This window comes from Heloderma suspectum, chromosome 5 (assembly GCF_057233095.1).
Source record: "Heloderma suspectum isolate Gila_16-S chromosome 5, 16-S_ref, whole genome shotgun sequence".
NCBI classification, from domain to species: Eukaryota; Metazoa; Chordata; class Lepidosauria; order Squamata; family Helodermatidae; genus Heloderma; species Heloderma suspectum.
Window position 1 is genome coordinate 152,435,978 of NC_139462.1, and position 71,571 is coordinate 152,507,548.

Genomic DNA, 71,571 nt, shown 5'->3' on the forward strand with positions numbered 1-71,571 from the left:
ACCTCTTTCTCATCAAACCCAGGTGAGGCAGTGTCTGTTATGAATCAGTGCCTGGGCACGGTAATGGACTGGATGAGGGCTAATAAACTGAAACTCAATCCAGATGAGACGGAGGTACCGTTAGTGCATGGTTCATCTGCCCGGCTAGGTGATATTCAACCTGTTCTGGAGGGGGTTGCATTCCCCCTAAAGGATCACGTTCATAGTTTGGGGGTGCTCTTGGATCCAGAACTGTCACTTGAGGCACAGGTGAACTCAGTGGCATGGAGCAGTTTTTATCAGCTTAGGCTGATATGCCAACTACGCCCTTATCTGGACAGAGATAGCCTAGCTACAGTTATCCATGCTCTGATAACTTCTCGTCTGGATTACTGCAATGCGTTATACGTGGGGCTGCCTTTGAAAACGGTCCGGAAACTTCAGCTGGTCCAAAATAGGGCAGCAAGATTGTTAACAGGGACTGGCCAACGAGCTTATATTATGCCAGTACTTTTCCAGCTGCACTGGCTGCCAGTCCATTTCCAAGCCCGATTCAAAGTGCTGGTATCGACAATGGAACATATTACCTGGGGAGGTGGTGGGCTCTCCCACACTGGAGGCCTTCAAGACGAGGCTGGACAGCCATTTGTCAGGGATGCTCTGACTTGGATTCCTGCATTGAGCAGGGGGGTGGACTCGATGGCCTTGTAGGCCCCTTCCAACCCTACTATTCTATGATTCTATGATTAACATTCAACACCCTTAACGGCTTGGGACCAGGTTATCTGAAGGATCGCCTCCTCCCATATGTGCCTGCCCAGACCTTAAGATCATCTTCAGAGGCCCTTCTCCATGAGCCCCTGCCAAAGGAAGTGAGGCGGGTGGCTACTAGGAGGAGGGCTTTTTCTGCTGCGGCACCCCGGCTGTGGAATGAGCTCCCTAGTGAGGTTCACCTGGCACCTACATTGTATTCTTTCCGGCGCCAGGTGAAGACCTTTTTATTTTCCCAGGCATTTTAAGCTCTTTAGACTTTTAGCTTTGCTGTTTTAAATCTGTATTTTAAATCCCTGCACTGCTGCTAGGTTTTATTCTGGTTTTATTCTGGTTGTACTGTTTACTGTGGTCTTAATGTTTATATATTTTGTATTGTTTTATTGTGCGCGCTTTGGTTTTAATTTTTGTGAACCGCCCAGAGAGCTTCGGCTATTGAGCGGTATAGAAATGAAAATAAATAAATAGAAGTTTCCCAAATTAAGACTCCATGCAGGCGGAGAGCCGATATGTGTGATGCACAGAGACCAAGAAGAAAAACTGTATTCACCCAAGTTGTAGCAAGGCCTCTACAGAACTGATCTGTGTGTATCATTTTAAACCGAGGCTGGAAAATTCTTTACTGAAAAATCAGAAGTAAATCCAAGTCAGTACATATTTGTAGTAATTTTTCTGTTTGTTCTAGCTGCCATATTTGGATGAATGTGTGATTTTGGCAAGAACTGTGATGGGAAAAGAGCAAGTGTCATAAGGGCATGAATCTGCAAGCAAGGAGTTGTGCGAGGCACAAAGGCCTGAGATGCACCTTTCTTTATCAGACTGTCCTGTTTGCACAGATCACTTTTATTAAAAAGCTCACTATTCATTTGACCAATATTCACACCTGCACTAGACTGAAGGTATGTAAAGTATGATGAATTCTAGAAGCATCACAAACAAGCAAATATAACTGCTTTATGCACTGACCAAGCTTAACAGAGCAATAGTAAAGCTGCTCTGCTGGAATGTATGTGTTGTAATTAGCATTCCACAAAGTATTTTTTTAAAAAATGAAGGTTTATTTATACTCAATGGCTCAAATAGCAAATAAAAAGAATCTGATAAGGCATCAGCCTATGACAATTGTTTCTATGTGTCCATTGGCTTCATAACACCTTGGTTCCCATTACACAAACATCACAATGTTAGTGGTTAAACTCCCTGGTTAGACAGACTGAAAACAAATACACAATAAGATGAGGACCAATCAGCTTGGTCAGGCACATCAAGAACTAATTCTGCACATGGTAGCATCTACTGGAGAATGTACATATAAAATGTCTTGATAACCAAGTGTTCTATAGCCACATTAGTAATGTCTACTGTTAGCATGTTAAATACACATCTTGTCTATTTTGCTAAGACACAATGAACTGACATTTTATAAGTTTACACAAGTATATAAAAAAGTATTTTTTGGAACTGATCTAACCTTTACACCCATACCCAAGAGGCTTAAAAGCCTCTGAGATAGTGGCTTGTTTTTAGCTCAGTTCCACATACTAACATTGTGCTAGTATTCTTTCAAATGCAGAAGAGTTGAAGACAATACATTTGTAGTGTATTGATGGGTTTTGGAAGCACACTGTCAAGTCTGTCTACACTGCAGAGCAGGGTGGGCTAGTTAACTGATATTAAACCAGAAAATGTAGCTGGAATGCTTTCCTATTAGGTAATGCACAGTTCATGTTCCCAAAGGCTTAACATGAGGAACACAAGAAAACCTGGCAATTTATCAGTGTTTTCCAAATATCCCTAGGGCAAGATCACTTTGTGCTACTGAAGCCCACGCTGTGCTCCAACCCTAGGAAAATACCCTTCCCAAATAAATTAACATTAAGTATTTGACAGAAGTCAGTATCAGTCTCTGTGCATTAAGAAGTGACAACTTCAGACTGAAATGTGCTGTACCCTTTCCATTTTAAAATTTAATCTCAGATGTACATGTCGGCCCTTTCACTTAAAGAAATCTTCATTGAATCAAGGTAACAGTATGCTCTGGACTATTCAAGACCCAGAGTATGGCACACTTTTCTGATCAGACACACCACTAGCACAGAGCTAGTTAGCAAAATTGCTCACAAAAACTGCACTCCACACTACAGGATATATTTTCACAATGATGCACATTTCAATGCATCACAAGGAAGATATACCCTTAACTACATTAACTTTTTCAGCTTTTAAATTAAGGCATATTCAAATATTCTCATGAGTTTATAATGTCTAAGCTAATTCCTTGTAAAAATGACACCCAATAGAAGCAGAGAACAGAGCCGGTTTCTCTTCTCTAATTTGCATAATCTTATAACAGCAAAAAAAGCTTATATACTACCTTCGCTTAGTTTTGACCGCCGCTGTAGTTTTCAAGGCAGCAGAAGACAAAGTGAAGATTTGGTGATATAAAAAGTGTATGCTTTAGGAGAAACAGAGAAAGTAATGCTTTTTGTTTACAGTTCAAGAGAGACTGCCCATGAAAATAAAACCTCTACATTCAGAAGAACGGTGGTGAGAGGAGGCAAGTTATGAAATGGGTTGAATTCTGCTTCTCTTGAAGCCACATTAAACTTTTTCAGTGAAATACTTCAGTGCTGTCCCAATTCATGCTTTAAGTGGTACATTACAATTCCCAAACTGTTAAGAGTAATTTCAGTCATAGGAGCCTCCAAATGGCATGCTATAAGGTATGGATTTTATTAGTATGGTCACGGTATGAAGAGAGTTTGGAACTTTGATTATAAAATGCAACATCTTTCTCTGATCCTCTTGGCTAGGCTTTTCCTTTTCTTTTTCCCGTTCTTTTCTTTGCTGTCTTCCATCTTTCTTGCCCTTATTTCTCTCATTAAGTCAAAAAATACCTAGAAAGAACAAGACAAGCATCAGGACATGTGCATGCACACTTGATACTACACAAATTCAAGTCTGCTTCCAAGCTTTTATTTGGAAATTAGGCCAAGAGGCTCTGCCTCATTTCCCTCTCCACAATGAATAGTAATTATAGAAGCCTGAAACTATTTTCATGGTCTTGTGTAACAGAATTCCACAGGAGCCATAAGAAAAGCAAAACTATAGAGTTCTTTTCACCACCACTGCCTATCATCACAGCAGCAACAGTTGTTGATATGCTCCCTTCTGTTCAACTACTGATGCTCCAGGAGCACTAACCCATACTGTATTCGGTACACCCGATTCCATGCTAAAAACTAAGCCTTTACCCATTTACTGAAATCATGAGATACTACCTGTGTTCCTTAACCTATTTCTACAAATACACCTGTGTCTCATTTAGGGAATCAAGTGCATCTCTTCAGAAATACAGTTGGAAGTATAACCAGGCATACCAAACATAGCTTGGTAAAAATGTAACGCAGATAAGAAGCCACATGAGTCAGGAATGCTACAGGCCAGAAACTGGCAAATCAATCTTGAATGCAACTCAACTGTAGAAGAAATTATGGTCTTGCTTAAATGCCAACAGGTCTGCCACCTCTAACATTAAGCCAGGCTCCCCCAACCTGGTGCCCTCCAGATGTGTTGGACTACAACTCTCACCATGCTGGCTGAGGATGGTGGGAGTTGCAGTCCAACACATCTGGAGGGCACCAGGTTGGGGAAGACTGCATTAAGCCTTAACGCATGGAAGTACAACTCCAGACTACGGAACCAGTTTATCAAGTTAGGAGTCAAGAAAACATCTAGGAAACAATTGGCCATCATAGACTAGTCAATAACAATTCAGTGTTGCACTGTTCAGAGTAAACAAGCCAAGCTACATTTGGTGACCAAATTTCTGAGTTTTTAGGACTTTCCTGTTATGCAGTCAGGTTTGTATGTAGGTCAGAAAGCAGAGTTTGGCACATTAAACCACTAAGCCCCTTAACTTTCTGCCAAACAGATTTTCTCCAAGGCAAAAGCTACTACTTGCAACCACCAAAGTAGAGGTTCTAAAAAAAAGATCTGCAGTTTATAAAAGAAAAAAACACAGGAAGGTTTTGCCCTTTGTACCAGATCTTCAAAACATGAGCAAGTTCTACCACTGTCTTACATCTCATTTGGAAGCCATTTTAAAAGATAATTGTGCTGGTATTCTTCAGCCAGGACATACACTCAAGTTCTTTCTCTGAAGGATCTGAAGAAATCATTTGGAAACCTACAGATTCCTCATGTACAGTTCTGGCCCATTTTTCCTATAAGGGCTCTAGGTCACATCTCCTGTGACTCAGGGAAATCAGAACCCACCCAATGGCCTAAAAGGGGAAACACATTTGCCAGCAACTACCACTCACACCTGACATAAGCTCAGTTCAGATGCAACTCTGCTGGTCCAAACGGTAGTTTGTTCAAGTAGGAACAAGTGATGAGGTTCAAACTAGGAACAAGGGACCACCTTCTCTCCTCTTGTGTATCAGCTTGAGAGGAGACTCTGCTTTGGTAAATCACAACTTCTATGTCTGAACGGCGAAATTTGTTTAAGAACAGCCTACAATTGTTTGCAAACCATAACCAAACTATGGGTTTTCATCCTGGTTTGTAGACAGCACTTAAAGTTTCCTATTTCAAACATAATGGAAGCTGCAAACCAAAACTCTTCTCAAGCTGGGCATGCAGGACAGTGTACAAGCTCATTGCTCACCCTGACTTCAACAAACTACAGAGAAACTCACTAGTGAGCCATTCAAACTTTCCCTGTTAAGTTACCCATTACAGCATTCATCCTAAAGGAGAACAGATCACAAAGAAGTCAGTGTAGAACTCATTCATAATAAGTCTTGGCAAATGATGTATGAAAAGCAGGATCAGACATTTATCAACATGCTTTTGGAAGACAGTCCGTTTTTACCTTGTCAACGTTAGCTCGTGTTTTAGCAGATGTTTCCACATAGTTAACATTCCACTGATCAGCTCGGTTTTTTGCTTCTTCTACAGAAACCTGTCTTTTGTCTTCCAAATCTGATTTGTTACCAACTAGCAAAAAAGGAACATTCTCATCTTCTTTAACTCTTAAAATCTGCTCTCTGGAGAGAGAAAAAAGCACATTTTAGACCCATGCAATTTAATCCTCTGTCAGTAAGTATTTAAGATGGCACAACATTGCTGAAATAAACGTACGTTTTTGCTCCTACTTACCATGTCCTAGAGCTGGCGTTGTGCTAGACATAAAGAAAATATAAGTTGTGGATTCCCTGGCCAAAGGAAGTATAAAACCAAGAGAACACAAGAAGATGGTAAACTTGTAAGGAAGGAACTATGGACAGTTAGTTGGTAGCAGATATGCAGCTCCAGCAATGCCTTTACGGGGGGATTTTAAAGAAGAAAATAAATCTGCCTTCTGGCACAATCCTATGCATATGTTTAGACAGCTATGGCTGGCTGGGGCTTTTTCTTATCTAAATATGCATAGGATTGCACCCTTAATGGATAAAATAGGATGGCACAAAGAGTGTCATGTGAGAGGCAGCAAGAAGATAGGAGTGGGAGAATTTACAAAGAAAATGAACAAATGAGCTTGTTGCGAATATTACAAGAGGATTCCTTTGGAGACAAGATGGTAATGAAAGCAAAACCAAATGCATGAATTAGCAGCCTGACATCGATCTAGAAAGTGACAAAACAAAGCTAGACAGGAGATACAAAGATGGAGATAATTAAGTGGGAGGTTAGAATGATCTGGTATCTGATTCTTGAAATAGGAAAATGGGAATATTTTAAAGTGGTACTGAAGCACATTTCTACTCTGCCATGCAAGTTAGCCCTCAAGTTTATATTAGCCCAGCCTACCCACATGGTTATCATATGATTCCACCAAGGCTTACAACTGCCTGCTTAACAGACTCACTTGGACCACCACAACTCCTATAGGAACTTTCACACAGCTCTCCAAGCTATACAGTCAACCAAGAACCCCTTGGTCCTCAGTAGGAGAGACTTTGCAGACCTCCAATGCATATTCTTATCTGTGACTTCATATTAACAGACGCACTGGAAGTCGACTGGGATGCATACTAGGTATTGGCCCCCGGATCCATACTTAAAGCAGAATGACAAGGTAGCATAAATCAATATTTAGCCAGCTTTCCCCCAATGTTCAAAAAGAAATGTTTGCTCACTATGACTTGCTTGGCTCCAGTTCAGTAAGGGGAGTAGCCACCATTCTGTCTTTGGCAATCATCACAAATGAGGGAATAGTCACTGCTAGAGCACCTTTTGCACTTACAGCCTTAAAGTTCCACCTCCTCATTTTCTTGGAACGGCATTTCCAAAGCATTTAAGAAAAGGTATTCACCCAGAGACTGTATTAGTTCAGAACTCACCATGTCAACCTTTCACCCTGATCCACACCCTTTAGTTTACTTTGAGTCACTGTCCCCATTTTACATTCCTGGCAGTCTGGTAACATGGCCACAAGACTCTTTCAAACCACCACTAGGGATTCAGTGCTTGAAAGATTGTTGGACATAGTGGTATCCACGGCATAGCTTTTAGCCAGTTTTATATTGCTTGTAGGCTTTTGTATTCTGTTTTAAGAAACAGACGTAGAGACCAGAAACATTTCTTGGAACTTTGGACTCTCCCCAAAACCAGAGAGTCCTATTAGTAATTCACCGGCAAAACTCCTCAAGAGTGGCCTACCCCTTATCCCCTCTCCGTTTCTGACATAGCAACAGCAGTAGAGCAGTCAGTGGTTATAGGTTGCCTCTGCATCTGTCTCCCATCCAACAAACACACTCAATGCAAGATCTGTGGCTCCAGAACTTCAGAAGATGCCCAGCCACGTTGACAGCTATTACTTGGTGTTTGCCCTTCAGAGTGAATCTGCATTATACGAACTGCATTACTCAGCAGGCAGTAGCTGCGCAGTAACTACAATCAACAGAAGTGCAGCATTCCATTGCTACGTTTCAGGCTATGCAACAACCATGTTGATTTTGGGGACCTTATATGAACTAGCAAGATGTCCACCAAGCGATGGGAATCTGTATGACGTATGGCCATAAAGATGCAAAGTGGCAGAATGGGTTGTTGAATGCCAGTGCTTACTTATCCTTCCCCACTGGTTTTGCCCCACTATCCCCCTTGACCCTTTCTTATCTTCCTTTTTGGCGGGGGGGGGGGGGTGGCCTCATATGCACCCTGACCTTGGGCCTGCGCCTCTTTCCCTCTATTCCTATTCAGTTCTATCCCATCCTCGTGGCCATGTTAGCGAGCATCTATCTGCATAACTCCATCCAGGACTCCATTTCTTGGTTTCCTCCTTAACTTTCCAATGTATGAGGGAGAGGACTGGTGAATAGACTGACTGACATCAACTCTCTGAACATGCAAACAAGCTGATTGGTTTACTAGCTGGCAAATTCACAACTGCCATTCACTCTACACAAAGAGCTTGATTAGGGCATTTTTGAGGCAGTCTTCTGGTCTCCCTTGGCCACATGGAACTTTTAATTGAACTAATTTCCATCATCATGATGGACCAAGTCTTAAGCCACAACTAAAACCTGGGAGTAGCACTCAACCGTCATAATTTAGTAACAGATTGTTCTGCAACTATGGGCTGGAAGTCAACGTATTCCCAGCAGGAATGAAGCAAGTTAACATTAAGGGTTCCTCATTACTTTGCTTCAAGATTCGTTCAACATCATGAACCTTACTATTTTGGGAACAAGGTGTCACGGCACGCCACCACATATGCAAACAACACTTTCCAATCACCTCCAATCAATAGTAAGTAATAGTAATCAATAGTAAGTAAGAATCAAACTTAATCTCATTTTTAGGGAAGGGGTGAGTGGCCAAGGGGCTATTAGCCAAGAGAAGCATTAGCAAGTCAACAAAGACAGAAACAGGGACTATGTAATATTAATGATGGAACATTAAACAATAAACCAGCGTGAACACCTATGAACATACTAACACACTAGAAAGAACAGGGTAAGTGAACAGGAGCATAACACTGAGTCTACACAATTCTTAAGCTGGAAAACCGCATGAAGATATTCTTTCCTGAGATCTCTCTTGCGATGGCTCAGTCTCCACAATGGGATCCAGAAGCATGAAATGAAGCAGAGGCAGAGCTACGGAGACTAACCTCTGTTGCAAAGTCAAGTTGATTCAGCAAGCTTAATGCTTCCTCTATCATGGACACTTCCAGCTTACTAGGATACATCCCTTGCTAAAACACACTACCTTTCCTCAGAGTGTCAATAAGCTTGTGGTTGTCATGCTTTCAGCCTGCCTAATGTTAGATCTTGAACGGCTGTGATTTTCTCATCACATCCCAGAAATTCCCTTGCCAGACTGAGCAATCTGCTTTGTGGTAGCTCTGTTCAAACAATGAGATTCCTTGGTCTAGTGGTCGCTGTGCACTTTTTGCTGTGATCAGGTTTCCAATCACGTCAAACCCCAGAGTTTGAGAGAGCAAACTCATACGGGCATCCTTGGGTATTATGGCCACTACCTCTATGTAGCTGCTTTTGGCTTCCTTTTGGAGGGAAAAGTGAGGTGAAAATAAATGAGGAAAGAACTAGATTTCAGAGTTATTACATCTGGATCAATTATCCAGACTTTCCCAGCTCTAAATAAGCAGTTTCTTCTGCAAGGTACTTCACCTTTCTCATTCCGGTAACTCCTGTTTTATAGGATGTGGTGCTATGACAGCAACTTCTTTAATCTGGCCACTGATTCTTTAACTGGGTTCAGTTCAGTTAGGTCTGCAATTCTTTTACATTTTACCCAAAATGTGCTCAGACATGAGCCTTCTAAATTCATTTTTTATACCGCATCTACAACTTGCTGGGCTTGGCAGCCATGCTGAAGCTATGGTTCAGAACAGGTTGACTGCTGCCAATTCTAACTTCTTCCTGAACATTTTCAGATCTCTTGATTTGCTATGACTTGTGATCTCCAACTTCTAATATGGAGTAAAACCAATCAAACTTGCTCTGCTAATACTGCCCAGTAAGCTAATTATTGTGGGGTAAGTCAAACACAGGATTGCTGACATCACCTCCCCACTGTTCCCCTTGGTTTCCTGATGGTTCCCCCACTCCCACCCCAAGTCAGTAAAATAGCTAGGCAGATAAGGAGACATTTGCACAGCTAACTGGAGCAGTATTACAGATGTTCCACATATTTGCAAGTCTGCCTTCTCCTCCCAATTCACTTCACCAGCTCAGGTGAAGTGCCTCAGGAGAATTGCCTCAGGAGAAATGCCTCAGGAGAATTACGACCACAAAGCCAAGAGACCCAAGGAGGTAACGGGCTATTATTTCACCTTGAGAGCCCCACCTTCCCCCACCCATGTCCCTTCATCCCTACGAAGGGAATAATGAACAGGTCAACTATGCTTATGTAGAAGGAAGACTTGCACTAGCAGCCCTGAGTGTCAAACAAACACAGCTAAGGATTCCTGATGTACAGTAACTGTAGCTTAAGACAGTGTAGTGGATAGAGTGTCTAACATCAGTAAATTCCAGATTCAAACACGGCACTCAACCATGAAGCTCACTGGGCGACCTTGGGCCAATTGCGGTCTCCCAAGCTAATGTTGCAAGGATAAAGTCAGTTGGGGAGAAGTTATACACACTAGCCTGAGCTCCCTGGACAAAGGGTGGGATATAATGTAATCTATACACAATGAATCAATAAGCATCTTTGCATTCATGCCAACCATGTAGTATGGTCAAGTACCCGCTCACAGCATAGCTGGCCCATTCACGATAGTGCAAGTGCCAGGAGACCTTTGGCTTCTATAAGCAAGCCTTTTGACAAGTCCCTCTTGCAGACAGCAATATTACCTCTCTATTTCGTCGCAGCTAAGAACCTTGTGCCAGACACAAAATAACCAATAGAACAACAGTACTTGTTATGTGGGTTTCTCTAGGTTATCAGAAGCAGAATCTAAAAAGCCAGAAAAGTGTTAAACATGAACTACAATAATTCAATATAGAAAAGAGATGTTCAACAAGTCACCAAAACGAACCAAAACATTTCTTTCACACATTCAATTACCTAAAGTCAGCTGTAGCTGCAAAAGATTCAAGCTCTGTAATGGAAAACACACAGAGAAAACCCTCTCCGCTTCGAAAATAGTTGTCTCTAATTGCAGCATAATCCTCCTGTCCTGCTGTATCCAAAATATCTATCTGGACTTCTTCGCCATCCAGGACCACCTTTTTTCTGTAGCTATCTGCTTTGGTAGGTTCATAGTCTTCCACAAACTGTTAAGAAATGTAATAGTCAGTCCCATTTTCAACTGTAAACTACTCTTAGTGATTACAACCACCACATTTCTTGATCAGATACTAACAACATCTTTATAGTACTTTCAGGGATTCAAAGATGTCCACATGCATTATCTTGCTGTAACTCTTCCAACCACCCTGTAAAGCAGCCTTCCCCAACCTGGTGCCCTCTAGATGTTTTGGACTACAACTTCTTTCAGCCCCAACACACATGACTGATGGTTAGGGATGATCTGAGTTGTAGCTCAAAACATTTGTGGGGTACCATGTTGGGGTAGGTTGTTGTAAGTCAGTATTATTATCCCCTATACTGCAGAAGAGAGGACTAAGGCTGAGAGAGACTGGCTTGCCCCTGGCCACCTATTAAGTTCATGGCACAGGTAAGAACTTCCTGATCAAGAACTCTCTTTTAGCCACTATGCTACACCAGCTCTCACAATTGCGGGTTGGATCCAGGCTTAGTCATACTTCAGTCCCATCATTTTCAATGGGTGTACTCTAGGCATGACTACATCTGAATCCAACTCACTATTTAGTAATATTATTGAGGCTGAAGTGGTTTCTGATATGCACAGTTTTGACACTGGTAACAAAGGTGTACTAGCAGAGATCCAAGGTGCTATAAGGTTCACTGCTTTTCTCATCTTGAGAAACACGAAAAAAAGAATGAAACTTCAGCAAATAAAAGCTGGTTTAAGTCTTTCATAAGTATTGGTTAATTAGGCAATCCTGGTCATTTCCCAGGTCAACAGTGGAGAATTAAATATGCAGGTGACATCATGGAGCTCCATAACGGCTGAGGAATTAATTTGGAAGCTTTCTTGAAATAAAGAGGCCACATTATTATGAAATCATGACAGTGGCCGGTGTGAATAAGAACAAAAAAGTATCAAATAACCTGGAATTTTTGGTGTGGCCTTGTGTTCCAATGTCCTTGGTGTTCTAGGATTTCCTGTCTAGACCAGCCTTCACCAATCGGATGCTCTCCAGATGTGTTGGGATACAATTTCCAGCATCCCCCAGCCACCAGACCTGGTAAATGCTGGGAGCTGTAGTCCAATACAGCTGGGGGGCACCAGGTTGGAGATGGTTTGTCTAATTATTTTGGGCCAAATGATTAAGATATTATACAATTATTACCTTGGCTGTACTCACATTTATTATAACATCACTTACAGTCTTAAAGTCATGTACAAAAGTATAGGTACAAATATACTGTTTGATTTAAAAGCTGCTGTAAATGAAATCATACTGAAGAACTCGGTCACTGAAAAACTACTGCTGATCAACATTGGTCTCTTGCAGCTCTTGAACAGATTTAGCAGCAGCTAGGGCAAATTTTGTCATTTTTTAAGTTTAATTTTGCATCTTTGGCTCCCAACAAAGGTGCAATTTTGCCCTTTATAGTATGGGAAGCCATTCTTTAGTACTAGGGCTTTCCATTTAGATCTGGCACCCAGAAACAAAAGACTTAAGCAAGTCCTCAAATACTATAGTGCAATACTCAAACATCTTCCCAGCTGCAAGAATTAAATTAGTCTGCTCACGTGTGCCAAACCAGTTACCAAATCATTCTGGCTTATGCCTGAACAGTTTCAGTCACTGTCACAGCTGAACACTACATAACAAAAAACTAATGGTTCAACTGCCTGTTCACATAAGGCTTGAGAACACACGCAGAATTTTTAGAAATGAGGATTATGAATGTAAATACTTACCTCATCATACATGAACTGCAGAGTTAATGCAGATTTTCCTACACCCCCACTGCCCACCATGATGACTTTGTGCAGAGCCAAAGAATTTTGACTTTTGGGCTTATTTGCTGCCATTTCTGGTTTGCAGATATTTCACTCAAGGAAAGGAAGAATCTGGAAGAAAAAAGATTTCTTTCATTAATAATGATTTAAAAGATTCAGAGCAAGGTTCATTTCTGTACAGTACCTGAAACAAGAGATCAATTGGCATGAAGTGAACACATGGCATGCTCCATTGTTTATATTAACTTCAAAGACAACACATTCCACTCCGAGAACTATCCTGTCCTCTGGGATTGAATCCACCTTTCTAGGTCCAGAGCTTTCCACTTTTGCTTGTGCAATCTTGCTGCCCTACATGCTCAGATAGAGCTTCACTCCCTGTAAAGTGCCCACTGCTGCATTCAGGCAAAGTTCACTTCAGTGGTGCTGCCCAACCATACTGGGAGCTCAGTCCATCTCCCTAAGCTACCTTCACACTGACTGCATAACCACAATACTGGAGTTAGTGATCTTTGTGTGTCATTCATCTAGGGAACCTATGCCTCTGTGGTAGGAGTAAGCAATATGACTGATTTTTTCACTTTCAATTGAATGGTTTACCTTTCTGGTGGCCAAGAACATTTTGCTGAGGCTTTGTGGGTCTTGAGCTGCATGGATCTAGCTACCAGGAAGTGAAGCTCTTTATTTTCCCTCTCCACAGACAAAGGTAATATACCTGTTCTGATTCCTAATCTCCTTGAAATCTATCTTTTCTATCCCACGTGGCCCACCCTATGCCACTGAAACGCAAGTTTCCCTCTTGCACCAAAGACCACCTTGCCATTTCCCTAGCACATCTACACTTCTTATATGGCAAATAATTACTGCCTGTCTCCAATTTCTCTCTTGTTCTATCACTATTAGTGGGAATCATAAGGGAATAATCTGCCCATCCAGTTAGGGGATGGTACACAAACCAAAAATCCCTTTCTGTAAATATTGGTGGTAAAGACTTACATGCTTTTAAACTTAATTTGTTGGTATTCTGCTAATAATTTTCCTACTGTGATCTAGCAGCGCATGATCTGCAGTGTGTGCAACACATGCCTCCGTAAAATATCCTAATATTTCATATTCTTTGGGTACATGTGCATCGATGTGACTTTGCATGCATGCATGAACGAAGGGAGCAGTCCCAATAACACTACTTTTCCAAAATAAGGAATATTACACATTGAAATTGGTTATTAATTTAATTGCTGTATAAGGCAAGAAATGGATAGCATCAGGCGGAGAAGCTTTGCATTAGTGTAATTCTATGAATATATGCTGTATTCGTGCAGCAAGACTTGCACTGCTGCAGGAATTCAGAACAGCGCAGATGCACCATACAGAGCTTTGCACAAGTTAGACACAGGTGCAGAAGGGGCACAAGTGGAAACTGGAGTACGGCAGGCAACATTAGAACAACCTCACTCACTTCAACAAAAAGAGGATCACTTTTTGCACCACTGCAGTCACAAACATCAAGCATTCACAAAAACTGCAAAAAAAAAACGAGCATTAACACCACAGCTCAAACAAGACAACAGAATGCCAGAAGAGCTTAAACTAATAGAAGTCCTTTTACTGCCACTTTGTGGACACCTATCACCAACGTGTAAGGGCCAAACAGCATGTGACTTTAACTCCATAGTTCTGCCCTTGAGTGGCACATGGAAGGCAAGGAGGGCTACCATTTGTCCCCCACTGCAGGCCCGGTGTAGATAAGCCACCCTGCACCAGCAATGGGACCATTTCTGCAATGGAAAAAGGTGCGGGTAGTCCAGTCCAGATTGCCCCCTGCTGCTGTTCCAAAGCTCCCCCTACCACCTACACTAAGATTCTAATACAAACTGGGTCCCCTGCACAAGTAATTTGTGGGAGGAACTGCACTCAAGGACAGAATTATCAAGTTTATGGTCACATTTGGTTTGGCCCTAAGTTTTGTTTATAATGCAAAACTGCATTTAGAAAAACCCCTCCCATTCCTCCTTAAAAAAACTATTTCAGCTAGGTGAGTCTCTGAGACTGTCTAGCTAACTTCCTGGTGGATGCAGGGATGGCAACCGAGAAGCCATAGGATCTTGGGCTTTCCCCAACCACTGTCCTGCCCCTTTTCACCCTCCTTGAACTCCTCCAAGGTGACTATTGTGATCTTGGAGGATCAGCCACTTTTCCAGGGACCATAGGATTGCTCTGTTGAACACCTCCAGACAAAAACATTTTCTGTGCCAAGTATAAGCCTCAATCCAACCCCACCTCCACAATCAAACACAGGAGTTCCAGTTTGCTTTTATTTCTTAATAGCAACACAAACCAGAAACAACAACCCAGCCAAAGCCAGTGGGAGAAATGCAATCACCTCCCCCTTGTAAAAGATGATAAACAGCCATAGAGGAAGCTGGAGGAGCTGTAATATATGGTGCCGATTTTTACTCCTGCAAGGCAAATATCAGCTGGGGAGGGGGCAGATTGGGAAAAGAGAATGCGCATGTTGAAAACCCTTCCCTTGTGCAATCTTAGTCCAGTCTGCCCCCCTGCACAGATGCTGCTTTTTTTTTTTTTAAGGAAATTCTGAAGACATCAGATCACAGCTCATCTATGCCTCATCTCCTTTGGCCCCAAGACTTATTAGCTCATTCGGACAGCAAAGCACATGCTGAAATTAGGCTCAATCACATCCTTTTAGTTCCATTTCAGAATTTATTGAAGGTTCTATTAGATAAAATTTATTCCAAGTTGATGACGTTTCAAGGTGGTCTTAATGGTCCTTACTGGAATTAAGGGAGCAGGAAGCCATTTGGTGAAGATCTCCATCTAGATAAAGAAAATGCAGAAAGCTGAGCACTAGGATTTAAGTACACAACTTTTTTGCAGGCTGATCCTATGCAAATTTACTCTGTGTTCCACAGAGCTTAGTTCCAGGTAACCATGTATGGGATTGCAGCCTTAGCCACATAAGTTATATACACAAACAGCTCTTGCAAGAAAACTTAGCATCTGTAAGGATAGATTACATGTAGCACTTCACTCTAGGGGCAGAGGTATCTAACATTCAACATCAAGGTTAGCCTATTGCTTACTACAAGACAAGGGTTATATAGCACACAAGATTATTAGTACCATGTTTTTATAGAGTTGGCTGCTTACATATGCTTCCTGCTCAACTGGAATACTTGGCTCATAAAGTACACTACATATATACACTACAGGCACCTAAGTCCTGGGACTGTTTTAAAGCTCTTAAGCCAAGAGAAGCTCCCCACTCCCACAACAGAAATAAAGCAATACAAAAATCAGCAGTAGGGATTAGAAGAACAATATACAGTAGTAAGGGGAAAGAGCAAAACTAAAGTTAAGTGCTACTATCTGGTGCAAGTGAAGAATTTAATATTGGCCATAGGGTTTAGTATCCTGAGAATCACAGCTTTAGTTTTAAGACAGCAAGTTTCTAGCCCTTATGAATACAATGATTCAGAAGCAAATGTACAATGCTGGTGAGGTCTCACAAGTCAGAGGGGGCCGAGTAGGATTTCAAGTGGTCAGTGGGGTAGAACATTTGCTCTACACAGTCCCTTAGTCTTCCCCATAAGCAACAGAAAATGAACTATGCAAAATGTGCAAGCAAATTTATTCAGTTCCATAATGCAAATCAGGTCACAGAACTCAGCTTCACTTAGTACAGCACTCTGGTATTTTTTAAGGACAATGTATGCCAAGCCTTGTGTATTGCCAGTCACTATAGCAAAAGCACAGACATATTTCTTCTCTTCAGAACAGTCTTTTGGGGGCATTTCTAGCAAGCTGCCCCACTGCACACATGGTAGATTTTAAACACCCATTGTAGCCAAAGGTGGCGGACATCTATACAGTCAGTAAAAACAAGACCTGGAACTGACTGTAGTTCAGGTCATGAACTTCTTATTGCACAATTTAGAATCAGACTAAAGAGAATAGGGAAGACCCACAGAGCAGTTAGATATGAGCTCACTAATATTCCTCATGAATATGCAGTGGAGGTGAAGAATAGATTTAAGGGACTAGATTTAGTAGATAGGGTCCTGGAAGAACTATGGACAGATGTTTGCAACGTTGTTCAGGAGGCGGCAACAAAAAACATCCCAAAGAAAAAGAAAATCAAGAAGGCAAGATAGCTGTCTGTTGAGACACTGGAAGAAGCCCAAGAAAGAAGGAAAGCAAAAGGCAACAGTGAAAGGGGGAGATATGCCCAAGTAAATGCAAAATTTCAGGGGTTAGCCAGAAGAGATAAGGAATTATTTTTAAACAAGCAATGCGTGGAAGCGGAAGAAGATAATAGAATAGGAAGGACAAGAGACCTCTTCCAGAAAATTAGAAACATCGGAGGTAAATTCTAGGCAAAAATGGGTATGATCAAAAACAAAGATGGCAAGGACCTAACAGAAGCAAAAGAGATCAAGAAAAGGTGGCAAGAATATACGGAAGATCTGTATAGGAAGGATAATAATGTTGGGGATAGATTCTGGCTAACCTCTGGTCAGTGAGTTAGAGCCAGACATCCTGAAGAGTGAGGCTGAATGGGCCTTAAGAAGCATTGCTAATAACAAGGCAGCAGGAGATGACGGTATCCCAGCTGAACTGTTTAAAATCTTGCAAGATGATGCTGTCAAGGTGATGCATGCAATATGCCAGCAAATTTGGAAAACACAAGACTGGCCAACAAATTGGAAAAAATCAACTTATATCCCCATACCAAAAAAGGGAAACACTAAAGAATGTTTAAACTATCGAACAGTGGCACTTATTTCACATGCCAGTAAGGTAATGCTCAAGATCTTGCAAGGTAGACTCCAGCAATTCATGGAACGAGAATTGCTGGATGTACAAGCTGGGTTTAGAAGAGGCAGAGGAACTAGAGACCAAATTGCCAATATCCGCTGGATAACAGAGAAAGCCAGGGAGTTTGAGAAAAACATCTATTTCTGTTTTATTGACTATTCTAAAGCCTTTGACTGTGTGGATCATAATAAATCGTGGCAAGTTCTTGGTGGTATGGGGATACCAAATCATCTTGTCTGCCCCCTGAAGAATCTGTATAACGACCAAGTAGCAACGGTAAGAACAGACCATGGAACAACAGACTGGTTTAAGATTGGGAAAGGAGTACGGCAGGGTTGTATACCCTCACCCTACCTTTTCAACCTGTACGCAGAACACATCATGTGACGTGCTGGGCTTGATGAATCCAAGGCTGGAGTTAAAATCGCTGGAAGAAACATTAACAATCTCAGATATGCAGATAATACCACTTTGATGGCTGAAAGCGAGGAGGAGCTGAGGAACCTTATGACGAAGGTAAAAGAAGAAAGTGCAACAGCTGGGTTGCAGTTAAAACTCAAAAAAACCAAGATTATGGCAACCAGCTTGTTTGATAACTGGCAAATAGAGGGAGAAAATGTGGAGGCAGTGATAGACCTTGTATTTCTAGGTGCAAAGATTACTGCAGTCGCTGACTGCAGCCAGGAAATCAGAAGATGTTTACTTCTTGGGAGGAGAGCAATAACAAATCTTGATAAAATAGTGAAGAGCAGGGACATCACACTGACAACAAAGGTCCGCATAGTTAAACCAATGGTATTCCCTGTAGTACCTATGGCTGTGAGAACTGGACCACGAGGAAGGCTGAGCAAAGGAAGATAGATGCTTTTGAACTGTGGTGTTGGAGGAAAATTCTGAGAGTGCCTTGGACTGCAAGAAGATCAAACCAGTCCATACTCCAGGAAATAAAGCCAGACTGCTCACTTGAGGGAATGATATTAAAGGCAAAACTTAAGTACTTTGGCCACATAATGAGAACACAGGATACTCTGGAGAAGATGCTGATGCTAGGGAAAGTGGAAGGCAAAAGGAAGAGGGGCCGACCAAGGGCAAGATGGATGGATGATATTCTGGCCGTGACGGACTCGACCTTGGGGGAGCTGGGGGTAGTGATGGCTGACAGGAAGCTCTGGCGTGGGCTGGTCCATGAAGTCATGAAGAGTCAGAAGAGTCAGAAGCGACAGAACGAATAAACAACAACATTCAGGCCTGGGGGGGAAGTCAGCTGCCTGGTTGTACGATGCTGTAATACAGTTTCTCTCTTCATCCTTTCTATCCTTACACACTCAAAGTTTTAATCCTTGGTATCCCACAGGGACCTGCGGTGTGGGGTTTGACCTGTACTTAAAGGGTTAATGCTGCAGCAGCTACAAATGCTTGGGGGGGGGGGGTGAACAGCTGAGATGTTAGAAATCTTTCTCTAACTCTCTCCAACAACCTGTGAGCTACCTTGTGTGCCTCATTGGAGCAGAAAGGTAGGATAGAAAAATAAAAATAAGCTGTTTTCTACACTGAAAACAGGTAGTCTACAGTTATGGGAAATTCTGCGAAGCAACTACTTGAGATAAAAATAACTACTTTTAGATTAAAATCAAAAACAAAGCTGCTGCATGACTACAAAAGGATACGTTTACCATTTAGAAGATTAGCTTAATCCCTACTTACCTTATGCAGGTGAATACCTTGGGATTAGCACACTGCCAAGTCCAGGTATGTTAAACAGTTTACAAAAAGTTTAAAACCTTACATATGACCCAGAAAGAGTCAAGGCTAAGGCTTCCTCAAAACACAGAATGCTACTGTTCAGCAACATTTAACAGATGCACTCTGGGAATATTTCTGAAATCCAGACATTACCAAACCAGGTAACAGAAAGAACTATCATCAGCAATACTGTAATTAGAGCCAATGCTGTACTCTTAGTTAGCAGCTTGCTCTGCAGTCTGAGGATTTAGACTTGTGGCAATTGTAAGAGCTCGACAAAGCCCTCTACACAAGACATCACTCATGAATCATGTAACATGACCTGAAAAGGAGATCAGTTCAGAGCTGGGGAGAGAATGCCACACTAGAACTACCTGTTGTAGTGCTTGAGTGTATTTTTACACACCCCAGCTGGAGCTGGTCTATTGTATCTTTTGGCTCCTTAGCTCCTTAGTAACTTCCATAGAAAGGTGATTCTAACCGCGAGAAGGAGGAAATCAGAAAGACCACCTAGGGCACTTCCAGACAGAGGGCTCCTAGCGCTAGCAATCAGACAGCAGTGTGCAGCTGTTCCATCTGTTTCTCCTTAATGGATTTTCTGCGTTGAGGAAAAAGACAGAAGAAGTGGTAAGAAAACACAGGAGGGTCACAAGTAGAAGACAACAAGGTCTAAATCCTCCATAAATGTCCATGAATGAGGCAGGGTGACAGTGCCATAAAAGCCTCATCTGGAAGCACCCCTGCAGAAGCCACAATGCAGGATAAATCAAGATAAAACAGAAGATAGATATCTGCTGCCAGGTGTTAAACATGCTATTTTCTTCCAGAAGATTGAGCTTAAGGAAGCCAGTGTTCAGGTTTTCCCTTATCCAAGTCTTATTTGTCAAGCACACCAAAGGCAAAGATAACTCTGAAGTTAGGCTTTGTTTTTTAGTTTTTCCAGCATCCAGAAACATCTTTGTTTTTGCTTCTTACTGTACTGGAAAATGAAATATAGTATCTTAATTTCCAGAGGGGTAGCAGTGTTTGCAGCAAGAACAACAGAGTCTTGTGGTACCTTAAACTTACAGTTATTCTTTCATAAGCTTCCTGAGTTCCAAGCACATACAGTCAGGGCCAGAAATATTGGAACAAGGATAACTGTTTTGGTAGTTGGCCTCTGTACACCACCACACTGAAGTTGAAAGGAAACACACCCAGATAGGAGCCAAGTCAGGACTTTCAGCTGTAGTTCAAGGGGTTTGACAGAAGTGGGGCACTAACCATTCAGGAAGGACAGCCAGTGGCATACACACACATACACCCATCACTGGTGGCTCATAAGTAATGGAATGAATGGCTGACAAGCAGCTGCATGGCCAGGTGTGGCCTGTTTCCTGGGTGCCCCATGACCAATCAAGCAGATAAAAGGCCTGGAGGTGGTTCTGAGTGTTACATTTCCACCTGCCCAGCCCAATAGAGCATGCTTTTCACTTACTAAAGACTGAAGGCAGAAAGACCCACAAAGAAGCAGCAGCTGAAGGCAGCTGCAGTAAAGGCCTGGCAAAGCATCTCGAGGGAGGAAACTCAGCATTTGGTCATGTCCATGGGTTCCAGATTTCAGGTAGTCATTGACTGCAAAGGATTTTCATCCAGGTATTAAAGGCGATCCTTAAGTTTGAAATGATGTTGCTTTGTTCCATTACTTATGAGCCACCAATGATGTGTGTGTGTGTATGCCACTGGCTGTCCTTCCTGAATGGTTAGTGCCCCACTTTTGTCAAACCCCTTGAATTACAGCTGAAAGTCCTGACTTGGCTCCCATCTGGGTGTGTTTCCTTTCAACTTCAATGTGGTGGTGTACAGAGGCCAACTGCCAAAACAGTTATCCTTGTTACAATATTTCTGGCCCTGACATTATATACACTCATGGTTGGGGGGGATGCAACTGTAAACATTAGGCTTTGAGGGAACTGAAATGCCACCTTGAGACTTTATGGGAAAGATTTCAGAGACCTCCCGAGTCATAGCTCAGTCTCTTAGCCATTGTACAACACTATCCAAGGTTACATATCAACGTAAGACAGGAACAATGTACGATTCACCTGCCTGCTCACGGCAAGATAAATTCCCCCTAAGCAAGTCACCAAAGCAGCAAATTCCACCACACTGGGAAAAGCCAACTGTACTCTGAGTTTCTCGCAAACATCCATTTCAAAATATAGACGCTTCACGGCAGAAAATCACTGGTTATTTAACTCATGATTTGCAGGGGCACACACTATGTGGGAGCCGCTTCCGCTTTCTGTAAGCAACTTCCAACAGCCCCGATAATTAGTTGTCAGTGTGTCGTCCAACCGCGGACACTCTGGGTTCTTTATGGGTTAAATAACCCAGTGTTAACCCATGGATTGTTCTTGGGTTAACTCTGGGTTGTTTAACCCATAAACAACCCAGAGTGTCCAGATTCAAATGATATGCTCATAACCTACAATCAGAGCAATTGGAGGATGTTTACAGAAAGCAGAAGTGGCTTCCGCACAGCATACATCTGGACAAATTTGCCACCATGACATGTGAACTGGACTATAGATTATGTTCTCTTGTAGCCCTGTTCTCCTGTCACTTGAACAGCTAAACATGATAGTGGTTCGATAAACCACTAATGGTTACGCTTACAGGAACCACATTCTGAACGGAACAAGTCTGCCCCTTCACACCCTTCAGCTACAGCCTACCCTGTCTTCTGAACTGGATATCCGTATGCCTGTGGAGACATGAACATGCCCCCACCCAGGCATATTTATCATGGCAGTTTCAAAGCCTATAGTCTATGAGCCACTTCTTTTTCATTTTCATTTGGATATTTATATCCCACTTTTCAACAAATCATCAGGGCAACTTCACATTTTATTCATCAGCCCAGATACATGTTGACTGCAGTAAATTCCAATGTGACACGCAAGAGAGAATTGTGCATCCACAATTCTAAAAGACTTGCCAAGGAACTGCAACTCCTTGGCGCATGTCCACCAGGTGTTTTTCCTTCACACTTTGTGTTCATTGCAATAAACACTGGTGTATCCAGGCTGCAGCATAAGTGGCTATGAGGCAGGCTTCCCCAACCTGGTGCTCTTCAGAAGTGTTGGACTTCAATTCCCATCCTCCCCACCCGGCATGTTCATCTTTATCAGGTTAGCTTGTTCTTGCTATTGCCATGATCAGAATATAGGAAATATTTTTGCAGCATAAGGATGCTTGACAAACTGTGATAATAAGCAAATTGTATTCTGCAAGTAGAATTACAATTGGGTACCTGAACATACAATCGTCCCCAATACATGACTTTCAAGTTAAATGCTGGAAGACACAATAAAAAGACACCAATTTATAAAAGTTAAAGCACAAAATATTTTGGACAAACTGAGTATTTACTGGGTACATCACAGTATTACGTACTACATTGCTTAATCTTTGCCTGCACACCATCACAAGAAATCCAAGTTTAGAATACACACATGTAAGTGCTAAGAAGCTTAGAACAATTTGCTTATGTTGTTGCTAGCAGGTACAGACTGTGACAAGTTTTACAGACGTATTTTTAGCTTGGAGAGAAGTTTCATGAAAATGTTTTGTTTCGTACATATCCAAGGCGCATTATATGTTAATACATTATAAATCAGATTGAGAATGTTCTTAGAGAATGTTTAATGTACATTTACTCCCACCTGCAAAGACTATAAAATCTTTCTTCCAATTACATTTCTTAGGTTAACATGGAAATAACAGTGTTGGCTACAGTCTAAAACCAGGGGGGACAGAAGGTATCCTGGGATCTACCAGTAGATTGCTAGGTAGTTTACTGTAGGATGGCAAAGATATCTGATTCCCAACTGTTTAACCACAGCAACAAAGTAACTCTCCTCCACCCTAAATTACACTGCTGAAATGAGAAATGTTTGGGGGGGGGGGGAGTAACCAGAAGTGGATTTTTGCGTAGAAGGACTGTGAGTTCCGTTCAGTTGTGGCACTCAAATTCCTGGGCTTAGATTTTTTTAATTCTATGGATTTTGCACCTGGTGTGGTTGATGGATCTCAGAGGTCTAGAAAAACAAAGTAGACCCTGCAAGCCTGATGTCTGCCCACCCCAGTTTAAAATTAATTATATCCAGTTAAAATCCATTATACTTGACAATAAATACAATCCAGTACTTTTTTTCCAGGTACCAAATATTTTAATGCTAGAGGTAGTTTATTGCCAGAGGGATGCATGTGAGATCTATTACAAATAGAATTAAATGTTAGTCCTAAAATCATGTCTTATTCCAGACTGTATTTTTGAAGTTCACTCTAACTACATTCAATTGCATGGAAAATAAATATATTTTATATGATGACTGTTTAGGAAGTCCTGTGTAAGGAAGTTGGAGATGTGGTACAGAAATAAGACTCATGGATAGAATCTTGTTGATAGGGCCTTCACTATTTCAAATGACAGCATAACTATGAAGTCAGAATGTAGTCTTGAGCCAAGTGACTCTTGCTCTAACTATGATGTTTCTATAAAAGTAGTGATTAAGTAGCTTTGAGGGCAAATGGGTCATTTAATAATTCATAATCTCAAAACATAGGGAGCTGTTAGGCTTCATCTGTATACCTGTCCTTTCCCAAGCAAGATGGCAGCTTCCCACGCTCTTTGTTCAATGATTTGTTCTCTTTGTTCAAATGCTACTTTGCCTACTCTCATCTACTCTGCAACAACACACATAGATGAACTATGTTACACTGAAAAGGAGGGCCAGAGCACTATTTAGGTTCCCCAAGGAAAGAACCCAGGGAAGCAAATTTTTTTTTTTAAGGAATTTAGTATTTCCTAATGCCTCCTCAGTGCTAACAAGAGACATCCAGCTTCCACTGCTTTGTCCAATCAGGACACATCAGGTGGGTTTGCACGATCATAGAGGGAAAATAAGCCACAGTGGCTTGTTTTGCCTCCTTGTGCATGCTGTTCAGGACCCACCTAATTAGCATAATTACCCTCTCCAGAGGCATGTTGTGACATCTAAACCTGGCACGGTTGGGTGGCTGGGGTAGTTTACGAACCACATTGAAACCTATGGCTTGTCACTGAACACACGCAGGGAGGGAAAATAACTGCTTATTTTCCTTCATGTTCATGCAAACCCAGTCATCATCTCACATTTGGTGGGCTCATACACCTCATGCTCCCACACACACACTCTAAAAGCACACAAGGATGCTCTGGGTACTAGCCCCATATCTAAGCCCAGTACACACATTCATCGATCATGAGAAGACCTCACACATGTACAGTCATATGCATGTAAGCACCTCCATACAAGGGGTGATCCCAATTGGCCTTGGACCCTCCTTGCATAGAGGAGTTCTGTTCAAATACAGTGCTATGTAAGTGCACTATAATGGCTTCTCACCATTGCCAAATCATGCGTGGGTAGAATAGTCCATGCAACCCCCTCACACAACCTGTTAACATGAGGGAGTCTGTCTGAACACCGTTATTGAAAACTCTGGTTCTAAGGGACAAAGACAGGGAAAGCATCAAGACATTGGAATAATGAAGGTATTGGATATACAGGAGAAAAGTGTAAGTGGGATATGTGGTCCTAAAATCGGTAAGACTCCCATGTAAAGTAATAGCACTGTAAGCTCCCCAACCTGGTGTCCTCCAGATGATCTGACTACAACTTCCATCAGGGATGATGGGAACTGGAGACCAACATCATATGGAGCGCCTCAGCCCTCCCACCCGTGCTTTAGAAGGATAGGGTCATATTTATAGAAGTGGCATGTTTACTGATAGATGCTCTTGAGTATTTTGTAAGGAAGTACCAGTACTTGTTTTGGCCACTCAAGCATCTGCTGCTGGATAACTTTTACTAATCCCACAGAATCCACAAGGAGTTTTTTTTAATAGTTTATAACTGCAACACTATAATTGTTTATAACTGCAACCATTCCAAACAACATTTACTTGTTTGGAATGGTTATTCAAATATTTTCAAAGCATATGAAAAATTAGCAACGGGTATATATTTTCCTCTGACCCAATTAAGCAAGTGGAAATTGTTTAGACAGATGCTTAGAAGTCTTAGTATTCAAACTAAATTATCTCTCATTTAACTCACAATTGAACTACATCAGCAGTTAAGCACCCCACTAACTCAAGCTGGTACACATAGCTTGTTTCTGCTCAACAAAATAAAACTTCTAAAAAGGATAGGCAAGCCTTTTAAAGTATGAATGAGTAGGTCAGGTGTATTCAAGGTAACAAATGTATTAAGTTATCTTGGTTATTTGCCAATGTAGCTCCTTACTATAAATGTTGAAAGCCTTTGCAGATATAACAAACTGAAGTCCAGTCTATAGATAAGATGTTTTACATCTCAAATTGCATAATCCACAAACTGCTCAAAATAGCTTACCCAAACTTAAATGAGGTGAACCAGATTTAAGGCTCCAAATTACATGTCTAAGGTCAACAAATTTAAGTAATCTTTAAAACTTTATGCACCTTGACAATATTTGTATTTTGATCCCAGCCACCCTGTCTGCATGATGGCTTTGGCTTAAGTGAAGCAGCTTAACACACTGCAAACCTATCTGCAATCTAGTCTCAGGTAAGTCCAGTTGAACTCATTGAGGCTTGCTCCCAGGTAAGTGGGTGTAGGATTGCAGCTCAAGTAGAACAGCAAAATGGGGCTCTTCAGGAAGTTCTGTTTCCCTAGAAATAGGATATTTATTCACAGAGGATGCCACCTGAGCTACTACCATCCTGACCCCAATAGTCAAGCTCTCAATATGCAACAGAATACTAGTCTTCGTTTGGGTGACAACACAGTGGGGAAAGAACAAGCAGGAAGTTTCCCCTGCAGTTCCTCTGGACAAGCATACCTTTGTCTCAGCCAGAGACCTAGGACCTGTGTTTGCATTACAGAAATTTAACCCTAGAATATCGAGCAGCCAAATAGGCTGGATCGCTTTCAAGAGGATCAAACGAATTCATAGAAGAGAAGCCTATAAACAAGTATCAGCCATCATCACTAGAGAGAACCTCCATGTTCGGAGGCAGTGTGCCTGACCCCAGATGCACGAAGCAGACCACAGAAAAGGGCGCTTGCCTTCCCGCCCTGGGTGTGAACCTCCCAGAAGCACCCGGCTAGTCGCTGCTAGAAAGAGGCCACTGCCCTCGATGGGCCCTCGGCCTGATCCCGCAGGGCCCTTCTTTGTTCTCAAGAGCGCCACGCACACTGCGGTCCGGCCGCCCCCGCGGGCCAAGGGCAGCACCCGGACCACCAGCCTGGCTTCAAGGGCAGGACGGGCTTCCAGGCAGGCCCAGCACCTCTCCCCGCTGCAGAAGTTCAGCACTGCGGATGGGCAGCGGAAGGCGCCGAGGCCAGCGGGCGGGCGGCGCGCAGCCGGAGCCCCGAGCCCCCTCCCCACCTCGGCGCGCAGCCGGCCGCCGGAGCCCCTGCTCCGCCCCAGCCGGCTGGGCAGCCCCGCAGACCGCAGCGACGCCGGTCGCGCCCAGCCAGCACAGCGCAAGAGGGAGCGTCGCGGCGGCCGTCCGGAGACGCGGGGAGGCGCGCGGGGAGACGAGCGGCGCGGAGAACCGCCGCCTTCCTCAGGCGGGAAGGCCCCTGCGGCCTCCGCGCTGGCGCTAGGCCCCTTTCCGGCGCAGCCCGCCGCAGGCCGGCAGCCCGCCTCCCCCCGCGCCGCGCTCGGCGGCGGACAAGCGCCCCGGGCACCCCCGCGCGGCCCCGGCCGGCTCGGGAGGCGCCGCGCGGAGGTCTCGGGCGGGCGGCACAGCTCACCTGCCGAGGAGGGCCCGGGCCCGCTCAGGGTAGGCCGGGGGGGCGCCGCGCCCGCGGCGGCGGGTGGTTGGGCGGGCGCTGACTGGGCCGCGCCTGCTGCGCTGCAGCTCCGGGCCGGCTGCGCTATGCGGCGGCGGCGGCACCTCCGTTGCTCGCTGGCGGACGCGCCCCCGTCAGCCGCCCGGCTCCTCCTCCTCCTCCCAGGAGAGAAGGAAGAGGACGAGTAGGGGCGAAGGCGGCGGCGGGCGGGGCCCAAAGCGCGCCTTCCGAGGGGAGGAGCCGGGGAGCGGGCGGGACCCGCAGGGACAAAACGTGGGAAGGCGCGGCTCTCGGGCTCACGCGCCCGGGGATGGGCTGGTCGCTCACTTCCATGGGAAAGAGATAGAGTGACGCGCAGGCTGGTTTTAAATTGAAAGGCGCTATTGGCTGTGATTCTCGGAAGGAGGCAGGGTGGTGTCACTCTAACGCTGCAAACTCTATGGTGAACGCCCTTTGCTGTATATAGGAAAGTAAGAGGCCTTCAGGATCGTACGGAAGGCCAAAGCGGTTTAGGGTGCAGGCCTATGCATGCTTAGACAGAGAAAAGGCCTACAACTCCCAGCATTCCCCAGCCAGCCCTAAACCTCGGGGGGGGGGGTTCAGCGGGGGCACCCCCTAGGTTCCTAAGTCCATTATTCCATCCCTCTGTTCTGTGTACCGTAACCAATTCGATTTTTCATGGTTAAATAGAAAGTGCGTACTGACTTGGGTGGATCGTTGCAGGTTCAATTATCCCACAACAGCGCCTTTGTAATTTGGTTAAGCTACTGAAAAAATACATAAATATAAAAAGTATAGCCTTGGGATGTGTAGTGCAGCAACAGGCTGGAAAGCTGAGTAAGTTGTAGCCTAGTAATTAAGGCATAGATCTCTAATCCAGAGTTACTACTGGTTGGTATACAAGTTGTTGCTCTACTGTGAATAAATAGTCCAACAGGTGGTTGCAAATACTGAATAAAATGTTTTGGGGCACAGTGGTAAAGCTGAAGTAATTAAGTACTGGAACACAGGAAACTGCCTTACACCAGTGACACTCTTGTTCCATCTAGCCCAGTATTTTCTATGCTAACTGACAGCAGCTCTCCAGAGTTTCAGGCAGTTTTCGCCAGCCCAACCCAGACAAGTAAGGAACTGAACCTGGGTTGCTGTCATGGAAAGCTTGTGCTGTACCACTGAGCTATTGTCCTGTACTAATTTCAAATTACCAGTCATATTTGGGGGGCACAAAGTGAAAAAAAAAAGAGGCATTTATCAAAATATCCCCACCTGCCCGCCTGCCCACCTCTAACAAGCGATGACAAAAAGTGTTACACAGCCACCCTTCTTTCTTTTTTTGGCAAGTCCATTGCCCTTGCTGAGTATTTGTTATATCACTGCTCCTCCTTTGTTTTTTCACCTTTGTTTCCCATCCACCTTCAAGTGCTTTGTTTTCCCTTTCTCTGGCTCTGATGCTACTGCTTCTCCTTTCATTTCCTCTAAATAGGGTGGGCAACTGTGGGAAGTCTGGGAGCCAATCCTGCCCCTCAGGCTGCACTTCATGGGGCACCACACAATTCATGGGGTACAGCCCCACCAAAAAAAAAATAAAGAGGGGAAACACCAGTTCTAGGGCGTGCTATAAGGGTTAATTTTAACTTGTTCGCAAGATAAATTCAACCTTTTGACACTCCGTAGCCACTATGGACACATTTTTTTCCCCTTTTATCAGTTAGGGGGATGGTGGGCAACAAGGGCCTCACCAGAGGACGCATGTGGCCCGTGTCCTGCATGTTCTACACCCTTGCTCTATAAGGATGGAAGCAAAGTGCTGCAGTCCCATGCTGTACATCTTGTATCAGCTGTGTGTTGCATCTTAAATGATATACTAGTGGAATCAGAGGGCTTGACCCCTGCACTGATGCACAAGATTTATGTGACCTGTCTGCATTAGTACAGTTGCAGCACATAAGACATTACATGGATCAGAGGTAAATGGAGAGTGGCTGGGTTAGTCACAATCCTAAAAACACTCACAGGGGTGATTCCATCTACTGCTCACACCGCACTATTTGCATCCATGAAATTCTTCACGCATAGAAATGTAAGTCAAAACCATCGTGTTAGTCTGAGCCACACCGGTTCAAATGGGAGGATGTCAGTGGCAATACAACAGGGGTAGACAACCTGGTGTCCTCCAGATGTTTTGGAGTACAACTCCCACAACAATCACAAGCCTGACAAAACTGACTGAAAGATAGGATCACGACCAAGCAAGTCCAGTTTAGAGTTTTGACTAGATGAGTCAAGGACAGTATTGAGAATAGATCCCTGCATGGTTGCAAAGTCATTCTGGTCCAGTAGACAATCACAATACAGGATCAGCCACATGGCACCTGTGAGGGCACAGTTCCTTGCCAGAATTAATAGTACTTGAACAGTGTCGCATGTTGTATCTGCAGCTGTGTGTCTGTCTTAAAAGGGAGAGTGAATCATAATGCTAGGAAATGCTACCAACCCTAAGCATGATTGACTGCATTTTAGCAGCACCGTTCAGTGGAAATGCCTCTCCACGAACAGAAAACAGCAGATGTCTAATTTATACAGATTATTTTAGAACAATGTATGTGCCCTCAGGAGCTGTCACCCTCTCTATCAAAAGAGGAAATGTGTATGTGTAGCATGTGTGTAACATATACTCACAAGTGTGCATGCATATATATATAAACACAGTGTGTATATATATAGTCGGGGCCAGAAATATTGGAACAAGGATAATTGTTTTGGCAGTTGGCCTCTACACCGACCACACTGAAGTTGAAAGGAAACACACCCAGATGGGAGCCAAGTCAGGACTTTCAGCTGTAGTTCAAGGGGTTTGACAAAACTGGGGCACTAACCATTCAGGAAGGATAGCCAGTGGCATACACACACACCCATCGTTGGGGCCTCATAAGTAACGGAACGAATGGCTGACAAGCAGCTGCATGGCCAGGTGTGGCCTGTTTCCTGGGTGCCCCATGACCAATCAAGCAGATAAAAGGCCTGGAGGTGGTTCTGAGTGTTACATTTCCACCTGCTCAGCCCAATAGAGCATGCTTTTCACTTACTAAAGACTGAAGGCAGAAAGACCCACAAAGAAGCAGCAGCTGAAGGCAGCTGCAGTAAAGGCCTGGCAAAGCATCTCGAGGGAGGAAACTCAGCATTTGGTCATGTCCATGGGTTCCAGATTTCAGGTAGTCATTGACTGCAAAGGATTTTCATCCAGGTATTAAAGGCGATCCTTAAGTTTGAAATGATGTTGCTTTGTTCCATTACTTATGAGCCACCAATGATGTGTGTGTGTGTATGCCACTGGCTGTCCTTCCTGAATGGTTAGTGCCCCACTTTTGTCAAACCCCTTGAATTACAGCTGAAAGTCCTGACTTGGCTCCCATCTGGGTGTGTTTCCTTTCAACTTCAATGTGGTGGTGTACAGAGGCCAACTGCCAAAACAGTTATCCTTGTTACAATATTTCTGGCCTTTTGTGTGTGTGTGGGGGGGGGGGGGTGCTGCTGCACAAGAAAGATTTTTTAATGAAACATTTTTCCATTCATTTAAATCACTAATGTACCCTGAAGTGAAGTTACAGTCTCAAATTGTGTACTCCTTGGTTGGATGTTGTGGTTTATATCAGCAGGAGAGATTTCTAAAGAAACAAGTATCTGGGGCTTTAGGCACTGTGATTTGAAACTGAACAGGGTTTTCCCCAAGCACTTTCACATCCTCTTCAACTCAAGCAATATGGAAAATTTGTGAGGGGGGGGGGGTTGTTTTTAAGGATGGTCATAATAACCTTCAGTTTTCTTTTAGCAATAAACTGTTGTGATGTATACTTTTTTTGTAGCAAATGTCCCCTAAAATACTTTTGTATTGGTATTCCTACCCATTGTCACAGCTTCTTGGCGGCATGATCTGGAAGATTCTGCTGTGGCCCTTGTTGAAAGAAGAATGGTGTTGCTTAGGAGCATCACATGCTGACATGTTAACTCCCCCAAAGCAGTTGGCAAGAGCAAAATCTGAATTCAGATTGTGTCACATAATGGTCTCATTTCCCTACTACAGAACAGAATTCATGGCATGTCTAGCTTCTAAAGCAAGGTTGCGGAATCAATTCCCACCCAGAACAGAATAGTTCTGTTCTCCACTTCCCCAAGTGGTAGAAGTTCCAATGTGACAAGACTGGTTTCCTTGTGAGCCCTATGTTTTTGTAATAAGAGGATTTATACAATATGAGGGAATAGGGGAACTTTCAGCTGACACATGAAGGATAGCAGGATGGGTGCTGGCTGGTTATGTCTGAACATGACACTGGTCATGTTCAGACCTAAGGAGACCTCCTCAACCAAGGAGACCTCCTCAACCAAGGAGTCCCTTGGGCCCAGCACATACTGGGGTCTGTCAGCATACTCTGACAGACACCAGAAGGACACCACCACAGAAGATGCAGCATCCACGGAGTCTGCAGAGGTGGGAAACTGTGCACCCCAACTGGTCACACTCCTCAGCTCCAGATCCTCCCCAGTCCCCTTGGACCTGAGAAACACAGATGACAACGGGTCTGACTTAAGACCAGACCAGAAGGCATAGCACGTCTCCAGTGCAAGGTCTTATGAGTCCTACTTGGAAAAGGAATCGTGAGGCTAAGTATACTCTGAATCCTGGGCAGCAGAGGAAGGTGTAACACCTCTTCCATGCTTCCTGGATATTGCTAATGCAATGCTTCCTTCTGCTCAGTTTGTTCCGATTCCTTGGCTGGATAGCAGTGCTGCAGCTCCACCAACCTTCCCACGGCCCTGCTCTTTGCCCTGTTGGACAGCTCCCCAGCCTGAACAAGAAGAGAGGCTCTAAGCTCTGTGTTAGTGGGGACGGGCCAGCATTCTATAACCATGACACAGAGACAGAGAGTGTCCTGTCCCTGAGGGCCATCCACCTAATCCCTGAAGGTGTGGGTACCTGGAGCAGGACCACAGCTGACAGTCTCCAGTCAGTCAGGTTCACATGGGAGTAGGCCCTTTTTTTCAGGCAGGTTGAAGCCCACCCAGGTATCACTTCACGTTGTAGAGATGGGTGTGATCCGAGGCTTTGTCAGACAGACTTTGGCTGATTTCCCCCCTGGAGAATAAACATTGTCTGTTTGTTTCAAAATGCCTGTCCCCCGCTTCTGCTTCGAATGCAGAGTTGCAATAAGATATTTAGAAACACAAAGTATTATTTATTTACTGCATTTTCATCCTGCCTTTCAGGCAATTATTGTCTCCCAACATGTCTCACATTACTTAAAAGAGAAAGAGAGAGAGGCCTTGCCATCAAGCTTGCAAACTAAAATGACAAGACACACAAAGGAGAGAGAGCAGTTTTTCAAGGCCAGAACAAGGTGGTGAGCTCTAAATGCACTTCAGCTAGGCAGATCTTGCCTTGCCAGTGTTCTGCTTGAATAATCAGCTGCAAATAATAAAATAGCTGCAGGAATCCACCCAGTCAGTAAAATCAAGCACTATTTTCTTCCAAAAGTGTGGTGGGAAAATAACATCTTAACAGACCTTTTCAAAGACTAAAAAGACTTGATGGGCTTCCCTAAGGAAGTTTATCACTGTGGCGCCACAAGAGAAAAAAGTATTGCTCTGTGAAGCTAAGTTCCAATGGGAAAAGCATACAGAACAAGGTATAACTTGGGCAAGGAAACTAATAGAAAGCTTTTCTCATGCCTAGAATCAAGAAACAGAAGTGCTGTGACTAAAGGTCAGAAGTACTAATGGGTTGCCTAATAGGCTTGCCTTGCCAATACTGGCTAAGTAGGCACAATTGAAGGAGTAAGCCTTCGCCTGAGGCAGTAAGTAACCTGAAGCCAGCCTTGTCCTCTGGGATTAGGCCTGCCATGCTTACTTAGACATGAAGGCTGCAATCCTAAGGCCCCTAGCCATAGCCTAGGTTGGTTCCCGGAGAACCTATCTCCACCCCCTCGCACGCCGCCTCATAGGCAGCACGGATTGGTCCCGTGCTCTCCACTCAGAAGAACAGCGCGGAGCAGGAGAAATGGGGTGCTCCTGGGGCCGGCCCAGGGTGTGGAAGTTAGATGTGCCGGTACAATACATCCTATGTGTCGTGTGGCTGCCCTTTCCTGCACTCCAAGGCCTCACAGCTAGACAGCCAAAATCAGCTGTCTAGCTGCGAAAGCTGGGTGGTGGGAGCAGGGAGGAGATCCGCTCCTCACCACTCCTCCTGACCTGCACTGGATAGGTGGTCATCCCCAGGCTTGGAGGGGACCTTCAATCCACATAGGATTGCTCCTCATGTCCCACTGAGCACAGTGGGCCTTACTCCTGAGTAAACATGCAAAGGATTGGGCCAGATGAGTTCAAGGACAGGCAATGCTATAAAGCTATAGACTTTTTCACATTGACAATCATTGTTTTCTGCCCTTTAAATATCCCAGCACAGGATTTTGAGGAAAATTCATTAAAATGATGTAATTGTCACAAAGAATCAATCCCAATACAGATGCTCCTAAGTTGTTGCTAGGATATGCTAATCCTTTTGGCAGACTCTTGCTAAGTTGCAAGGAAATTGCTCCTGAAATCCCTGCTGGTGATGGGGAAAGTCTTAATAAACTGAAGCAACTACAACATATTGAAGAAAGCATTATTTTTCCACTCTGCTGCACTTAGCAAAACTGAAGAGTGCACCTTTCACCTGTAACAATAAACTGAACAGTTGAGCCAAGAGGAAGCCAGACTAAGGAATGGCCAAAAACCATTTGGAACAAAAATAAAATCATGCAGCTGCTAATTAACAATTGCACTGACTTTCTCCACAGCTGTTAATTAACTTCCATATCAACTTTATACTTGCAGTGCAAAAAATAATTTCTAAATGATTTTAAATTTTATTGAATTTTGACATTTTCAACAACACAAGAATCAATATTAACATAACCTAATATTAATATATAAATGCACATTAATACAGAAAAACCTAAGTAGGGGAGAAGGTATAAGAAAACAGGTGAGACATAATCCACTAAAAAATAAAGAGTTCACAGTTCAAACAAAAGAATTATGAGCTAGATAAGAGAAATAAAGCAAATGTAACTTTGTAGGGGACACATCTACATCTTCAGGGCATAGTCTGAAGGCACATGAGACAGCCACCGTGCTGAAACTAAGCAGGTTTGGGTCTGGTCAGTGCTTGGAGGGGAGACCACCTGGGAACCACATGTAGCCAATGAGTTCCATTATGGAAGTCAGGTGGGATATAAATGTAATAAAATAAATAGAACACAATCCTAGGCATGCCTACATCACAAGAAGGCCAATTGAGTTCAGTGGGCCTTAGTCCCAGGTAAGTTTGTTTAGGACTGCAATCCAATTATTATTTTTAAAGCTTGGCATATCATTAACATCCTCCCTACATTTTTCATCCTTCTGCTGATGTTGTTTACATTGCTCATCTCCATATGGTGTCTGACTGTATTTGTTGTCTTGGGTTTTACTGAGATGCCTTTTTTCCAATGAGTAAGCTGTTATTTAATATACTGTTGCTATTTCCCTTATTTCTAATCTGCATAGTTGTCTCTTGTACATTCTAATTAAACGGCAAATGGTGCTTCTTTAATGTCAGCCAAACAAAATAAAAGTGGACCCTTAGGACTGGGACAATGAACATTTATGTGAGGCTTAACAGTATAATCCCATGTCTACTCAGAAGAAAGACTCATTAAGTCCAATGGGACTTAGTCCCAGGTGTGTATAAATTGCACCCTGAATCATCTTTGAGCTCTGTTACACCAATTAAGTGAATGCTTAATACTCACAAAAGGTATCTATAAGGCAAACAAGCACTGTATTACAATCTGAAGGAAGCAAGTAGCTCTTTAAGAATCATCTGTGTAAAATCAACAAGAGTCCTGTAGCATGTCAAAGATTCTTGGTGCAAAAATGTGCCCTTCTTTGCATGGAAAAGTTCTGGAATGTGCCTCAAACTCCTGAGTATATTGTTGCTTTCACATTACATATTCAGAGATGCTCCGATTGCTCTTTAGGTCCCACGCATACAGGGCTGCTGACAGCTGCACTGCTCTGCTTCAACATCATCCCTTGCATAGCACAACCGAGCCACATGGGAGCTCAGAAGGTGTCCTCACTCCACAGTACCAACACGTTGCTTCTTTCATAGTGCTGGGTGAAGGGAACAATTTATTTATCTGTGTGTTCAAAACACAAGCAGCAGGCTTGTAAACAGCCATTTGCCTGATTGCCTACAGTAAGTCAAATTGCCTCCAGATAGCTGATCAGCCACAGAAAGTTGATTCTCTTCCTCTTTGAAGAGATTAACAACATAATCCTATACATATCTACTACTCGGAAATCCTAGAGAGCTTAATGAGGGCGGGTGTTTCTCCCAAGGCAGGGGTGTGTCTAAGATTGCAGCCTAAATTATTAACACTAAGTGTGTATTGGGAGGTCCACTAGTATAATGTGTTGTGGACTAGTAACATTTAAGGACTTAAAGGCTATAATCACAGAATTCACAGCTGCAGAAAAACATCTTTCATACTGTTAGAATACATTACCCACTCCCATCTATAGCAAGTATGGTTGCCACAGATGTTGCTGCCTTCCTTTACACCTAGGCTGGGTATTAGACGCATTAACCCACAGGAGCACCCAGAGGCCTCCAGTGAGTGAGTCCTCTCCTAAAGCCTTTTCCATGCCCCTCCTCTCCAATAATATGCCAAAAGGAGTAGATTGGTTTGGGACCAGTTGCTCTCCGAAGCCCTCCTGACCTGCACCCATCCATGCTTATAACTCATGGACAAGAATTTCTATTCCTGCTGGTATTACAGGACAGTGTTCCAATTTCTTTCAAATATCATAATTTTATGTATACGTACCAAGAAGACAGTCCCATCGAAGTGCAATTTACTTCCAAGTAATCATGCACAAGGTTGGGCTGAAAGTTTCTGACCTCTTTTCTTCAAAACCCACCTCTTCTTGGCAAAGGGTCTTGGAGTCACCAACATCTCTTCTGTAGCTTTCCAAACTCCAGGTTAGGGCAATATCTTTCATTATGCCAATTCAAGGTCACAAAATGGTATGCAGTCTTTCAGGTTCTCCAGAACTCTTAATCAGACAAGATGATACACAAAGCGAACACACACAAAAAAGGGGGGGGGGAGTGGCTGATGTTCAAACCATGGAGCTTGTCCTTAAGTTACATTCTAAAGGTGCAGTGTGGGAGGATGGTGCAAGCATTCAAATCAGCCTCTATCAGGTACTCAAATGGTTTCAGGTTCTGCCCAGGACTCTCCCATGAGCTGCTGGGAGAAACAAACAGTGGTTGAAATAGAAAATCCAGTTATTAGTCATAACCATCTCACAGGTTCCTAGTAGTTGGAGGGGATACTTTGTTTATCACCTTGCCTGATGAAGGGTCCTGGAGAACTCAAAAGCTTGCACGCCGTCTTACGACCTTGAGTTGGCCTAATAAAGGTATTGCCCGTAGATTTTGGACTTCATCAGACCTCATCCAACTTGCGTAAGCACACCTCTTTATGGCACAAAATCCATATCCTCACTTATGTTAAGTAGGGAACACTTTTTTTGTATCAAAACCTCAAAATGCACACGGCCAGTGAAACCATCGCCGTAAGAGCAACTAACCGCATCGCCTCACCCTTCTAGCAGTGGGTGGGTCTACAAAACTCATTTCGGGGCATGAAGATTCAACATCTGACGCCTCTGCTATCTTGAAACGGGCAGAACTGGGCTGCTGCCCGCTGGCTGCCCGCTGGCTGCCCGCCCGCCTCGAAAATCCGCCAGGACGGGCAGTCGCGCCGCCGCCATCTTTCGTCCCGCCCCACAGGGGAAAGGACCGAGGGAAAGGCGCTCCAGCCCGCGCGCAGGCGCACGGCGCTCCTTCGGCTGCAGCCCGGAAGCCGCGTCCTGGAGCCTCGCCGCTTCCGCTGTGGGCCGGGAAGGGCCGTGAACGCTGTAGGTTCCGCCCCCCCCCCCGGACTTAGTAGGGGCGGGGTACGGGCGCTTGCGCAGCGGGAGCGCGGCTCGGCTCGGCTCTCTCCGCGCTGGAGGGCGACGCCTCCCCCTTGAGAAGGCGGCTCTTCTTCCTCTCGGCCTCCCCCGGGAAGCCGCGCCGTCGCAGGCTCTAATGCCGCCACCTACCGAGAGACGGTAGCTCGCCCCGTTCCCCGGGAAGGCCCGGGGCCCTGCCTGCTCGCCGGCAAAAGTGGGGGATTGGGGCCCCTCCCTCTCAGGCCCGCTGCCGGCCCCCGCCGGGGCTGCTTCTCGGAAGGCCGCTGCGCACGCGACGCTTGCGCGCTCTTCCGCGCAACGCTCCCTTCGGCCGGCGTTCCTTCCCTGCGGGTGGTCGCCGGGCCGCTCAGGCCTCCCACCGTGCTGGAAGTCGACTGCTGCTGGCCGTAGGCCTCCCGGCGCGACGAGCGTAGCCGAAATGTCGTGGGCGCGATCTGCAGTGAGCCAGCACGGCGAGGAGGTCTTCGATGAAGAGGCGGATGAGATGGACGTTGCGCAGAAAGAATGGAAGCGCGCCATGGAGAAACGAGCCGCGGTGACTGGAGACGTTTCAGCTCGCTAACCGTTTGCTGATGCCTAGCGTGAGGGTTGCATGTTCAGCGTAGGGATGTCGGAGAATTTCTCCACGAATCTCCGGGATGCCGAATGCCAACGCATTGGGCCCCCCGAAATTGTTGGGGAAATTCGCCACCCCCCCGGGATGGGACTTACCTCTGTCAAACGTCCCTCTCAGTGGTGGGTTCCGGCGGTGTTTGGGCGGGGGTGGCAGCCGGTCTTCTGACCGGCTGCCACCGCCGCCATTTCCCAGTAAGGTGAAAAAAAAAACCAAAACGTGATAGGCTACGTAACGATTTATGTAGCCTATCACGGCTGACTTTGAAAAAAAAAAAACCCGTACGCAGCCGCCATTTGCATTCCTTATTTGGGCACGGGTAGTCTACATAAAGATTTACGTAGACTACGGCGAAAATTAGGGCAACGCTGCCATTTGCGTACGGGTTTTTTTTTTTCCCCAAAGTCAGCCGTGATAGGCTACGTAAAGATTTACATAGCCTGTCACCGCTGACTTTGAAAATCTAGCCGTGATAGGCTACGTAAATCGTTACGTAGCCTATCACCTTTTTTTTTTTTTTCAATTTACTTTTTTATTTCGTGGCTGGGGAGACAGGGCGTGACCCCTGGCCTGAATTTTGGCCGGGAGGGGCGGGGCACCTCCCCCCCCCGCCAAGAATTTCGGGGGGAGAAACGGAGCGCCTCCCCCCCCACGAAAACAGCTGCGGGACCAGGTAAGGGGCTTTCATCCATCCTTAGTTCAGTGCATCAGTTTTGAGGGAAGAACTAGCGACTGGAGGCCCCAGGCCATATCCGCCCCTAGAGGAGTTCCAGCTGGTTTCCCCCCTCCCACCCCCATTATTTATTTATCTATTTATTAAATTTACTAGTCGCCCACCTGGCTGGTCACCAGTTATCAGCCCAGAAGCAAGTAAGGTGCGTGGGTGGAGTAGTGCCTGTTGGAATGGAATATTCCATGATGGGGAATGGGGAGTGCCCTGGCCTGCTACTCTGTCCTCTCTGCAAAGTCACCCTTCTGTAAAACTTAGCTGCTGACCAAAGGATTTAATTACTTCAGTTTTGCAATTAAGCTGCAAATGCCTTTGTCGGGTAAAACTGACCTAGTAACCAACAAGAACAGTCTAATGGTTCGTTAACACCACCACATTGATGAGCCCACTGTAAAGTAATATACTGTGCTGAGCCATGCCCTGTAATCTAATATTTCATTCTCCTTTTTGTTGACCATTTGGAAAGAATAACTGTTTGTTTTACTTGTTCAGTCCATCCTGGTAGGGATGGCTGGCATAGTACACATTTGTTATATGGTTAAATGTCATGTAATGTGATAAGAAGACACTTTTTCATGAGGCTGTTTCTCCAGAGTTGCATCCCCACTTCTGTAAAACATCTCCATGCAAGCATTTTTAACATGCGTAAATGATACATTTTACTGTATTTTATGTATTTGAATAAGCTAGGCAGATGATGAATGCTATATCTTTTTCTACTCTAGTTCTAATGTGTTCCCTTTGTCACTTTAAGGAAGGCTATAGGGAAGGAGTTGAAGCTGGGAAGCAGCTGACACTTCAACAGGGTTTTAATCAGGGATATAAAGAAGCAGTAAGAGCGATGTTCTTCTGCGGCCAACTCAAAGGAACATTAAGGTAAGTTGTGAATCTGTGCAGTTAAATTTCCACAAGTTCTTACATTCTTTTGTTTAGTGCATAATGTGGAAGCACATTCTCCTGGGAAGTCTGCCCTTGGAGATCCCTCTGTGGTAAGGATGGGGAACCTCTGGCCTGCGAAGCGCCCCCCCCCCATCCAGGCAGTGGAGCCTTCTTGGATTCCTCCATGAATCTGCCCCCTAGAAGAACCCCACTGTTACTGTGATCAAAAATAAGAGGATTCCCTTGTGCACTGCTCCCCTCCCAGTTGGAAGGGTGAGTGGAGTGTAGAGGAATCTCCCTTATCATCTGTTGGAGTTAGCAGGGATGTGTGAAGCAGGGGACTCAGCTGGTACATGGAGGAGCCAATTCACCCAGTGTCAGCCAGTTCTTCCACTGGGAACTGCAAGAGGCAGTGGCAGAATCCATTTGTGTGCTGTGTGCCATCTCCATTGGAACATCAATCAGTGCAGGATGCAGATCTCTGTGCCTCTCTGTCCCAAGAAAGGCAAAATGGTGGGGTGGAGGTGATGATGTCAGTGGCTCTGGCTACACCCATTAATGCATCTAGCCCATGAGGGGCATTTCGGAGTTTGCACAGTGGGAGGAGAAAACTTTCATTTCATTACAAGCTCATTTAAAATTCTGAGCTGTTAGAAGACACTGTCATTGCTTTTACATTATCCACTACAGCCATGGGCACTAAGAACCCAATCATTCCATGAAAAAATAACCTGAGTATGTGAGGCATTTGCTAGAAAGGAGTAGTTTCTGTTCTAAAAGATAGCTTATGACTAGGGCCATGGTGATTTCTAAGCTTTTCATGTAGCGCTTCAAACTGGAATACAAAGCTTGTTCTATGTTAACTTTCTGCCCTAGCATGCTAAATGTGAATGGAAATATGATGGGGGTGGGGGTGATCTTTTTCAGCACTGTCTTTTTTTTGCATATGGTCTCAAACATCCATATTTATAATACTTTTTTATAGCGCGCTCTCATCTTGGTGTTGTCACAGTGGAGGCAGATCTGCAGTGCTCTGTGAGATGACTGACTTGCTGAATGAATTAAGAAAATATGAAGACTATGTGCTTAAGAATCTAAACTGTACCCATTCACAGCCCTCTGTTGGAGACTTGCTGGAAACTGTTGAAGACTTGGACCTTGGAGTCTTAACTGAGGAACAGTTCAATGGAACTACAAGTGGAAGAATCTGTGAAAATGGCATTGAGTTAAGCAGACAGTGTTATAGAAATGACAGCAGGACTCATTCTTTCCGAGGGGAATGTTGTAGAAGGACAAAAGAAGGCACAGATTCCAGAAGGCCAACCCTTACTTGGCTGAAAGGAAAAACAGTCAGCTTAGTAGAGCGATTAGGTTTGCCCTCAGACATAGTTGAACACATCTAGCTTTTGCAAAGTTAATTCAGTGTGTGAAATAGGATTTATCTGGGGAGAGTACCTCACTAGCTTGTTGCTGAAAGGCAGAGATCTTGCATTCAGATATTGCTTAATAAATTACCTTTTATGTATGTGGTAGGAAGAATCCTGTGGTAGTATATGGACATGAGCAGCCAAAATGGTCAAGGGATTGAAGCAATTCCCCCATGAGGAATGTTTACAACTTTGGAGGCGCTTCTGCTTAAAAGGGTAAGGGGAGACATGGAGGTGTATAAAACTATGCATAGTATGGAGAAGAAGGGTTTTTCCTTCTCTTAATATGCTAGAAGTTTTTAAGTCAGTTGCCTGATCAGTCAGGGACACCATTTTAGTCCCAATAAGTTTTTAATCGATTAAACCCTGCAGCAGTAAGTTCCTTTCTGCTGAGATAAAACACTATACATTTTATTGTTCTGGGTTTTTACTGGACCCAGAGATCTTAAAGTCATCAGTTACTAAGAATTTCTCACCAAGATCATCCATAGAGCCCATCTGGAAAATCTAGTACTTGTTTTATGCCATCCAACTACATAAACTCTGCCATGTATTCAGATTTGAATTACAGACTTTACCAAACAGCACAAATTTCCATCTTACAGAAAAACTATACTTTGCCCAGTAGCTACCCACCCTTGCTTCTGGAAACTTTTGGATGCTTCCAGCCTAGTGTGGCTAAATGAAAAAACAGCTCCTGCATTTTTAATAGTTGTATACAAGAGGAATTTCAGCAGGTGTAGCTTGTCATGTAAGGTATATCTGCTGAAATCCCATCTTACGTACCACTATTAAAATTGCAGGAGCCCTGTACCAAGCCTACATTTTGTTCTGGTCAACATTCACTATAAAAATAACTGCTATAAATTTGGAGATCCTATTAAACCCACAGTTTAATAAGATAATCTATGGCAGCGTATCTAGTACTTGCAGTTTGACTTGTCAAATCTCCACATTCAAATTACTTTTCATGCTTACAACAAAATGTAACCTTTTCCAATAAATTTTAAGCTGAATCATCAGTGTTGTGTAGTTGCTCCAACTTATTTTGGGAAGTCTACCAACTATTGCACAGAGGAAATAGCAAATAGAAAACTACATCTCATTATACTGAGACTTTCACCCCCTTCTATGTCATTAATTGAAGTTTTAGGATTAGCTATGGAATATTCTCCCCTCCCCCCCCCGTCCCTGTGAAAGTTTCCAAGCCAAATGAAAATGTTTTTTCTGCATTACTCAAAAGTTTCACAACTCCAGGACTTTGCAAGCCAACGCTACTCCTGGTTGGTTTCAACTTGTACATCTGTGGAGCTTTCTTCAGCGGTTCCGTCTGTGCTTTGCATGACTTCGTCAGCTTTTTGTTTGGTAGCTTTCTTGAAAATTGCTCTCATGAGAACTGGGACAGACATGCACCTAAGGAGGAGGGGACTTAGAGTCATAAATACTGAAAGAATGTGTAATTCACTAATATAGCCTGGCTGTCCCACACAGAGGACCAATTTACAAATAAATTTGCACTTATCACTTTCTCCAAGAAAAGTAAAGCTATGCTTGAGGATGTGCATATGCTGTATTAAAGAAATCCCTAAGATTCTATGCTAGCTAAAAACTACACCCTGCCATTTGTGTAATATAGCATATTTGCTTATTTTGCATTTCTCAGTCAAGAACAGCAACGAACTAACTGGGGCATTAAAGCTCTGTGCCAACCACCCTAACTTCTGGAAATGTTACCCATTCCTTCATCTCTGGCTTGATGGTGCAGGGCATTTCCTCTCCACTTTTGCAGTCTAGAGAAGATAAGGGGGGTATAACAGCATGCTTATGCCAGTGTAGATAATTCTTCTAGAACAGGGATCCTCATACTTTTGGGGCATGTATCACATGCTGAAATTTGACATGTGCCTGCGGTTGTGAGCACAGCCATAAAGTGGCTGCCACTAGGGTCTAGATAGACCAAAGACCAGCAGCTTGCTCAAGAAGCAAGTACAAAGCAAAGGTTGGATTTGATCCCCCCACAAAGCAAAAGAAAATACTTATTTCACTGAAGGGGTGAAATAAGTATTACTTATAACCCCTGAAACAGGCACCCCCCCAGACAATGCATGCCCAAAAAAACCAGACATACAATGCAAGGGTTGGGAGTTATAATGAATGAAAAACATTCTTTGCTTCGTTTTCAGCTCACTTCACACGTAACTGATATGTAGACCTTAGACTTTGGGGGCAGTCAAATTCATTTTGAATCGCCTCAGAGAAACTATTCTTCACCTCAGATAAATCCTGAATTACTCCAAAGCGGCCCACTTTAATTCTGAATTCAGGGTTTGTCCAAAGCGGTTGCACACCCCTTGTGTAGCTATGCCGCTGTGTTATTCTAAGCAGATGATAAATATTCCAAAATGCAGCAGCTTCTTCTGTACCCATCTTCCATGTGAAAGTGAGCCAACAGTCAAGACTCTGGGGGCCTTAAAGTATTGCCAGAGTAACTAAACCTGAACTGCTATGGTTTCCTTGACTTTCCAATGAAGTGATTGTATAGGTACAATTTGCAACTTAATTTTATTCAGTATTACTAAAGAATGAACATATCAGACTGGCTAAATCCCCTTGCAAGAAGTGCGATGGTCCTCTTAAAAATTACAGACGCATCCTTTGAAATTCACCCCCTTTGAAGACAACACTGAATTTCCCCACAATATTTGTTTCCATTCAAAACTGCAGAAAAATTCCTATTAAAAAAGGAAACCTGTGTTTTTATCTGTATGAAGCACCTTATATTATCTGGGTGTTGTGGAAAGATTTTTGGAAAACAAGTCAGTCCATACCCGCAGGCTTACAATTTAACAGACAAAGTGCAAAGGAGGAAAGGGACGGGACAGGAAGAGGAAAACTTTGTTCTAGCATTAATGAGTAGTGTCACCTACCGCTTCACAACTCTTGTGAGATAATCATTGCTGCAGTTTAAGGCTCCATCTTCAGAAAGTGGAAATAGAGTACACTGAATTTCCCTTGAGCTCAAAACATTGATCAGCACTGAACAGAAGAGAAGAAAGAATGCTGTTGTTCTAGCAGTGACAATTAAATGTAATTAAAAATGACAAAATCTATTAAAATCCTTAAACATGACTAATAATCTTTGATCCCCACCTGCTGAAATCAAGTTTGCTTAGTGGAACCTTTACACACATTCATGCTCATCTCTTGCTGACTGTGGGTTGGATCCAGATTTGGGGCTGGTGGAAGCTGTGTTTCCCAACCCCTTCTCCGCACAGCAGCCCCTCCAGCCTCCTGAGAATGTTAGAAGGTTGGGGGACCTTTCTGCCTGGGGTGAGCTGTGGTGCAGGGGAGAGGGGGACCCCCCCAAACTTGAAGGAACCTTCTGAGAGTGGAGTCCTCTTAACTGAAAAGAGATCTTTATCCAACCCCATGTGAGTAAATGAGCCATGACAGATAAATCACTATAGACCAAAGTTTCATATCACCCAACATTGGTTCAGGCAATACTTTCAAAAGCAGTCCATTCACAGATGTACAGGTTATCAAACATTAAATTGACATTTGAATGAGTTCCAAGCTATTCATGATCAACCCAATGGCTATTAGTCTTGATGGCTATGTGCTATCTCCAGTGCCAGAGGCAGTGAGCCTATGTACACCAGTTGCTGGGGAACATGGGACGGAGGGTGCTGTTGCGGTCGTGTCCTGCTTGTGGGTTCCTGGTCAACAGCTGGTTGGCCACTGTGTGAACAGAATGCTGGACTAGATGGACCCTTGGTCTGATCCAGCATGGTTCTTCTTATGTTCTTACGTTCTAACTCAGTCCAAAAATATGAAAGTCTTGTGAGGCACAGAATACTTATGTAGGCAGCAGCATCTTTTGTGAGGTAAATGGCACTGTATCTTTCTCAGCTTCTTGTTTATTAAAAACATCACAATTCATCAGGGATGTAGGTTTGAGACAATATCATAGTCCCATGGTAGTCAAATACTAGGCCTGTGTTTTGACCTCCCCCTCCCACGATCCCACTCGGAAGCCGCTTTAGTACTTCTGAAGCGGGCCCAATTAAGCTCGGGATGATTTGGACCCCCCTCACCTGCCTTGGCCTACGAAGTTGAAGTGGGATTCGGACATCCAAATCCTGCTTCGGCCCCCACAACATGCTGCCTGGCCCCCCAGCTCCTTAACTGGGCACTTCTTCCGTGGGGGGGAGCTGCCACTGCCAGGGCAGCCGCTGCAGGGGAAGGTGGTGCCTGTCTCAGCCCACCAACCGCCGACAGCCCTGAGGGCAGGAGTCACCTCCAATTGCGCTCTCTCCCTTCCTAGCAAGGAGGGTAGGGTGCGTGGTTGGAGGCCAACTCCTGCCTCTGCTCAAGCCTTCATGGGTTCTTTGGTTGCAAGGAGCTCATGAAAGGCTTGAGTGAGGCCAGCAGCAGCAGCTTACAATGAGGGCGGGCTGCTGCCGCTGCTGCCACCACCACCAGCTCTTAGGTCCTCTGGATGCACACCAGCACCTGTCTTGTTCCGGGGAATGGAGGGAGCCATTTTTCCCCGTTTTTGTACCACGGCTGTGCCCACAAGTGGCAGAGCCGTGATTTTTCTGTTTCAGTCCATGGAGGTAGATGTGCTCTGTGATTGGATGGTGGGTTGATTTTTGCAGAGCAAATCCACCATACAAAGTCGCAAAGTTCCCTTTTTTATTTTATAAATCCTTGTTTTACCCAGTCCCCATAGCACACGCTTTCTTCTCAGCTTCATTCTGCCAAAGGACAGTGGGAAGGGTTAAGGCTTTCTCTTGCTCCCAGCAACCATAGCAGAGGAAGAATAGGACTGGAGCAAAGAGAGAAATGCCATGGAGCTTCCCTCTTCACTCCCATCACATCCTGCTGCTGCCACTGCCACCATCATTGCACACAATGACAGCTCATCAGGGCAGCTGAATTATCAGGCGGCTCACGCACCCCAGTGGATCATGCACCGCACTTTGAAGACCACTGCTCTAGCCAAATAATGTTCAGACAGCCCTCTCCACTTCAGTAACATCACCTCTCTCACAACACAGCAAAGCTCACTCCCTCCTCCTCCCTCTCCCCTTCCCTTGCCTCTCCCAGCGGCCACATCTCTCTCAAATTGATACATTTGGTGCCTCCATGTCCTCTCGCCTTCCCCTCTCCCTCTTCCTCCTGCCCCACCATGTGATCTTTCAGAAGTTGATACATTTTGGAGACAGCCTGTCTTGGCTGCTCAGATGGAATAAGAAGAGCTCTGAATATACAAGGCGGATGAGGCGCTTTGTGGAGGAGCCGCTTTGCTTTGCGGCGCCTCAATACTGGTCTGATCCACTTCACATCATGATGAAGCACCTCTGAATTAGCCCACTTCGCCTCGTTATTCGGGCTTTGTACTGAAGCAGTGCACAGCCCTATCAAATACTCATAGAATGAGTTAGCATGAGCAACTTTGGAAGAGAAGACTAACAAGATTAACAATAATGGGTTGTTGAAATCTTGCACGTTAACTCCAAACCATTTTCAAAGCTGGTGTAGGGCACTGCCATTTAATACAGTCTCTGCAACAATTGGCAGACTTGATTATGTTTTATATTCCCAAGCCTAGGTATAAAATTTGGCATTTCAGACATGAATCTATACCTAGGCAACTACGTTTTATGTATGTGTTGCTTCCCCCCACCCCAACTGATAGCCCCGAAAGCAACAAAATACAATATGAATATGTTTAGAAACACAAAAACACAACAAAATACAGTGCAATAGTAGGACAAGACAGTGGGTGAACACAGATGACCACATGGTAAAAATGGGAATGTTTGCAAGTTCCTTATTGTGCCAAAGTGTAGGAGTCCTTTCACATACTACTTATTCACACAGGGCTGCCTATTTAACTGGGAACCCTAAACAAGCTTTTTCAGACCTCATTTATGAATGTGTAGAGGTGGCGCATGTGCCTGATCCAGCTCTCCCTCTGCCCCATTGATTTAGGTGGCACCATAAAAGTGGGAGAAGGAGGAAACAGATGAAGGCAGAAATTGGTGCAGCAAGATTAAGGTGTTGGCCCTAGTGGGGGTGGGAGAGAACATGCTATTTCAGCTCCACTTCAGACAGTGAAATGTCTTGGGCCAGCACCATTCGTATAGCATCTGAAGGGGTACAAGACCCAGTTACCTAGGGCTGTGCACAGCCCAGCTCTGAGAAAAGCTTTGTGATTGACTTGTCCTTATGTCAGTCTGTACTGTGAAAATTCAGCCTGTTCTTAAAACACAGGTTCTCCCTGAGCCCAATCCAAGGTTGCACATGCAGTGCAAAATGTAATGACTGTACCATCACAGAATGTCCATTACTGAAATACTGTATTTCTGCATGCACCCATAGTCTTAACTATTCTGCCAACACACCCTTTTGCTTCCAAGACATACCGCAGGTGAGGTTTTCCTCCAAAGGATGCTGGAATGTTATTGAAAAGCTAGTGGCTTGTTGCTGCGAGACTTCAAAATAAAGCAGCTCCGATGGATCTGGAAAAAAATAACAATTTAGGTGTTAGAATTAGCTATATTGCTACTAAGCTACTCTAAAACATGGGTTAATTGAGCTGTAGCTAAATGGATACTGCCAGGTAGCATTTGTATTGATTTTCAAGTCTTTGTATACCTAACGCTTTAAAGTTAATAAAGTAACTTTAAAGGAGCAATGTCTTGTAATGTATGATAAACACAGTTTAGGTGTTCAGCTTCAGATGAAATATTTCCTTGAAATATCCTGTTAGTGTTCCCCCCTCACCCCCAAAGGAGGACATTTAAGGCACCAGCATTTGGGACTCGAACGGTTCTATGTGCATGCCTAGAGAGATTCCGTGCACATGTGGGATTGTACCTAGTTTCTCCCTGCAGCCCCCTTTAGGGTGTAGGATGGTTCACCAGAAGGTCCCATAAGTGGCTTTTGGGGGACATGAGGAATAATATGGAGAGGAAAGCCTGAAGAGTTCCTGTCCATATATGGAAGTGGCCTCATAGGTTTTTGCATTCAAGCCCTTTTGTGTATTTAGTTAGGGAAAGGGCTGCAAGCAGACTATGGTTTCAAGATATTAAGCCTATAATGCAAACTAAAAAGGTATATTGGCAGCAATGTACTCCCCGTCCTGCTTGCTGGTTTTTATTGCACCATTCATACATGAACATAACCAGCAGGAAAGAGGCTCAAAAAGCAGTGTTTCGAGAAGCTCAGCCATGGTGGCTTTTGCACATGTGTAGTTCACATTTGTCTGGGCATCACCCTAGCACCTTGTCTAATATGTATTTTGTTCTGGGCTCACCACAGCAAGGCGCAAGGAGCAAGGAGCTCATGCTAGGCTACCTGCCTTTATTGTCATTCAGTTTCATTGGCCTTCATGTCCTTGACTGTAATTTAATCAAAGGAGTTACCCTTCCATAGTACACAAAGCTCAGGAACTCCTGGATACATGACTGCTAGGCTACTACCCTAGTTAGCGACCCAGAAGGGTACCTTCAAATTGACCAGTCCAAAACTTTAGTGGGAAACATGGTTCAACCCTGAAGCATCCCCATCTCAAGACTGATCTGCAGGTCAAAGTACCAGCTGGGCACCGTTTTTGTTCTGACAACCTCTACCTGTTTGTCTCTCAGAAACATGGCTTTTGTGATGGTTATTCAGCAGGCAGACCGAGGTGGCTGCCTCAGGCAGTAGATTTGGGGTGTCATTAAATGGCAGAAAACTGTTATTTAAATTTATTGTTACTATATTTTTGCTGCCAGGGATGGGTAGAGATGCTTGCAGGATTTTCCTTATGTGTTAAAAGAACTGGGTTGGCTTTGGGGACCAGGCACCATGATTTTTTGGGTGGATGCAAGGATAGTATTTGCTCCTCCACCTCAGCCAGCAAACTGTTTTGGACAAGCACTGTCAGTTAGCTTTATCTCAGTCATGCAGCCAGGGATCCAAAGAAAGGTTTCCTTTCATTCCCCCAAGTCAAGCTATTGATCCCTTTGTTCTACCCATCCTGAATCTGGCCACCGTTGTTGCCTCTTTTTGTTCCTAACCAGAAACCTATAACTGCCCATGGGTACCCAGGAACCCAGCATGCTTTTTGGCTGAAGACAATCCCATTCAAAAGGAGGCAAGAAAAAGATGCACAAACACCTTACCGTCACATTCAGTCTTCTCAGACACGCAACTGCGAATGAGGGTGTTATATGCTGCTTGGTGCCGAAGCACTTCAATGATATCAGGCACACATTTTGGATGTGTGAACGGGATTTCCGTGACAATTGCTCCAGTCAGACCCGATTTTTCTGTGCCTTTATCTATGAAATAGCTGTGCTTTGGGCAATCTGGAAGAGACTGAGTAGATGGCAAATGTTTTTTTATCATGGACCATAGAGTAACAATTGCTTCCTTTATTTAAATTGCCCCCGCCCCCCCAAAAAGGGGGAAGATGCTCCACCACCACCCTGCTATTAAAAAAAAGGAAATAGTACAGGTAGCACATAGAAAGCATTCATGAACAAGAGAAGCTTCCCTTCAGGAACAACACACACTGACTGTGTTTGCACAACACGCTAACCCACACTCAGTGGCTGAGTGTGGGTTCTTGTTGAACCGGGGTTTGTGTTGAACTGTGGGTTAGCATTATGTCTGAACCAGGACACTTTCCACAGGGTGGCTCGTTAACCATGCAGTGTGGCTTATTTTTCTCAAACAAGCCACCTTGAGAACCCACTGTTTGTTGCTACCACCCTGAACAACCGAACAAGCCACACTGCTTGGTTAACAAGCCACCCTATGGAAAAATGTCCTGGTTTCATACAACAAGCTAACCATGGTTCAACAAACAACCCATGTTTCAACAACAACCCACACTCAACAACTGAGTGTGGGTTAGCGTATTGTGCGAACAGCCCCTACAGCAGAGTACAAAGAATGTGACATTGTAATCATTGTATATAGCAATAGTGATTCCAGTTCTCCAAGTGCCAGTCCTAACGTAGCGAAATGGCACCACACATGCACAAGGGGGGGGGGGACAGCAGAGTTGGGAGAACCCCAAGATTTGCCCCAAGTACAAAAAAAAAATCTTTAGAGGGAAAAATCCCTAAGAGGAGGGAATCCAAAAACAGTCCAATGTGGACTGAGCATGCTCAGATGGCATCTCAGTTGGCTAACTATTGGAGAGTGTGGGGATGGAATGGAGTATCCCTAACAGAAACACTCCACATTGCAATATTTTGTTGCAGGTCCTAGTTGTAGAAGCCTTAACCACAGAATTCTCACAGGATATTCAATGGAGCCATTTTAGAAGTGGAATAATGGAAAGGGAGTCAGCAAGAACCTGAAAGCCAGAGTGATTAAGTAATTATATTTGGGGCTTGGATCTGGAAGAGCAGCTCAGTTATGAAGCCAAGTGCCATTGTGGAGAAAATCAAATTTGTCCATTTCCACAACTTTAAAAGTGGTAGTACCAGGATTTATCATACAAGGGCAACACACACTCAAATATAATTGAGAGCATGAGCTAAAAAGATTGGACTGACTTTTTTAAAAAAATAAAAATTATACAATTAAAAATCTGAGTAAAACATAAATCCCTGGAGTACCAGATTTATTTCTCTACTGGATAAATAAATTCTCTACTGGAGTAGAGAATGATATTCTTCAACTCCTTTGACAAAACTTTAGAACTACATCCCCCTTTATGAAGCTTTTTTAGCTAATGTAATATTATAAATTGGATCCAAACTTGGTCATGCTTAGAGCAGACCCATTAAAATCGATGGGACAATTTAGCCATGACTAATTTAAGTCCCATTGATTTCAGTGAATCTATTCGGTGAATCTGAATCCAACCGTGTGTGTGTGTGTGTGTGTGTGTGTGTGTGTGTAAATGAGGCATTTTTCAGGGATTAAAAAAGTGTTGGGGAAATGATAACACTTTAACTTATTATTTAGCAAGGTCAAGCATACACTGCAGATGCAGTTTTGCACATTCAAGTCCTGCTGAACTGAGTGGTGCTTACATGGGTATGGGTTGGGGAGTGCAAAAGCAAATCTGTGCACTGAATTGCAACCGTGGCTAGGTCATGGGGGATGCTGAGCTATGTCAGATCATTATTTCAGAAAATTTTTGTGGCTCTCCAGAATTCACACGCAGTTTAAGTGAACTGGAAAATTATGACTCATTTACCAGCTTTGTTCCTGACATCGTAACAATTAGGAATATAATTACCACAATGAAACAAGAGCTGCTTGCCATCAAATCAGTCTTGTGCATTTCTGAAAAGGCAAACTGAACTATCAACTCATGGAGAGCAGCTGGCTTCAATCCATCAATCGGAATCCCTGTAAAGAGGTTATTTTTCTATGAGTAAAAGATTATGAATGATAGCATACATTAAAAGAGAGACATAATCAGAGAGGCCAAGGGAGGCACGGTCACATTGTTACCAAGATGTTTCTCATGATCACTGCTGCATGCCGTCGTTTATTAGCCACAGTGAGTTGCAGCATCTGCAGGCACCAAGTTGTCATTCCAAGTGTCCGCTGCCACAGCTTCTCATTCATTACATATGAACCTGGTGAGGGTGGGTTGTTGGGGTGGTTGACAAGCCACAAGGAACCAATGGGCTGTTTCCAGGTGGTTTGCTAACCACCTCAACAACCCACTCTCTCCGGGTTCACACGTAACGAGAAGCTACGGTGTGCCCCCGAATATTCAAAATAGCTGCCACGATGAGAAGCCCCACAGGGAAGTTCACCCACAGTGGCTTCTCGTTACGTGCGAACCAGGCAGGTCTTGACATATAGGAGAGCAGAGCTATGCAGATAAATGTAAGCTTATGGTGCTGGATGGGCAGCAGCACAAAGGATGGTTGAGACAAAAGCTGACCAGAACTTTATATGCATGAAGCAGGAACAGCAAGATTGGGTGCCTGTCTCTCCATCCTGTTGCTTCTTCTACCTTTCCAGTTTCACCCTGGCGCCCATCAGATGTACACCCATTCTTACAAGGGGAGGGAGCGTGGACCCTACTTGTTCAGTCCGTTAGCCACTTCTTCCTATTCCTGCATCTCCTTTTCAGTTCTTCCTGCCACTTCCGTGGGCTGCTGCTGCTGGGGCTTTGAAGATTTACACATCTGGAAGGCACCAGCTGTCCCCAACAGCAAATGCATCTGTGTGCAGAGATGCATTGCCTCCACCCAAAAGAAGGGTCAAAGGGCAGGCTCCCCAAGAGGCCTCTCTCCCCCTTCACATTCATCTTGCTTCTCCTCCTCAGAGGCAAATCATCTGACCAAGGCCTACAACAACAACAAGAGAAGAGTAGTAGTTGTGGGAGACTCCTTATATAAATAAAGCCCACTGACAAGTAACCCTTTCTTCTCATCCATGTGGGAACACATGATACCGCCAAGCGGAGCTACGAAGAAATCAGGTCAGACTTTGAAGCTTTGGGAAGGAAACTCAAGAACTTTGGGGCCCAGATAGTTTTCTCATCCATCCTTCCAGTAGTTAGAAGAGGGATTGAAAGGGAACGAAACATACTCTGGGTGAATGACTGGCTACGAAGATGGCGCCGATGAGAGAGGTTTGGATTCTGGGAACACAGGCTATACTTCTTGGAAGATGGCCTGCTGGCAAGGGATGGGTTGCATCTCACAAAGGCTGGGAAGAATGTGTTTGGCCACAACTTGAAGAACTTTGTCAGGAGGGCTTTAAACTGAATTAAGATGCTGAACTGCAGACTGGAAGGTCGGCAGGACAGCAGTTCGAGACCCGAGTGCTGCGTGATGGAGTAAGCTCCCGTCTTCAGTCCCAGCTTCTGCCAACCTAGCAATTCGAAAGCAAGAAATTGCAAGTAGATAAATAGGTACCACCTCGGTGGGAAAGGTAACAGCGTTCCGTGCACCTCGGTGTTTAGTCATGCTGGCCACATGACCACGGAAGCGTCTTTGGACAGCGCTGGCTCTTCGGCTTAGAAACGGGGATGAGTACCGCACCCTAGAGTCGGACACGACTGGTTGGGGACACCTTTACCTTTATGGGGAAGGCAGATGTAAAGATGGGGGTAACAATGGACAAAGGATCATGCACCACAACGGAGAGAACCGCTCTAATAGCGCCCAATAATAGTCTTCACAAACATGTAGGAAGAAACCAGACTATGAAGCACATGGTCTTCGATGTCTATATACTAATGCCCAGGGTATGGGAAACAAGCAGAACAAATTTGAACTCTTAATACAGGAGGGAAATTATGACTTGACAGGTGTAACTGAGACTTGGTGGGATGACTCCCATGACTGGAATACAGCAATTGAAGGATATAAGTTGTTCAAAAAGAACAGGAGGAACAGAAAGGGACGTGGAGTTGCATTACATGTTAAAAATACATATATTTGCACAGAAATACAGGAGGATGAGCTTGGTAGCCCCATCGAGAGCATCTGGGTTAAAATAAATGGAGCAATGAATAAAAGGAACATGGTGGTCAGAGTCTACTACTGGCCACCCAATCAAGGAGAAGACGAGGATGAAACTTTTGAAAAGCAAACTGCCAATGTTTCAAAGAAGCATGAGGTTGTAATAATGGGAGACTTCAATTTCCCCGATATTTCTTGGGAGACAAATTCTGCAAAAAATGGCCCCTCCAGGAAATTCCTGACTTGTCTTGCAGATAATTTCCTCCTACAGAAAGTAGAGGAACGAACTAGAGGATCGGCTATCCTTGACTTGATCCTAACCAACAGAGATGACGTAGTGGATAAAGTAGCAGTTATGGGAACTCTGGGGGAAAACAAACATGTTATACTTGAATTCTTGGTTCAAAAGGAAGAAAAAGCCAAGTGTAGCCAAACGTGTACCCTGGATTTTAGGAAAGACAATTTTAATAAACTCAGAACGATAAGAAAGGTCCCATGGCAAGCGACTCTAATGAGAAAAGGAGTCCAAGATGGGTGGGAGCTTTTAAAAAAGGAAATTCTCAAGGCACAATTACAAACAATTCCAACAAGGAGAAAAGGTGGAAGACAACAGAAGAAGCCAATATGGCTTCACAAAAGCTTAGAGATGACCTGAAAACAAAAAAAGGACACATATAGGAAGTGGAAAGAAGGCCAAGCAACAAAGGAAGAGTACAGGCAGGTAGCACAGAATTGCAGGGATGGCATCAGGAAGGCTAAAGCTGAGAAATGAGCTGAGGTTAGCAAGGGATGCTAAGAACAACAAAAAGGCTTTCTTCAGATACGTGCATAGTAAAAGACAGAGGAAGGAAATGGTGGTTCAACTATTAAATAAGGATGGCAAAATGATAACTGATGACAAAGAAAAGGCAGAAGTGCTCAATTCTTACTTTGACTCAGTCTTCTCCCAAAAGAGGGTCTATGACCCCCCTGGCAAAGGCGAAGCACAGGCTGAAGGGGCAGGATTGCAGCTTCAGATCGACAGGCATATGGTCAAGGAACACCTAATTACTTTGAATGAGTTCAAATCTCCAGGGCCAGATGAACTCCATATTAGAGTAATAAAGGAACTGGCAGAAGATCTCTCAGAACCACTGTATTCTCTTTGAGAAATCATGGAGGACGGGGGAAGTGCCAGATGACTGGAGGAGGGCTAATGTTGTCCTTATCTTCAAAAAGGTAAAAAGGAGGAACCTGGGAACTACAGACCAGTCAGTCTGACATCAATCCCTGGGAAAATTCTGGAGCAGATGATAAAGCAATCCATCTGGAAGCACCTTGAAAACAATGCAGTGATTACTCCAAGTCAACATGGATTTGTCAAGAATAAATCCTGCCAGATGAATCTGATCTCATTTTTTGATCAGGTAACCTCCCTTGTGGACTGTGGGAATGCTGTGGACATAATTTACCTCGACTTCAGCAAAGCTTTCGACAAAGTGCCCCATTATATCCTGATGAGCAAACTAGTTCAAAGTGGGCTAGATGAAACAACTATCAGGTGTATCTACAGTTGGCTACAGAATCGGACTCAAAGAGTGCTTATCAATGGGACCTTCTCAAACTGGGGAGTGGTAACGAGCAGGGTACCGCAGGGCTCAGTCCTGGGCCCAGTGCTCCTCAACATTTTTATTAATGACTTGGAGGAGCAAGTGCAGGGAATGCTGATCAAATCTGCAGATGACACAAAATTGGGTGGGATAGCTAATACCTTGGAAGACAGAAACAAAATTCAAAGTGATCTTGATAGACTGGAGTGCTGGGCAGAAATCAACAGAATGACATTTAATAGGGATCAATGCCAAGTTCTGCACCTAGGAAAAAGAAACCAAATGCACAGTTACAAGATGGGGGATATACGTGGCTCAACAACTCTACAAGTGAGAAGGATCTTGGAACTGTTGTAGATCACAAGCTGAATATGAGGTGATGTGGCTGAAAAAAAAAGCAAGTGCTATTTTGGGCTGCATTAACAGAAGCATATCTTCCAAATCCCGGGAAGTACTCATTTCCCTCTACCCAGCACTAGTTAGGCCTCACCTGGAGTACTGTGTCCAGTTCTGGGCACTGCACTTTTAAGAAGGATGCAGACAAGCTGGAGAGGGTTCAGAGGAGGGCAACGAAGATGATCAGGGGACTGGAAACAAAGCACTATGAGGAGAGACTGAAAGAACTGGGCATGTTTAGGCTTGAGAAGACTGAGGGGAGATACGATAGCGCTCTTCAAGTACTTGAAAGGTTGTCACAGAGAGGAAGGCCAGGATCTCTTCTTGATCATCCCAGAATGTAGGACACGGAATAATGGGCTCAAGTTACAGGAAGCCAGATTCCAGCTGAACATCAGGAAAAACTTCCTGACTGTTAGAGCAATACGACAATGGAACCAATGACCTAGGGAGGTAGTGGGCTGTCCCACACTGGAGGCATTCAAGACGAAGCTGGGCAGCCATCTGTCAGGGATGCTCTGACTTGGATTCCTGCATTGAGCAGGGGGTTGGACTCAATGGTCTTATAGGCCCCTTCCAACCCTGCTATCCTATGATTCTATGATCTGCAGTGAGACAGATCATAGAAGCCTCAGGTGCCAAAATAACTTGTGAAGGTAGGCCTGACTAGGCCTTTTAAGTAGTTTGGTTCAGGCAAGGTGCCTGATGGGATTGAGAGAATGTGTATGTGTCTGACTGTGAGAAGGTAACTGTAACTTTCTCATTATAAGCAGGAAATTCCTATCCAATAAAGTAGCTCATCCCTGAAGATAAGAATGCAGCTATGCTGATAAGACTGTTGCTGAGCTAAGTTAGCTCTTGAGCATGTGTAGTGTGTTTTCTTTGTTCTCCAACTAACAGTCTGTATAAATGCATCCTATTTCTTGTATTTGGGGAGACTCAGTTTCGACTGACTCCCACAGCTGTGTTGTTCTTTAATAAATTCCTGACTATTCAACCGAACCAGCACTGGATCTATTTTTCCTTGACAAACTTGACCAGCCCTGGGTACTATACATCTTGACTGGGTTAGGGGATATCCTTTGCTGCTCTGCCTCAGGCAGAGGAAAGACCTGGGCTGGCCCAGTCCCCAAAAAACCTGCCTGCCTCACCTTCCAGCAGGTTAGAGAGATTAAAGAAACAAGCTAAGTCTCAAATCAAAACTCCAGATTTGTTCACAGAAACCTGTCGGTATATTTGCAGTGTGTATATATAGCGCATTTACTAATTTGAGTGCCAATACCACAACCAGGTGGGAAAGCAGAAGCATTTGTCCCCAAGCTGTTTGCCTGTTATTTCCACATTTATGGACTATCAAAGGGGAGCCACTGAGAACTAACATGAAGACTGAGTTCATAGGACATTATCTTATACTGAGTCAGACCATGGGTCCATCTGGCTCAGTACTGGCAGCACTGACTGGCAGCAGTTCTCCAGGGTGTCAGGCAGAAGTCTTTCCAGCCTTATCTGGAGATGTCAGGGGTTGAACTAGGACCTTCTGCACGCAAAGCAGGTGCTCCACCACTGAGCTACAGCCCTTCCCCAAATAATGCATACAAGTACATAGCTATGTCTTAGGAATCTCCTCTCACCAGGGAGAACAGGTGTTCATCCTACAAGCTAGGGCCAGCCCACCCATGAAGGAGGGTGAGGCATCCTCAAGAGGTGGTGGACCTGGAACAGCAGTGAATTTTACCATTTCCTGCCCCCAGACCAGCCCCAGCCTGGAGAGCCCACCACCACCTCCAGAGTACCTCCAGTGGGTACTCTAGAGAGCCCCGCCAGCTGCTTTCCTGCCATGGCGTTTGCTGCAGCGAGAAAGTGGCTGGCGAGGCTATCTGAGGAAGCCGCCGGCCCTCTGTTGCCACAGGGCTCCAAGGCTCTTGCAAGATCTCAACACATGGCCAACACCTTGGAACACCAGCCACGTGCAAGATCTCATGAGAGCCCAGAGCCACCAAGATTTTGTGAGAGCCCCTAACGTGGCAGCAAAGAAAGGCAGTGGGTTTCCTGGGCTAGTGGAGGCAGGGAGGGAGGGATGGTTGAACGGTGGCTTCTTCTTCAGAAGTTCTGCTTCAGGCAGCAAGAGAGCTTGCTTGTGCCAGGCCTGCTATAAGTTGCAGTGACAGCTGGTATTCACATGTTCTTGGGCTACCTACTATAACAGGCAAGACAGTTTCTCTCAGTCTGATCCTAGGTAAAAGTAGATGCACCTACCTGTGCACAGAATTGGTATGCCCATCACCTACCTTTGTGCACAAAACAGCTGAGAAGTTCACATACGGAAATATTAAACCCAATACCTTACAACTTATTGCAAGATTAGCATGTTAGGAGGGAATGTGGAGAAAAGCCATGTAAAGTACTTAGAAATGTCTTATTAAAGCATGCCTGTAAGCTTTTCTAGCTCATGGATCCTGGATGAAGACATAGGAAAAGGCTGGGGAAACGTCAGGAAAAAGCAAGCTGATAAGGTTGCGAAGATCACTTCCGTCAGAGGCAAGAAGCTAGGGTTGCTGGAGAAAAGGGTTGGAAGTTAGCGTTGGTAGAAAGCAAGCTGGTCTGACAAGCACAACTTTTAAAAAGTTATAATACTGTCATGTTCCTACATCCTCTCCCTTCACAATCAACACACTCCAGGAAACAAGGCTTTAACTAAAAACTCTACCTTTTTAGTTAAAGACTAGCTTCTTTACAAATGCAGATTCTAGGAAACTCTTCATAGAACCAACTAATCCACACATCTACGAATATGAGTAGAGGAGACGAAGTGGAAGTTAGAGAAGTTACCAGCAGTTTGGGCATGAACTTCACAGCCAGACTTGCTTCTCAGGGATGCCCCTCCCTTAGGGCAGCTCCTTCCTATGTTGGCTTCCATGAGTGGCCAACCTGGCGGAGCATCTGAGCCCTGCCCCTAACTTTTCCTACTTCGCTCTGCAACAGACCCTAGCAGCCCTCAAGTCACGCCCCTCGCCCTCCTCCTCCTCCACTTGAATTCTCATGGTGGAGGAATAGGAGAGCCATTCAGGCCAGGCAATCTGTGTGTCAAGGTGTTGGGAAGAAAGTCTTGCCGTATCTGGGCTCACTAGGGAGGGTGCCTCCCTCTATTCTTACTGTTCCCATTCTGATTCCGAATCTGAGCTGCCAGACATCTCCACATACTCAGTTTCATCATGACAAATACTTGCAAGGTCCTAAATAAAGGAGTGTGGCATGAAGCAATACAGAAGTAGAAACATCTGCCTCTCTAGAGAGGGGGGGGGAAAGTTCCTTGGGATGTAGAGTGGGCCTGCATAGAGTGCATGGCTGAAAATGGAAAGACTTCCTTAAACACACACTCACACACACTAAAGCATCATATATGCAGCTAAGCAAAGAAAGAAAAGTTAACTCACTGTTTCAGGAGTCCACCCCACTCATGTCTACACTGATCAGTTTCTACAATGAAGTGCATAACCATAGTGAGAATTTTCTTGGGGCTTATCAAGGCGAGCAGTTTAAATAAAGACTGCATCACATTTTAGGCTTGTGGGATTGTTGTTGTTGTTCAGTCGTTCAGTCGTGTCCGACTCTTCGTGACCCCATGGACCATAGCACGCCAGGCCTTCCTGTCCTGCGCTCTCTCCCGGAGCGTGCTCAAGTTCATATTCATTGCATCCGTGATGCTATCTAGCCATCTCATCCTCTGCCGTCCCCTTGTCCTAATTAAAAACGGCAACAGCAGAATATCCAGAACCCACGTAATGAGTTGAAAAGGGGGTAACCTTGCTGTGTAGAGGTAGGAGGATAGTTATGGCAAGAAACACTCATCTAGAAGTCTTTGGCCTTTGTAAGAAACTAGAATGATACCGAAGATAGAGAATGGAACTCATTGTCTCTGCTGTGCAATGCAGAACCTATGCTGGAGGCTGGCACAAGTTCAGGGGAGCTGAAGGTAGACAGAAGCATACTTGTTCTTGGTGTACACACAACGTTGTCGTTCCTAGTCAAACTGGTGTTTGAAGCACTATCAAAACCTATGGAATCCTTTGGCCAGTAATGCAATAATGCAATGAATGTGCACACCACAATGGTTTCACCATTCTACCTTCAGTTTTCTGGAGAAACATACATACATGCACACACAGTACAAAACTACCAGAGAGAGGACAGCCAGCAAACAGATTGTGAGTTGAGTAATTGCCAGTCCAAGTTCTCCCTCTGACTAAACAATATCCCAAACAATGTTAAGGAAGCCAGTCAAAAGCACCTGCAGCTTAGTCTTGCTGCAGGAAGAAAAAAAGGAGTCAGACCACCCCCAGGGTCTACCACACTTTCCACCATTCAGATCTGTGTCTGTCTCCCATTTACCACCCTCTGCATCACTTAGTATATACTTCGTTATTTGGACAGGTCCTCTCTGGACAAGATTGTCACTATTTGTGAATCATTTACTTGGTCGCATGTCATACTAAGCCATGATGAGTTCTTATCATGAATGGTTACAGGGTGGCTTAGTGTGGTGTCCAAACCCAGAGCAGTTTTCCGATGTGGGTTGCTTTTTGCAAACAAGCCACCTTGAGAACCCATGGTTTGTAGTAGGATTGTTTAGAGTGGCTTGTTCTCAGGGTGGCTTGTTGTGACATCCGAACCTGGCAGGGCGCTTTTATCGTGGGTTGTTAGGAATGGCTACAGAGCTGCCCAGCAAGAGCAATGAAAAACCCTGACACTCCTCACGATCTTGCTAGCGCTGCTGCCATTCTCCCTCATTCCATCTCAGCACCTTCCACCTCAGGATAGATTTTTAATCCCGCCCCCCTAGAAATCTTGAAGAAAGGACACTGGAGAGTGCCTTGAATGCAATTGCCTTTTGGGTGGGGGGGTCCTATTCAAGTGTGCAGGACTGAATGTCTGCTTCTATGAATTTTCTGTAATGTTCCCCTCAGTTTTACTGCTCTGCCTTGAAATTTGCATAAGTTTAGCAGTCACACTCACTTCTGCTCTGTAACCCTCATGTACATCTGACAGCTAGCAATGGAGACCAGTGGAAGGAAACGACAAGTACGAAGGGGGGGTGAGGAACTAAAAGCAGCTGGCAATTGCAGGAGGAAAGGAGATTTAGGCTGAGGCAGAATTGCTTCACTAGAAGGTGAAGCAGCCTTTTAAAAAACAAAGGTGTTCACTAGCAAGGGAAGCCGGAAGTGGAGGATGACATTGACAAGGACATTGACAAGAGGTGGATATGCTATGCTGGGCTCAATAGCAGAGAGATAGACCTGCAGTCCTGTGTGCTTGTGTAAGCCCCCTAAACTAAAAATAAAAGTTTATGAATGCATTCCCATGTTCATTAGGGCTCAGAAACTTAAGTATCTTTGGAGATCTGATGCAGGGTGGGGGGAGTGTCCCTCATGAGCTGGCAATCCCACCAGACCAATTGCAGAAAGGGTGCTGACATAGAGAATGGGTTAATAAGGATTTCTGCTGCAAAGGCCCTGGGACACGTGCCAGGAATGGCTGGGGGGACTGAGAAAGAAGCTAGGGAGTAACAGACAAGCCACCCACCCACTGTGGCTTATTCTCAGGGTGGCTTAGCATGATGTTCAAACTCACCCAGAGAGATCTGGGAGCATGCTCTGCCAGACTGGAGCAATTAAGGGTCCAAGTATGCAGCTCTTACTTTGAGTACTTCCTATGCTGCCCTTTGCAAGTGTGGCTAGCAAATGTGTGAGAGCAGTACTGAGGAGAGCAAGCTAATCCCAAAACAAATTTGGTATCTATTGCATGCCTATTATATACCCCACAGAATATAAACTGTGTCAACATGTTAAGGATTTCCATATTCAGTAGCACATACCAGAGCATCAGTAATGCCCTTTAGTCTTACCCAACTTCACCAGTTGGAGAATCCACAATTAAAGGAGTGAGAGGAAGTTTGTGGCTTGCATCTGTCGCTCGCATTGTTACAAACACCTTTCTGCCAGGTATTTGCAACCCTGATGGGAAGAGAAAAGGCAAAGATATATGCTTGACCGCTGCACATTTCCCTTATTATAAACAAGTAGCCTTGAAGCCTTTTGTTCAGGGCTAGGACTTTTTCTAACCCTGTGGACTGAACCAGCAGTGGATCTGTGAAGCCGCCCCCCATTTTAGGTTCTCACTATTACCTGGAGTGATTCAAAATGGTGAGCAGCTTCTTAGTTGCTGCTGCCAGATAAACAGGGCTGGGTGGGGTAGGTGGATGGGTTATGGCGGCCTTTCCCAACCTGGTAGCCTCCAGATGTTTTGGACTTCAATTCCCATCTGTCCCAGCCAGCATGGCTAATGTCAGGAATGCTGGGAGTTGTTGTCCAAAATAACCGGAGGAAAGATTGAGGAAAATTGGTTTATAAAGTCTGGGGCAGTGCAATGTTGGGGGCTGTGGCAGGCCCCCAATAAAAACCCACAAACGTGAGGCCCTGGTGAACTGTGTTGAAGGGCCAGGGCAGGGGCCAACACTATGCCCAGCAGCCAAGGCAGGGGGGCTTGGCTTTGTCTTACAATGCAATCCTACATCTGTTCAGAAGTTACTCCCATTGATTCCAAAGGGGGCATAGGACTGCAGTCCAAAAACTCTGGTTGTGGAGTGGTATACAAACATTGTAAATAATAAAATAGTAGTTTACTCACTCAAAACAGAGCTCACTCCATTCAGTGAGTACAGACTGGACTGTACCACCATGAAAGCTTTCTAGTTGTTTGGCAATTCCTACCCCTCGGCTTATCATTCACTTAAAAATACAAAACAGGTGACCTCCCCTACCCAATTTGTTTTACTATTACCTGGGGTAAGCTGTTCTTCCAGAATTTGATACTGTGAGAGATAGAATTCAAGGCTCAGAGGTGTTCCTGTAAAGAGAAATTTAGATGGTTAAAACCAGTTAAGTACGGTGTCGTCGAAAACAATCTGACAAGATGAGGCTGACTAAGGGAGTCTAGAAGTCAGGGCTGGATTTAGGGGTGGGCAACCACCTCTGGACACCAGACTCAAGGGTGATGAAGGGGTTTTGCATAAAGATCAGCGAGCAGAGGTTATACTGGGATGGACATGCATACTACATGCAACACTGCCTCTATCATACATGCTACCTGCAAACTCACTGAGGGAAAAGGAAATCCCAAAACAACTATTGTCTGTCTCTAGCTTTTATCTCAAATTATGCTTGGCTACCATGATTCACTCAAATATCTGCTTTAGTCTGAAGGAAGGAGGGGAAAAAAGTTACCTCCTGAACTTGGCCTAAGATAGCCTATTTTTCCACAAAGTATTTCGGCGACTCTGTCCATACCTGGTGTTCTGTTTTTAAAGAATATACAGTGATCAGTGAAATCAAGCATCTCTTCCAGCATTTTAAACACTGGCATTAATTCTGCAGGGTCAACTGTTGGCTTCTGGCCCACATAAAACAAAATTCAATTGGTGCACACAGCCCCGTTGGTCTGTCTACCCAGGGCATGCACCAGATGCTCTAACCCTCCCCCTTGCTGCCATCAGAGAGATGATGGCTGTCTTCACACCTGGCATTTTATCCCACTACAAACTAGTCCTTTTGATTCTGGATCCTTTCTCAGATTTAGACTGGCCCTTTATACAAGCATCTCTCATGGTGCTTCCCTCTGCTCTGTACCTTTTCATGGCTGGGCAGAGCGGCACAGAAAAATCAGAACAGAAGGTGGCCACTGGCTTCTCACACCCTTCCCTCCCCTGATCATTGGTTCCCGTAATGTGATTGATGGCTCCGCCTGTCCCTCCACTGCTCCACAGCAGGAAGGAAGTTGGAAGCCCTTCTAGTGACCGGGATAGCGGACTATCGGAACTGCTGTCTTTCTTCCCCAACACCCCGCCCCTCACGCACACACTGTTGTCGCTCTTCCCCCTTAGTCTGGCTTCCCATCTACTGGTTTTCTCCCTGCCACCCCATGCTGTTGTTGCTCTTCCCCATTATTCTGGCTTCTCAACAACCCTGTAAGGTGGGCTAGGAGAAGAGATAGCAGCTGGCTTGCTTCCCAATCATACAGATGTTTTCACAAGCATGAGTGCAAGTCCATTCAAGGGCTGTATGCGTGTACATGCCAACCCTGTGTAGATATCTGCCCCACCTTCTTCCATGCTGTACTAGATGGCTGCCACTCAAAAGACCTTGTGGCAGTGATTGCAGCAGTTTGCTGTAGGTGGAAGGGAGTACTATGGAAAACCACCTCCATATTCCTGCCTTATCTAAAACTCCACACACATGAAAGAAACCATTTAAAGTGACTATTTCAAGCTCTGCATGATGAATTTATTCAGGGGAGGAGAAAAGGCACTTTAAATACCCACTGAAATCCTAACTGTCAAGACTTTCTCCTGTGTGGCTGAGAAGGGAGACTCCTCCATCCACCCTGGGAGGAAAAAAGCCCATCAAACTGGTGAGCAGAAGGGAGAAGAAGCAGTCAGTGAAGTCAATGGGAGGGGGAAGTTCCAAGTAAATGCATTGAAGGGGATGCACTCCTATGCATGCCTACTCAGAAGCAAGTCACACAGATTTCAATGGCACTTACTCCCAGGAAAGGAGCCTTACAGCCAATTTGTTTACACAGAATTAAATATTGCTGTGTTCGGGGGGGATCTCGAAGAAGCATTTGGGATGGTTAACCGCTTTAAAGTTCAAGCACCCATAGTGGAATGGGAGAGAGGCAGAAACGGTCACTGGAAGCATGGTCAGTGACCTGCCCCCATCCTCCCACCGATTTGTTGCCATGACAATGTTATTCAGCACCCCCTAGCACATGCCCACACAAAGTGGGACAAAGTGCTAAGGCAGAAATACACAGGGAGGAAATGGCAATTCTGATCGTAGGCACAGAAAATGCCGGGTTTTCCCCATTCTCAGATAACACGGGAAGAAGGAGAGGAAGTTGTGAGATAGCAGCAGGCAAGCAGCAGCATCATTTAAAGCTCCAGGGAAAACCAGTGATTAAAGAAGAACGATTGTGCTAAAAACCCAAGGTGTGAAGGTGGCTGATATCATCCACAGGGCTGGGCTGCATGCACATAGCACCGTCTTTTACTACCACAGGCAGCTTTTAAATAGCACGAACCAAGGCATCCCAGGGGTGCACCCTTAAACCTGTCTCTTGAAAAGCTGGCAGGGGTAGAAGTGATGCCTCCATATGGGAACGTATCATTGTCAGGTCATCTTGGAGGTTCCAGCCCCTTACTGACATTAGCATTTCATTCCAGGTTTTGAAGGACAGGACGTTCGGGTCCCCTTTACTGTCACCACAACTAAAGCTTTCTAGAGTTTACCATTGCTTATGTCATGGCCCAGTTCGCTGCCCGAAGCCAACTTGTTCCTTTGGATTTAAAATTAGAGCAGCTTCAAAACATACTAAGTTTCTCTCATTAATAGCACTTCTATATAGGAAAGAACATGTATGAGCAGTGTATACACGGTGTGAAATTATTCAGTAAAAGCTTGATTTGGCGCTCTGGCTGCTCTCTGGAGCAAACTAAACTTTCTGCTAATCATGAATAGCTCAGCTATGTGTGACTGGCTTACTTACCTCTATGTAAGCACACACAGCCCTGATTTGGGTCAGTACAGTGGCAATTCGGGAGCGGGGATTTAAGCTTCCCTCCTCCTAGTTTCATGCCATTTTGGTGCCACTTGAGAGCCAGTGTGGTATAGTGGCTAGTGTGTTGGACCGGGAGCCAGGAGATCTGGGTTCTAGCCCCACTTGGCCATGGAAGCTTGCTGGGTGACTTTGGGCCAGTCACAAACTTTCAGCCCAACCTACCTCACAGGGTTGTTGTTGTGAAGATAAAAATGGAGCGGAGGAGGATTATGTATGTTACTTTGGGTTCCTTAAGGAGGAAAAAGGGTGGGATATAAATGTAATAAATAAATTAAATAAAAATCCCACACACAACTTAAGCACTAGATACACATGTTCAGGACACAATTCCATGTTTCAAGTTTGAATCCTAGTTCAAGCCTCACACTCATTTTCAGGGGTCCATGAAAGATGTAACATGCACCCCAATGCAACATCACACCAGAGCACAAGAGATTACATTTATTTACAGACATGTATTTTAAGGTCCACGTTCCCTCAGGGTAAACACATCCAAGGCAAAACACCTGCTTTCTTGCATCCTTACACACAGCTGTTGCAAGTGCATTTATTGCAGCAAAATGGATTCATTTGAACCTGCATCCCACATTGTCAAACTTACCTGTGCAAAGTAGACAGCAAACAGAGGTCTTTTTCTAGGGACTGCAAGGCAGCAAACACACTGGCTTTTGTCATACTAGTAAAAAGAGAGACCTTGTTAGGAGGGGACATTTATAAATAATACCTAAGTAGTAATACACAAACCTGCTGCCTGGAATTTGATAAATGCTTAGCAGATCTTCCAAAGTCTTTCCAAAGGCATCATAATTGTTCATTCTAAAGAAAAGAATACAAGCAAGAGATGTCAATACTAAAATGCCAAAGGGAGCTAATTAGCCAACATTTAAAAACACTAAAGTGAAACTGATTTGGCAGCATGTTGAGACAGGAAGGAGAGAAGTGGGAATTAGTCTTTGCTTGGCATTCTTCTAAATTCATAAGCCTCCTTAGATCTGCGGGCTTTTCTACACAAGGCTAATAATCTGCTGCAGCTACTTTCAGTTTCGTCGCAAAATTGAGGTCCCAGCACTACACTTGGAGTGTTTCCTGCTTTTCCACTCCATAACCTTTAGGTGGCACTGTAGTATAGCAGAATCATGCAAATACACAAGTCAAAACAGTGTTATCTTTCCACCATCAGAAATAATACCTCATTTTCCCTACTCTTTAAAAAAGAAGCAGCAGCAGCAGCAGCAGCAGCGTGCTGGAGTGTTGTTTACAAACAGAAGCAAAACTGGAGGGTCATGATGTCATCTAAAGACCTGTAAATAACTGTGAATAGGGAATGACGAGTGCACAATAAATGCCTCAGGTACAGAAGCTGTAACAGTCCCATGATGTTAGGTTGTCCCTGGAAGAGGTCTTTGTTTTGCCATTGTGCTGCAGTGCCATCAAGCATGGCATCTACAGACAATGTAAAGAGTTATTCACTTTTACCTTGACCATAGAAAAGAACATGGAAACAGTGGCAAAGTGTTTTCATTTTATGCAATAAAAATCAAAGAACAGTGAATGCTAAGAATCCACTGGGAACATATGTACCTTAGAAGCTGCAACAGATCTTCACAGGTCTAGAGGACAATAGAGCAGAGGTTATGATACTCCAACAGCAATGTATAAAAGTGATTCCAAAAAGGTTAAGTTACATAAACCAAAATGTTAGTTTACACAATGCAACTAGTTGCCCCTCAATTTTCATATGGTAAGAATTTCTTCTGAATCTACCATAAACAGGGCTGCCACGTGACATTTTGGTGCCTGAAGCAGAGCAGCAAATGGTGCCTCATCCACCCAAATCAAGGTACCTAGGACCCAAAGCCAACAAACTTATTTTAGTACATGAAACAGAAGATCTTACAAGCACCTCTGCCCATCCGTGGCAGTAGAAATACAACAAGAACAAATTAAACAATTAACAATTTGCTGCCATTTCATAACAACTAAAATCTGCTGCCTGGGGTGGCCTCCTCACTCTGCCTAATGGCAGGCTGGCCCCAATGATAAGACTGAAAACTTTATCATACACTGCAGAATGTGGGCTATACATTAGGGTCCCCATGGGGTCCAGCATTCTGGTGACAACTTTCCCCAAACACAGCCATAATACTTTGGGAGGGAAATTCAGCTGACTCACTAGACTGGGGGTCCCCAACATGGCGCCCGTAGGCACCTCCAAGGGTGCCCATGAAGCTCTCCACTCCCTGCCCCCTTCAAAAACGTGTTTTAAAAAAAACCTTGGAAAAAGTTAGGGTAGTCTTCTTTCTCTCCCATTCTAGCCTTGCAATTTCTCTCCCCCCCCCACCTCCTAGCTCACTGTTTCTCCTCCTCTTAGCCTCTGGCCTTGCTCTTTCTCCCTCCTTCCAAGCCTCTAGCCTTGCTCCTTCTCTCCCCTCTACCCCTTTGGTTTGCTATTTCCTCCTCCTTCCCAGCCTCCAGCCTCACTATTTCTCTCCCCGCACCTCTTTAGCTCACATTTGACTAGCCAGGCCACCACAGCAGCCATTATGTGACTAGCCACATCCTCCATGGGAGCCATTTTGTGGTGGTGCCCACAGCAGTTGGGCCCAAAAGGTTGGGGACCCCTGCACTAGAGTTAGCATCACACTCCATATGAATTGGAGCCATGATACCCCCACTCCACGTCATTGGATGGATAGAGAGATTCACTGTGTTGCTGTGATGACCACAGCCTGCTTGAAATAGCTACTCCCATGTTAGAGTGCCCAGGCCTGTTTAGAACACCAGGAGTCCTGGAGCATTTTAAGAACATCTGCAGAGTGCATTTTCCTCACTATTGAGCAACCATAGCCTATTCCCACCCCATGCCGTTAGAGCAAAGGAAAATGTCAGTGAGAGCTTATCCCTGTACTACCGTGCTATTGCCAAACCTTATATCTGTACCCAGTACTGGTGTACATAGTAACCCACTTTTTAGCCACCAGATACATCTCACCATCTGGGGGCAAATTAAGAAGAAATGAGATGGCTAGATAGCATCACCGATGCAATGAATATGAACTTGAGCACACTCCGGGAGAGAGTGGAGGACAGGAAGGCCTGGCATGCTATGGTCCATGGGGTCACGAAGAGTCGGACACAACTGAACGACTGAACAACAACAAATTCACCACAATAAGAGGACAGTTAACAGCCCTTTTGTGAACACTTTGCAATCATGAAGATTGTGATATTCTTTGATATTCTTTTGTGATATTCTTTGATATTCCACTGTTCATATTCAAAATTGTGAACGAAGTGGTTATCCCCCAAATTACTTTTCAAGTGGAAACGTTTAGCTCAGCTGCAGTAGGAGCAGCACAGCACAGTGACTAATGCAACATCAGTTCTCACTGTGACTTAATGCTTACGTGCCACTTCTTCTGTAGGTATGTGTATGTTTTAATGAAGGTATATATTTTAAGAGGGTCAGATATGTAAGGTTATATTTTGCTGAATCAGATTACCAAAGACAGTCTAAGACTAACTTCTGTAAACTGCCCAGAGAGCTTCAGCTATGGGGCAGTATAGAATTATTATTATTATTATTATTGTTATTATTATTATTATTATTATTATTGACTTGTAAGCATTACCTGAGGAGATTTTCCAGGATGAGCCAGCTTTACATCTGTCACTTTCCCATCCACCTCCAGATGAATCTCTATGTAGAACGATTCAGATGTTATATAGCAAACTGCCCCACTGGGGCTAATGTGATAGTTAAGTCTACAGAGGAAGAAAGGAAAAAGACCTGTGTTGTTTACTTGAAGAGGTGTAACCTGCAAAGGAAGCCTAGCCCACTTAACTTGGTTCATGAAGGGGTTCTATAGACACAGGTGTGTTTGCACCTAGCTTTTATTTTATTTTATTTATTTCATTTCTATACCGCCCAATAGCCAAAGCTCTCTGGGCGGTTCACAAAAACTAAAACCAAACAACACACAATAAAACAATTTAAAATATATAGAACATTAAAACCACAATATAACAATACAACCACAATAAAACCTAGCAGCAGTACAGGAGTTTAAAATACAGATTTAAAACAGCAAAGATAAAAAAAGAAAATGTAGCTTTCAGAACAGTTGTGGTTCAGTTCTATATTAAGGAGCAGAACAGCTGCAGTTTGGTGCTGTGTATACTGTCCTGGGATCCATTTTGGATGAGGGATGGTTCATAAACGTTAGAAATAATAAAATCATTAGTCAGCAGTGTAGTACACATTTTGCATGGAAAAGGTCCCAGATTCAATCCTCAGCATTTCCAGGTAGGGCTAGGAAAAAGCCCTTTCTGAAACGCCTGGAGAGCCACTGCCAATCAGTGTAAACAATACTGAGCTAAATAGACCAACGGTCTGACTTAATATCCATCACTTCCTGGCATATGGAAGGGGAAGAAATGGAAGCAGTGACAGATTTTACTTTCTTGGGCTCCAAGATCACTGCAGATGGTGACTGTAGCCATGAAATTAAAAGACGCTTGCTCCTTGGGAGGAAAGCTATGGCCAACCTAGACAGCATAGTAAGAAGCAGAGACATCACCTTGCCGACAAAGGTCCGTCTAATCAAAGCTATGGTTTTCCCAGTAGTAATGTATGGCTGTGAGAGCTGGACTATAAGGAAGGCTGAGCGCCGAAGAATTGATGCTTTCGAACTGTGGTGCTGGAGAAGACTCTTAGGAGTCCCCTGGACTGCAAGGAGGTCAAATCAGTCCATCCTAAAGGAAATCAACCCTGAGTGCTCATTGGAAGGACAGATCCTGAAGCTGAAGCTCCAATATTTTGGCCACCTAATGCGAAGAGAAAACTCCCTGGAAAAGACCCTGATGCTGGGAAAGACTGAAGGCAAAAGGAGAAGGGGACGGCAGAGGATGAGATGGCTAGATAGCATCACGGATGCAATGAATATGAACTTGAGCACGCTCCGGGAGAAAGCGCAGGACAGGAAGGCCTGGCGTGCTATGGTCCATGGGGTCACGAAGAGTCGGACACGACTGAACAACAATAACTGACTTAATATAAGGCAGCTTCCTCTGGAAGGCAAGCACCATTTTGCATCCTCTTCCCCACATCCGAGGGAAGGGATTGACTAAAGTGATTGTTCCAAAATATTAATATAAACAGTTTAAGTTTCCAGTGACTTCTCCTTCATAAGAGAGCACCGAGTAAGCACAGTCCCTGGAACTTCTCACTATTGGGGAAGCAAGCCGCACATAATATTTAGTACATGTTAAGCATACTTACCCTTTTCGATTAGATAAAAATTCCAGTCTGTTCATCACAGTAGACAAAGATTCTGCACACATGAGAAAATAGTGAGTAGGCTTCCATTGCACAAAGAGAGATATTCATAAGAGAGATATTCATAACAGCCAGCATATCCCATACTTTTAAAAGCAGCGAGACCAACATTTCTTGTTTGGCTATATTGCTCATATTTGAGTAGTATCTGCAACAGAAGCACCACATTAAGAGGAACACATCTACAGCCACTGCACAAAGCGAAACAACTGCATGTTCACTGCACAAAATGACAGCCACGTGGAAAATCCCAAGGGGATTTTAGTCATATTTTATAGACAAACATAATGGAACATTAGGACATTTTAGAACTGATTACCATTTAAGGTTCTTTGTATTTTCTCAAGGCAAATAGATATGGGAGAATCTGATGTCTCAGTTGAAGTTGTATGGCGAGATTTATCCTCACAAAAAAAGAGAGATTTTTAAATTAACAGATTATACATATATTTCAGATAGTCTTTAGTTCAAAGTGTTAAATTATGATTTAGCTCTGAACATTAAAAACATTGAAAATTTGGAAGTAGCAAATTAATTGTATTACAAATTGGAATCCCTTTATTGGAATCTCATCATCTCTTTTCTTTTGTACTTATGTAATGATGAAATTAATTTGGCTGCAAGAGTGAATTCCCAACTTGTGTCAACATGTTCTCCCTTGAGGGTATGGTCTGTAACTTCCCGCTTTGGGCATAAAGAATATTTCTGCAGCGACCATACAAGAAGTTTGTTCCATTTGTTCATAATAGACCAGGGGTTCTCAAACCTTCTGCCCTGAGGGCCAGCTTGAGAGGCCCACCAGTAACAAAATGGTGACAGATAGAGGTGGGGTTTGGTGAAATCAGATTGCCAATTTATACTGATATCTAATTCCTTTTTGAAAATTGCTAATTTTTTGCCAGAGCTATTTCCTTGTAGCAGGGAGTCCCATAATTCAGCTGTCCTCAAAGAAAGCACAGACATTGGCTCTGGAGGTATCATTATTCAGCCTTCCCATTTTGGAAATAAATTGTTTATTATTTATTTATTTAAAACATTTGTATCCTGCCCTACCTATATCATTAAGATCTCAGGGTGGCGTACAGATAAAATTAATGTAAACAGTGTAAAACAATAAATAATTTAAATAGCTAAAATATATTAAATCATTAAGTTAGCTAATACCAATTTAAA

At 44.3% G+C, this 71,571-nt stretch overlaps 2 protein-coding genes across 19 annotated transcripts; one reads left to right on the forward strand and one right to left on the reverse strand.

Moving 5' to 3' along the window:
* Positions 1–1,785: 1,785 nt before the first annotated feature.
* Positions 1,786–37,127, reverse strand: RALA (RAS like proto-oncogene A). 16 transcript variants are annotated; one of them, XM_084857827.1, is made up of 10 exons: positions 26,834–27,020; positions 24,805–24,906; positions 22,668–22,711; positions 19,747–19,970; positions 15,587–15,628; positions 14,250–14,312; positions 12,749–12,901; positions 10,798–11,006; positions 5,630–5,804; positions 1,786–3,647 (listed from the first exon to the last, which is right to left on the reverse strand). In XM_084857827.1, exons 7-10 carry the CDS (start codon positions 12,860–12,862, stop codon positions 3,525–3,527), a joined length of 621 nt encoding a protein of 206 aa, XP_084713953.1. In that variant the 5' UTR covers positions 12,863–12,901; positions 14,250–14,312; positions 15,587–15,628; positions 19,747–19,970; positions 22,668–22,711; positions 24,805–24,906; positions 26,834–27,020; the 3' UTR covers positions 1,786–3,524. The 16 variants fall into 16 exon arrangements, with proteins under 16 accessions (XP_084713953.1, XP_084713950.1, XP_084713961.1 ...); XM_084857824.1 differs by lacking the exons at positions 19,747–19,970; positions 24,805–24,906; positions 26,834–27,020 and adding an exon at positions 27,205–27,399; XM_084857835.1 differs by lacking the exons at positions 19,747–19,970; positions 22,668–22,711; positions 24,805–24,906; positions 26,834–27,020 and adding an exon at positions 36,935–37,127.
* Positions 37,128–37,281: 154 nt separating this feature from the next.
* YAE1 (YAE1 maturation factor of ABCE1) lies at positions 37,282–41,979 on the forward strand. Of its 3 annotated transcripts, none has more exons than XM_084857820.1 (3): positions 37,282–37,889; positions 39,406–39,527; positions 40,516–41,979. In XM_084857820.1, the coding sequence occupies exons 1-3, from the start codon at positions 37,881–37,883 to the stop codon at positions 40,931–40,933; spliced, it is 549 nt and encodes a 182-aa protein (XP_084713946.1). In that variant the 5' UTR covers positions 37,282–37,880; the 3' UTR covers positions 40,934–41,979. The 3 variants fall into 3 exon arrangements, with proteins under 3 accessions (XP_084713946.1, XP_084713944.1, XP_084713945.1); XM_084857818.1 differs by having other exon boundaries at positions 37,282–37,843; XM_084857819.1 differs by having other exon boundaries at positions 37,282–37,843; positions 39,410–39,527.
* The last annotated feature ends 29,592 nt before the right edge of the window (positions 41,980–71,571 follow it).

What these genes read in the sequence shown, in the direction of transcription:
- RALA (XM_084857832.1), bottom strand. Translation starts at nt 12,862, where the DNA reads ATGGCAGCAAATAAGCCCAAAAGTCAAAATTCTTTGGCTCTGCACAAA. An exon ending in GCAGCTACAGCTGACTTTAG is followed by an intron (nt 5,805 to 10,797) that starts GTAATTGAATGT and finishes TTCTCTCTCCAG; the next exon opens with AGAGCAGATTTTAAGAGTTA. An exon ending in CACGAGCTAACGTTGACAAG is followed by an intron (nt 3,648 to 5,629) that starts GTAAAAACGGAC and finishes TGTTCTTTCTAG; the next exon opens with GTATTTTTTGACTTAATGAG.
- YAE1 (XM_084857818.1), top strand. Translation starts at nt 37,727, where the DNA reads ATGTCGTGGGCGCGATCTGCAGTGAGCCAGCACGGCGAGGAGGTCTTC. An exon ending in CCATGGAGAAACGAGCCGCG is followed by an intron (nt 37,844 to 39,405) that starts GTGACTGGAGAC and finishes TGTCACTTTAAG; the next exon opens with GAAGGCTATAGGGAAGGAGT. An exon ending in CAACTCAAAGGAACATTAAG is followed by an intron (nt 39,528 to 40,515) that starts GTAAGTTGTGAA and finishes ACTTTTTTATAG; the next exon opens with CGCGCTCTCATCTTGGTGTT.